The sequence below is a fragment of the Coptis chinensis genome, chromosome 9, assembly GCF_015680905.1.
Source record: "Coptis chinensis isolate HL-2020 chromosome 9, ASM1568090v1, whole genome shotgun sequence".
Taxonomy (NCBI): domain Eukaryota; kingdom Viridiplantae; phylum Streptophyta; class Magnoliopsida; order Ranunculales; family Ranunculaceae; genus Coptis; species Coptis chinensis.
This window is the reverse complement of record NC_141464.1, coordinates 64,126,015-64,198,103: the sequence shown is the minus strand read 5'-3', so window position 1 is coordinate 64,198,103 and position 72,089 is coordinate 64,126,015. Positions and strand designations below refer to the sequence as shown.

Below are 72,089 nucleotides of genomic sequence, written 5' to 3'. Positions count from 1 at the left end.
TTAAATCTTCTATATTCTATCTCACCGCAGGCTATAACAATAACCCACTCATGCGTGTAGTCGTTAACATTCGCTTCGCCTTCGCGACCGAGAAAAGCCGCTTAACCGACATTTTTGCCAAATTTTCGCCTATGGTCGCTTACCTAACGTGACTTAGGAGTCGGAGTTAAGTTTCATCCAGTTACGTACGTTTGAAAAATAAACCCGACGACCAATTTACATAATGACCCTAGATTTAATATGAAATTTACAAAAATACCCTTAATAAGAATTCAGGACTTTACACAAATGCCGGCCTCTATACCGCTTGCTGAGAAAAACTCCTGATTTCCATTGGACCGCGGAATGCGAAGGAACCTTTCAAGAGTTGAAAAGCTACCTAGGGCAGGCACCCTTGCTATCATGGTCGGAACAGGGAGAAAAGTTGCATTTGTATCTTGGTGTTAGTGAGTATGCTATAAGTTCAATTCTGGTGAGGGTGATCGACAAGATAGAAAAGCCAGTTTACTTTCAAAGCAAAACCCTACTGGATGCAGAGACCCAGTACAGTAGGATTGAAAAATATGCTTTGGCTTTGATATTTTCAGCTCTTAAATTGAAGCCTTACTTCGAAGCTCATTCTGTGGTGGTAGTAACAAACTTGCCTCTCAAACAAGCGTTGAAGGCTGAGAAGTCAGGTAGGATGCTTAAGTGGGTGGTATTGCTCAGTTCTTATGAGATTACATACCAAGTCAGAACAGCGGAAAAGGCACAAGCCGTGGCGGAGTTTCTGGCAGAGGATCCCACTTGGGGAGAGGAAATGGTAATGGAATCTGAAAGGGAGGTCAGTCGTGATCCTTGGGATATGTGCAATGGGTGGAGAGTTGTCGCAGATGGTTCTGCTACGGATACAGGAAATGGAATAGGGGTCGTGTTAGTGACTCCTGAGAACAATTGCCTTGAGCTATCTATGAAATTGGGGTTCGCGGCTTCAAATAATAAGTATGAATATGAAGATGTGATAGATGGATTAGACTTGGCCAAAGATCTGGGGGTGAATGAGTTGTCTGTTTTCTTAGATTCCAATTTGGTAGTTTGTCAAGTGAATGGAGGGTTTGTGGCTCGCTGCCCCGGATGGCGAGATACCTTGAGGTCCTACAGCGAAAGGCAAGCAAGTTCGACAAAATACAGTTTGCCCATCTGGGCCGCGGAGAGAATAGACACGCCAATGCTTTGGCTTATGTGGCGGCAGTTTTTCTTGGATTAGAGGGTCGGTCTATTGAAGTTAGAGTGTTGAGCAAGCCAAGTACATCAGATGAGGATGGGGTTTGGCTCACTACCGAGGGGGATCAGGGTTGGATAGAACCGATAAAGACTTTCTTGAAGGGAGTAGAGGTAGAGAATAAACAGGACAGGCGAAGGATGGAACAGCTGAGTCAGAGGTACACATTGCTGGAAGGTGAACTATACAGGAGAAATTTCAACGGACCATTGCTAAAATGTATAGGTCCACGGCTGGTGCAAGAAGTTCTGGCAGAGGTTCACGAAAGAGATTGAGGGAGTCATTCTGCAGGGCAAACTACAACTCATAGGTTGATATCACAGGGGTATTTTTGGCCACATATGAAAAGAGACGCCACAGAGTACGCCAAGAAATGCGAGAAATGCCAACGATTTGCTTCATTCATACACTCACCAGCTGAGCCATTGCAAAATGTGTTCAGCCCATGGCCGTTCGCCATGTGGGGACTGGATATTGTAGGACCTCTACCCATGGCGAGCGGTAAAAGGAGATTTATGTTAGCCGCTACTGACTATTTTACCAAATGGGTGGAAGGCGTGGCTTTGCAACAAGTTAAAGAAGAAAATGTGAAGAAGTTTTTGTGGGAGAATATCATATGCAGGTTCGGGTCACCACATACAGTCATCGCGGACAATGGAACTCAGTTTACCGGGGGAAAGGTGCGAGAGTTTCTTCAGGCATTTAAGGTAAAGCAAGGGTTCTCAGCCCCCTACAACCCTGAGGGAAATGGACAGGTAGAAGCATCAAACAAAATAATAATGGACAATTTAAAGCGAAAGTTGGAGGAGAGGAAGGGTGCATGGGCAGACAAGTTAAGTCATGTGCTATGGGCATATCGGACCACACCGAGAACATCCACTAATGAATCACCATTCGCAATGGCGTACGGAGTAGAGGCCATCATACCAGTGGAAATGATAGAATCCACAAACCAGAACTCAGGCTGTTGAAAGAGGACTGAATGAGAGAATATTAGTTGTGGATTTGAATCTTATCGAAGAAAGAAGAGAGATAGCCCGCCTTCGGTTGGAGGAATACCATCGGACTCTACAGAGACAATATGATAAACGAGTTAAGCCACGGAGTTTCGTGGTGGGTGACTATGTGCTGCGACGAGTTACTCGCCACCAAGAAAGAAAACGAAGGAAAGTTGGGGCCAAACTGGGAAGGACCCTATCTCATCAGTAAGAAGGGTACCTCTGGAACTTATGGATTATAGACTATGACAGGGGAAAAGATAGAGAGGCCGTGGAATATCAGAATGTTGAAAAAGTTTCATGTCTTGGGTCTGTGCTTAGTCTTTTCGTATGACATATTTAAGAACGAGCTTATGATAGCGCACTATTTGTATTGTTTATTATTATGTCTATGAAATAAACATGCACTTCTTTCAATCGAATCAGCAATAGATAATAAATAATCAATTTTGGAGTGAGTATAATTGCCCCAACAAGCATCACAGCTGTTCAAAAAGAGCGGGTGGGAAAATCCCTTCGCGGACTATCTGCCTGAATCAAACTGGGGGCAACACTGACTAGCTTCACAGCTGTATAAAGAGAGCGGGGGGGAAGAGCCCTTCATGGACTGTATGTCCGAATCAAACTGGGGGCAACCCTGCCTAGTTTCACAAGTGTATAAATAGGAGCGGGCGGTAGGAGCCCTTCGCGGACTGTATGTCCAAATCAAACTGGGGGCAACCCTGCTAAGCTTCATAGCTGTATAAAGAGAGCGGGGGAGGAGCCCTTGCATGGATTCTATGTCCGAATCAAACTGGGGGCCACCCTGACTAGCTTCACAATGTGTAAAAAGAGAGCGGGAGGAGCCCCCCTTCGCGGATATATGTCGAATCAAACTAGGGGCAACCCTGACTAGCTTCACAGCTGTATAAAGAGAGCGGGGGGGAGGAGCCCTTCGCGGAATGTATGTCCGAATCAAATTGGGGGCAACCCTGATGATAAGCACCCAAAAGTGTATTATGAAACCCCATTGAGACATATAAATTTGGTTAATTATGTGTTTAATAATCATGAAATAAATATGTTTTCATACTTTTGCAGGTATTTGCAGTAAACATGGAAATATTGGTTAAACTCGAATAATAAAGCACGAGGGGCGTATATATGAATTCTCCCAATCCGCACGTAAGCATCAAACTTCCAAAGCTCCTACCTCTTGAACCGGGACTCGAATCGACAAAGAGAGCTGCTTTCGGATAATCGGGCGATAAACTTTACGATAGGGGAAGTTGTAAAACCGCCAAAATAACGGACCGCCATCGATCGCACATGGGCCCACTATGCGGGGCCACAAGATTGGATGAGTCATCAATCATGGAGCATGTCAAGACAAAAATAACAAATTATTGGTGCAAAGTTGACACCTTGCATGTAATAAATTAGATTAGGTGTTAATAGTGAAAAAAAGGCAAGGTGTCACTTTGTTTTAATGTGGTGGATAAAAATGAATTAATGTGGTTTGATGATTCACGTGGGAGGAAATGAGATTTCTCTCAAATGGAGAAGAAATTAGACAAGGGTGGGGGACACTCCATTTACTCCCTTGACTTATTTTCCTCACATGGCATTATTTTAGTTCCTTAGTGAAAAAAATCATAAGTTAGTTTTTAGTTTTTGTAAGAAACTTGTAATAGTTTTAATGGAGGAAACACTTGTTTTCTTCTAGAAAATAAATATATCAGTGAGTTTGATTGTTTATCTTCTTCCTTTCTCTATCTCTCTTTTGTTTTTTTAGTTTATAAATCCTTGTCCCAAGGATCATGAACTAACTTCCCTTTTGGGGAGTTAATCCAACTCATGTGAGGGTAAATCAATTTTTGTTGGTTTGGTAGGTTGTTAGGAAGAACAACTAGCTCTACACCTTATCCCAAAATGATAGTTGGTGTAGTGTCTAGTTAGGAATCAAAGCAATGAGCTTAGAGATAAGTCATTGCTTAGTTCCACTTGCTAGTATGTGTGAGCTCTTAAGTGAGCCATACATGCTAGGGATCAAATCTTTACTTCCATTAGGGGCTTGTCTATGAGTCTAGGAAGGATCAAATAACCTTTTTCAAATCAACAACTAATGATAGTTTTACATGAGGAGGATTAACTCTCCACCTTTTCTTTCAAATCTCTATTTTGGTATTAAGTGCATGTTTTCAAACTTTAATGTCTTTCTTAATGTTTGTGTAGGAAGGAAAACCTAGCATTAATATTATAACCTTACTCTTTAGTTCCCTTTATTGTAACATCCAATTTGTAGTTGTTCTAAACTTTAGGTTAGTTCGAATCCTTATTCCAACTCTACGAAACGAAGATCGTGAGTAAGGAACTTTGAGTGCTTTTGCATCAATTTAGAGAGTTCAAACCTCTAAGTAGTAGTAAACAAGCATATATCAAATGGCGCCGCTGCCGGGCTAAAGCCATAGAACTTGTGCTACAGATCGGAAGTTGCATCAAGGGGGAACTCCCATTCTCTTCCTTTCTTTCCTTTTCGTTCGTTTACGTTTTTTTTTTTTTGTTCAAATTCGTATTTTTACCTCGCAATAGACCTGTTCACTCACAAATTTTTTGTTCCACTTCTAGGTACCAAAAGTTAGGACTGGGAAACATCATTGCAGGCGATTATAAGAGTGCTGTAAAAAGTTGAAATCATTCTGAATTAACTGACACGCGTGCACCTGTGGTCGAAGTGTGCAAGCAGCCTAAATATCGGCCCTGTACCTGAAAAATTCGATAATCCTTTGGGATTAATCGCGTCGGCAATTGAAACGCGTTTGTTTCAGTTCTCAAGGGCTTAAAAAGCGGGAAGCTTCTGAGGTTCCAAATTTTGATATTATTGTAATTTTTTTTTTTTTTTTTTTTTTTTTTTATGTTTTTTCTGCATGTATGCCATGTATATAGTATTAGGAAAAATTTATGGATTATTATTTACGTATTAGCCTAGAATTATGCATGAATCATGTGAATATATATATGCGGTTAACTGGTCATGAATTACATATTAATGTATATATACATACAAATGGAACTGTTTTGCATGGTTATCTATATATCTATATCTAAGTCACATGTTTAGCATATATATTACCGAATGAGTGATTATTTGCATGTTAGCATCTATAACTTAGGAGTTATACATAGTAATTAGGATGTGTTTTGGTATTTTGGCCATAACTTTGGCTACGGTTCTCTGAATCACGCGTGTGAGCTCAATTCGGAAAGATCTCGACAGCGCGCACGCTGTCTCCACCAAGCAGCTTGGTGGAGGTCATTTTGGAGGTCAAAATCAACTGTTTTCCCCTCCAAAATCATCATTTTAGAAAATGGTGTTGTTTAATAAGTCGATTTTGTCAAGAAAGAGGAGAACATTCCAACGAGGGTTAAAATCTGAGTTGGGTAAGTTGTTTCTAAACCCTACGGGGTAAAGCTGCTCTCTATATGACATTCACAATCTCAATGAGTATTGTCGAAATCGAATTATTATGCAATACAAGAGTCGTATTTTAGTTTATGTATAATACCTTGCATGTTTAGTTTTGTCGTATTTATCTGCGTATGTATACTATCTATGCATGCTAATATATTTCGATCATTATGAGTGATTCAAATTTGCTGTTATTCTTGTTGATATCGTTTTACGTAATATCGATTAACAAATTAGTGTACATATACGTATTACTGATGTATATTTGCCTGTACGTATGGAAGTATTTATTGATGACACAAGCTTGCCTATTCGTATAGCTATACGTATGAGTAGAGTATCTTCACATGCTACTGCACCTAGTATTGTCTGAGTAGATCGTATTTGCATGTTTGTAGTTTAACCCTTCCATAAATCTTAAAAAAAAAAAAAAAAAAAAAAAATTAAATTAAAATTAATACCGCCTTTGCATAAAATTTAATTCCATACATCTTAATCATATTCCAATGGTGTCTAGGAAACTTGAAAGATTGAGGTTACTTAATTAGAATCGTGCTTGCACGGAAAGCCTCCCTGTCACACCCCGAATTTCGACAGATTTCGGAAAAACATTATTTGTTCCCGACTCTTCGATCTCCGAGGTGTGACGCACTCTCAACTTCCAAAAACCCATAAACAGTTTTAAATATGCGGATAATTAAAAACCAATAAAAATTTCAATTAAACAAATGTCCTCTTCATTACAAAAATTTACAAATAAGATTAGGTTACAAATCTCTTTTCAATAACTCCTTATTTAAAATTACAAATGAAAGTACAAATACATTGTCTAGACTGAAAAATCTATATCACCTTAAGGGAAAACAAAATACATCACGAAATGCAATGCTAACGCAAAACCACAAGCAGTGAGCCAACTTTCTTCAACACTAAACTGTCAAAACTTATCAACTATATTCATTAAATGAACACACCCGATAAGCAAACATGCAAATGGGTTGACATTATAAACAATCTTTGGTGTGAGTAGTCCTAAAATACAACATATAATATACATATATATACACAATCCATATGGGAGTTAGTTCCTCCACCGAGGCGCCTTAACTTTCAACGACAAATACAACATCCTTAAGCACAATAATTAAGGCAGGTAGTTCTTCCACCGAGGTTTTAACTTCCCCACTAACCACACATAAACTATACGCATAATAAATAAGGCATGTAGTTCCTCCCCGAGGCGCCTTAGGTGCTAACTAAACTATAACCAGTCAAGCATATTACCATAATTATATTATTTAAGGCTTTCCTTGCGTGTCCCTAAAATCACGTCGTATCTATGTCTTACCTAGTTTCCCTGGCTACCACAATCGCTACCCAACGCCGAACATGTACATCCACATGCCTCCCCTTACATAATGAACCACTCCGTGCGTAACCACCCTGAGCGGGATGCCGCACACCAGGTAAATCCTCACACGGAAGCAATTATGTAAGTAATGCCACTATTCGGCATAAAATATCGCGCGTCTCATTCTATTTTGCAAACGGAATAATCAAGCCACTATTCGGCTACGATTGCCCAACACATGGGTCAATCAACATCTTATATATAAAACATCTTATATATCACATATGCCCACACAGGGCAGATCACATGAGTTGTGGTAGTCAAGTTCTAGGATTTTCGTTACGTAATTTATTCAGGTGTCATACATTTATGACTCATAAATATTCCACTATATCACGTGTAGGTCATTTACCTTATTGCACTAAGCCACAATATTTAGAAATATCTCAATTATATATCATAACCACTTTCATTATTTCACGTGCCAATATATTATTGCACTATGCCACACTCCCGTGGGAAAATATTCACCAATACCATACTACCTCATAGTAGCATCTCATATATAAAATAATGGAATGTTTACACATTTATTTCTCCAAAACTATTGCATTCAATATATATATCCCAACATATTATATAATGTCACAATATCAACGTCAAATCTTAATTAGATAATGACCACCAAATTTATACAAGCATCAACAACATTTTAGCATTGGATTTGTCCATACAATTTATAACATAAAATGTAGCACAATTAAATAGTCCACAGTCCACAATCAAAGCCCAATATATATATATATGTTTTACACACTACTCACGTCAAATCATAATTAGATAATGACAAACAACGTTATATAATGTTCGGCAATATTTTATTATTATAATAGTCCATAAAATCAAATATGAGAAAAACTGGAAAAGTCAACATTCCACAGTCAATGGTCAACGGTCAAAGCCAACGGTCAACGGTCAAAGTCAAAGTCGACACGTCATGGTCAACATCAAAGTTAAAGGTCAAAGTCAAAATCAACACGTCATGGTCGAAGTCAAACTGCCATTGTCAAAGTCAAACTGTCGTTTCCATGTTCGACAAGTTCAGGGTCATAGCCATGGTTCATGGCTAAGGTCAATGTGTATGGCTCAAGGGCTCATGACTAAGGTAATGGTTCGGACCCAACTGGTCAAGCCCAAACCTTAGAACCCGAAAGTCTAAAACCAACTTATTTATTCTACCTGACCCAATTGGATCTATTTTAAGTTATATGGACCGGCCCCAAAACTAACTTGAAACTGGTCCAAAGAAAAGCAATTAAAACTGGCCCCAAGCAATATTAGAAACTGACCTAAAAACTTTAGACTGAACTAGCCCAAAACACAACTGAGTTCGGCCCGAAAATTGAACTGAAACCGGCCCAACAAAACAAATGAAACTGGCCCAACAAAAAAAAGAAACGGGCCATAGACTAATATTAGAACTGGTCCAACAATTTAGAACATAATCGGGCCCAAAACAAAAGGTTAAATTCGGCCCAAAACAAACCAAATAAGGCCCAACTAATCACAACTAAAACCGGGTCCAAAGAACCAAGCCCAAGCCTGAAATGGGTTACTGTTCATCTTCTCCAATTTTCCTCCACCAGCCACCAAAACCGGCCACCACCAAGCTCTAATCGACCACCCATTTTGACCCCACGGTTTTAATCCATGCGAAAAACCCACTAACTTTAATGAAAGTGAAATCCTCAATTCATTCAATCCTAACTTCATCAAATCTAGATCTAAAAACCTTACCGCCGCCATTAATGGCTTCCACCACCATTCAACAGCCCCACTACCACCATTAATCAAACCCCAAACAACAATAACCAAAATAGTTCAAAACAATGAAAATCACACATCAAAAACCCAACCCTCAGTATCACAGTAATGGCGTTCGGCGCCATTAAAGCCTCCTTCAAAGGTTCATTGCCCCCCTCTTTCGCCTCTACACACACAACCAAACAATCCATACAAGTCGACGAAATTTAGAATCACAAGGACAAGGTTTCAAACCGCATCAGTATAGGCGATGCCATTACTGCCGAATACCAAGCTTCGATAGTCCCAACACCACTACACCACTATACCATCACAGCCCAACCTTCATCCTTAACTCCCCGACCTCAACCAACAAATAACTCAAATAACAGTTCCAAAACAACATAGCCACCACCACACAGTATCACAGTTCGACGGTTCAAACACCATTTTCGATATTTAACGAAGTTTAATAATACGACATGCCGACGTAGAATAAAACAAGATAATAAGCAATATCACTAGGCGTAAATCTTAGACAGTATACACTGATACACGAAAACCATAAATTCGGTGAGATAGCAAAAATAGCTACTCACCTTAATGAACAGCTCGACGAATTTCCTCCGAGTCCGAGTCGTCGCGCTCCAACGCTCGAGCAAACGAGTTTCTAACTCTGCCTCCATTTTTAATATTTTTATTATCTTTAAAACCCTATTCTCTAGAAAAATGTGTTTATATACTTGGGTTCGAAACCCAATCCCAACACAGACTCGGGCCCAAAAACCAGGCCCACATATCCAAATCCAATCCAGCCGATTTTTAAATAAATAAATTTAATTAATTAATAAATAGATAAAAACGTATTTTAAAAATACGGGCATTATACTCCCTCATATCTCTCTTGTGACCTGGCTGTTGGTTTATGCACACGTATTCCTAGCTTCATTGCTACGTTAGCAGCAGCTTAGGCATATGTTGTTAAACTATAATGCTTAAGATAATAATAAAATTCGAGTCCTACTAAATTCCTTCTGTGAGTTAGATCTAATTTTATGCTTGCATGAGATTAAGGTCTGGTTCCACTAAAGATATTGAACATACCTATCGTCGAAAAAAATACGATAAGCAATTGCGTAAGTTCTCACCTAAAAATTGTTCTTCTACTGCTAATTACCTTCATCACAATCCTTCGTCGTCATCAACTTCTGTCATTATGGCCGACGATCCTCCACCAACAGAAAAGCCCCTCTCGGACTTCTATACTGCATTACAGGAAGGACCTTCTTCCTGCATCAAACTTGAGGACATTGTCGGTGATTTTTGTATCCCACCAAACGTTTTTAGTTTGTTACCTATATATCATGGTTTGGAGCACGAAAAACCTTACAATCATCTTCGTCGGCTTCAACAAGTGGCAACAACATTTCACCATCCAGTGATCTCTAAGGAACAACTCTTGCCCATTTGTTTCCATTCACTTTAGCGGAAAAAGCGTCAATTTGGCTAGCGGGACAACAACCACGATCCATAGACACATGGAATAAACTAGTTCAAGCTTTTATGCTTCAATTTTACACTCGAAGAAAAAACAACTGAAATGCTTGAAAAATTCAATTCTTTTCGTCAAAATCCTCATGAATCCTTTCTGAAGCATGGAGTCGCTTTTCTTGATCTTCGTTAGAATGTCCTCATCACCAACTGGACAAAGCTGTCCTTGTTCGTTCATTCTTTAATGGTCTTCGATCATCAAAAGAAACTCTTGATATAATGAGCGGGCGGTTGCTTCATGGACAAAGGCTCTGAAGCTTATACTTTTCTTGAAAAACAAAGCGAAAAAGGGTACACCTTTGGGGTAACACCGAGTCATCTCGGTCATCAAAGGACAATGTTACAAAGGCCACATCTATTTTTGAGGTAAAACCCGATCCCGAAATAAAAATTTGATAGAATCCCTAACTAAAAAGTAGATGCCCTTGCGGTTCAAGTAAGCGATCAACTACCAAAACCGGTCATGAGCGTTGACCCGCCCTTGTGTCCTTTGTCTTAGTCGACCATCGATGCATATTGTCCTTTGTTATATGCTTCCCCTATTCAACAATCGGAGGAGGCATGTGCATTCAACATTCCTAATGCACCGTGGAGACAACATCCGAATTTAAGCTGGGCCAAAATAACCAACAAATGGGGGCTCCTCCCGGTTTGAAAATCCGCTGTTCGACCTACCAATAATTTTATTCCATACCGCCAAGGAAATAATCAACAATACCAACAAGGTCAATTTCAAAATAATTCCAATGCTAATTATCAAACCCAACGCAGCCTTGTTCCAAATTTAATCCAAATCCAACTATCATCAACAACTTCTAAGCAATAATCGAGAACTACTACATTTGTAACAACTGCACCAACCATTACGGATAGGACAAATGAGACTTTCTTGGCTTACATGAACCAACGGTCTCAAATTTTAACATCTATCCAACAATCACTTCAGCAATTAGTGCAAGAAAAGAGTCAGAAAGGCGTGTTTCATGCACAAGCGGTTCAAACCCTAAACCAACAAACACGACCTTTGAACTCACCAATGCCCACGGTCCAAGCACCCCCAACCAAGGTGAGGTGCATGCAATCACTACTCTACGATCCGGAAAAACTGTAGACAATCAAATCATTATGCGGATGATCAACCAAAGGGAAAAGAGGGTTCCAAGGAATCTATTTCTAATAATGAACCTACGGAAGATTCCCCAAATTCAACAAAGTCAACACCTCGAATGTAGGAAGCGGGCATGTAGACCCTTTTGCCAAATTCCGCCCTAAAGGCACCGTTTCTGCTGACGCTTGGCAAAGAATAAACCCGATGAGAATTTTTTTGAAATTCGAGAGACTTTTCAAAATTTAACAATCAACTTACCTTTTTCGATGCCTTAAAACTATTACCAAAACATGCAAAATTTCGAAAGATATGTGCACCACAAAAAAAGAGAACTAATGTTCTTCAACAAAGCGTTCCTCATTTGAGCGGTTTCCCTCCATCACCGAACACAATGGTATAGTAAAATACAAGGACCACGGTAGACCAAGCGGTTCCATGCACCTTAGGTGACAAATACCGGCTCTTTGCTACTAGACCTAGGAGCTAGTGTGAACTTACTTCCATATTATTTATTTAAACAACTAGGTCTTCATGAGCTCAAACCTACCACCATGACTCTACGGTTAGCAAATCGTTCCATAAAGTATCCAAAAGGAATTGTGGAAAGCGTCCTTGTAAAAGTCCAAGATTTCTTCTATCCTGTAGACTTTGTTATTTTGGATACTGAAGTTGCATGTGATTCCATTCCTATCATCTTAGGACATCCGTTCCTTGCCCATTGCTAATGCTCTTATTAAGCTGTAGAGATGGTTCCATGACCATGTCGCCGGAAATCTTTCGGTCGAGGTGAATGTGTTCAAGTTGATGAAACAACTTCGAGCGACATTGATGGTGAGGTCAGCGGGGTTGATGACATTTCGCAAAAAGTATTTCACAAACTCTTTTCACGAAGATGAAGTGTACCAATTTCTTTCCTTTAGCGAATTTGAGTTTGAGGGCGATGATTATACACAAGAAGTAAATGAGTTATTAGAGTCGGATTACCATTATTTGACCCCTGGCCGGTGATGTCAAGTAACTTGGATGATCATCAATCTTTTACTACATGGATGATGACCTTCCTCAAGAATCTTTAATACCCACTCCGCCCCCCTGAATTAAAACCTCTTCCTTCGAATTAAAATCATTACAACTTGATGCGATGGTCGTCACCCGATTATTATTTCTTCACAATTAAGCGACGATCGGGAAGCTTCGTTTAATTAATGTCATTCAACAACATCGTTACGCTATTGGATGGTCCCTCGATGACATTAAAGGCATTGAACCTAATGTGTGCACCCATCGCGATACACGGAAGAAAGCTGCTAAGACATCGCGTGAACCACGGTCGCCTAAACCCTACCATGAAAGATGTGGTCGAGAGGAAGTGTTAAAATTACTAGATGCGGGTATTATTTACCCTATCTCGATAGTGTTTGGGTGAGTCCTGTACCGTAGTTCTAAAGAAATCGGCATTACGTTGTTGCGAACCGATAAAGATGAATGCATTTCGCTCGTATCGATAAAATGGCGAATATGCATTGACTATATATAAACTTAATGCCGTCACTCGTAAGGATCACTTTCCACTTCCATTCATCGATCGGATGCTTTCGAGCGTTTAGCGGTCATGCCTATTATTGCTTTCTTGATGGTTATTTAGGTTATTTTCAGATAGTCATAGACCCTGGCGATAAAGAAAAGACAACGTCGTTCACTGTCCATTTGGTACATTTGCATATAGGCGAATGCCTTTTGGCCTTTGCAATGCACGGTACTTTCAATATTTGCATGCTTCATATTTTCGATTGATATGGTTGAGCGGTTTATGGAAGTATTCATGGGCGACTGACTTCTCAATTTATGGAGATTCTTTTCGATATTTGTCTATCAAATCTTGAAAAGGTCTTTACGTTGTGAAGAGAAAAACCTTGTTCTTAATTGGGAAAAATGCCATTTCATAGTTACTAAAGGAATAGTTTTAGGACACATCGTTTCAAAGGACGGAATCAAAGTCGACAAAGCTAAGATAGAAAAAATTGCTTCACTTCCTATACCAAAAATAGTTCGAGACATTCTCGCATTCTTAGGACACGCAGGTTTCTATAGGAGATTTATTCAAGATTTCTCGAAAGTTGCTAGACCTTTAACCAATCTCCTGCTTAAAGATGCCGTTTTTGATTTCAGTTTCAGTTGCAAACAAGCCTTTGAGATATTAAAAACCGCATTAACTACGCTCCCATAATTCAACCACCGATTGGTCTAAACCTTTTGAATTAATGTGACGCTTTGTTTACTATGCTATAGGAGCTGTACTAGGGCAACGCGAGAAGATAAAGCCGGTTGTCATTTACTATGCGAGTAAAACCCTTAATGAAGCTCAAGCGTAACTATACCACCACCGAGAAAGAATTTCGCCGTTGTATATCGTTAGATAAGTTTCGTCCTTACCTAGTGGGTTCTCCAACTATTGTCTATCTCGACCATGCGGCGCCGTTATCTATTAGCGAAAAAAGATGCAAAACAAAGGTTGATCCGATGGATTCTCCTTTTGCAAGAGTTTACTCTCGAAATTAGAGATAAAAAAGGTAGCGAAAATGTGGTTGCAGACCATTTATCAAGACTTGTCGGTGATGTTGATATCGATCTTGAACTATATCGTGATTCCTTTCCGGATGAACACTTGTACTCTATTTTTTCGTCCCCTTGGTACACCGACATAGTAAATTACTTAGTTACCGAGGAAGTCCCTTTATCTTGGTCTCGTAATGACCAGAAAAAGTTCTTATCCACTGTGAAATTTTATTTCTGGGATGATCCCTACCTCTTCAAATATTGTTCCAACCAACTAATCCGCCGTTGCATTCCTGATTGGGAACACAATTATGTGTTATCCTTTTGTCATGAACAATCTTGTGGTGGTCATTTTAGTGGTAAGAAAACTGCGGCCAAGGTCTTACAATGTGGATTCTATTGGCCAACCTTTGTTTAAAGATGCACATGAACATTGAAAAGCATGCAATCGCCGCCGGTGACTAGGACGTATTACTCAACGCAATATGATGCCCTTAAATCCCATTCTAATTGTGGAAATCTTTGATGTATGGGGCATCGACTTCATGGGTTCATTTCCAAATTCTCATGGCTTCCTATACATACTTGTAGCAGTTGACTATGTGTCAAAATGGATTGAGGCATTGGCATGTCGTGCTAACGATCATAAAGCGGTCGTTTTGTTAAGTAAAAGAAAATATTTTTCTCGATTTGGTGTTCCAAAAGCTATAATTAGTGATGGGGAAAACATTTACGCAATAAAATTTTTGAATCATTAGTAAAGAAATATGGAGTCACAAGGTGGCAACTCCGTATCATCCTCAAACCGATTGGTCAAGTAGAAGTCTCTAATCGAGAAATCAAATCCATTTTGGAAAAAGCTGTCAATCCATCTAGGAAAGACTAGTCTCTACGATTATCGATGCCTTGTGGGCATCTGAGCGACTTTTAAGACACCTATAGGGATGTCTCCGTGATCGCCTCGTTTTTGGAAAACCTTGTCATCTGCGGTTGAACTTGAGCACCGTGCTCTATGGGCCATCAAAGCCTCAATTATAACACTAGCGTGGCGGTGAAAAGAGAAAATTGCGGTTAAATGAGCTTGAGGAAATTGAATTGATGCCTATGATCTCTCGAAATCCTATAAAGCCAACATGAAAAGAGTGCATGACAAGCACATATTGAGAAAAGAGTTCAAAGTTGGTCAAAAAGTTTTGATGTACAACTCAAGATTACACATTTTTTCGGGAAAATTAAAAACTTCGATGGTGCGGTCCTTTCATCGTCTCTCTCACCCACCCCTTATGGGGCTATCTCGTGAAAACGTAAATGATGGTAGCGAATTTCAAGTAAATGGCCGTAGCTTTAAACATTATCATGAGTTAAGGCTCTCCGGATGTCGAAGAGACTCTTCTCAATGATCCGGTCTACCACTGGACTAAAAAGATTTGGTGTACTTCTTTCCATGTATTTAAACGGGGAAAAGTATGCCATTAGGGTAGCCGGGCCCTCTTCTATTTTCTTTTCTAAAATCCCTAGAGTGTGTGGTTGCAAGCGCCCGGAACCATAGTCCACATAAACTCTACTTCTTAACCGAGTATAAATGTCTTATGATAATCGAGCAAAGCGTGCCTCTGGAAAACAATGGGTACCAAAAAATTTCAACTCCTTCTTTCTCCTCCCTTTTCTATTCTCTTCCTCGCGAACTCCAACTCATCATTTGGTCCAAATCTCACCTATCTCGAATAGGTAATGGTCGTAGTACTTTTGCTTTCGAAAAGCGATGGCTTTAAAAGGATGGGGTGGTGTATGGTATCAAACTCCTTTACGTCAGTCTTGATCTTTTATCGAGATGAGCGGTATAAGGTATATTATTGTCGACACCAGCTCAAGCCGGGGATAAACTTCGTCATCGTCGTCCGTTGCTCCCCATAGGTTGGGATTCGTCTTGAGGATTTGGCGTTAAAAGACTCACATTCGTCTTGAGGATCGGCGTTAAAAGACTCAACATGTATATACTTCGTTTTTTATTAGCACCCAAAGATGGTGCCCAAAGAGAGTCGTGATATGCACCATCGAATTTCCTAGTTAGATGCGGGCAATGGATTCCACCGGGCCAACCCGATCAGTTTTCTATGGTATTTGTTTTAGGCGGTTTGAGGCTATACCATATGTACTAAGGGTAATATTATTATTAGACCATTGCACATTAGTCAAGGATGGTACCGATCACGAACCCTAGGCCCCAAAACATAAAGGATAAGCCACACCGGCTGGATTGGGTTAAGCCCGAGTCGACATGAAAGTTGCCTGAGTTAAGCTGTTGTGATGTGTTGTTTTATTTGGATTTCCGGTGTTGTTGACACATTCTTCTCGACTTGTACATTTGTATATAAAAGTGTAAATAAATAAAACCCAAAAAAAAAAAAATGTTTGAATGTGATTTTTTTTCATATTCTAGTGGATGACATTTTTAATGCTGATCGTTTCGATATCTCATCCGTTCAATTTGGAGTTGAAACGAATCGAATTTCCACGTTTGAAATTTCAGAACATTTCGGGACATAAGGGGAATTTCTGTAATTCATTTGTGCTCGGGCCAAAATTTTGACCCGACCCAAAAAATCAAAAATCCGGGTACAAAGCCCAACGGCCTGATCCAAACGGTCAGATGCCAACGGTCAAATGCCCAATGGTTAGAAATCTACTTATAAATACAACTCTCCTTTCCACTTTCACTCATTCCCTTCTCTCACTCTTCACAAATTCTTCTTCACAAATTTTCAATTCCTTGAACATAATGAATCAAATAGACCGATGGGAAAAGGAGCAACGCGAATGGGCTATCACATTAATCGTGATAACAGTGTTTATCATTATTCTCTTGTCACTCATGCATAACATGATCCAGAACATCTAGATATATGTAACTGTTTTTTCTTTTTTCTGATTTTCATTTTGTATATTAGTATGGTGTGTTAAATAATTCTCACACATTTTATGCGGGTTACGATTAAATGGAGAAGTTCAGTATTAAATATTTGTGTATATTAGTTGTCTTTTCCTCTCTAAAAAAAATAAAAATAAAAATAAAATAATAATACATAATAATAATAATAATAAATAAAATAATAAAAAATAATAATAATAAGTAAATAAATAAACAAACCATAACAAAGATAGGCCATCCAAAACTCACCAAAATAATTAATGAATACACATGGTGTTCAGAGAAAATCACAAGACGCTACAAGGTACACATAACACTTGTCACACATGTTTCGATTATTCTATCCATATTCTATTCCGAAGTTATGATCATCATTTCTGAAATTACGCGTGTAAGTCTAACTACCCCTGTGAAACTTTCCTCCGTATTTTCTAACATTAAACCATCTCATTAATTGTATTTGGATATCGACATGACAAAGACTTATTGTGGATCCCCTATGATGCCTGTTCATAATCACATGGGTCATTAACTACACTTGGACTCCAGTTGATTGGTCTAGCCTCATAGATTGGCTATAAATCTCTTCTTTTTTCAGCCATTCTTATTCATACAATTTTCACTATCCTTCCCTCAGTAATGGCTCAACCAAGAAAAATAACGGCAGAGAAAGACTACCTGAAAACTTTCGAAGAGGGCCGGTTTTCTCCTTATTTTGACACCGAAATCATACGTCGCGGATGGACGCCCCTTCTATATCATTCAGCAGCTGGTTATTCCCGAGAATTGGTTTTGATGTTCTACCAATTTAGCGGATATGAAGATGGAAAATTCTACTTCAATGCCTATGGACAACGATTGGAATTGAATAAGGAAATGATCTCCGACATACTTCAAATCCCAATAAAAACCCAGGAGTCCCTTGTTCAAGAGTCATCATTCGATTCCGCAAAAACTTTACTGCGAGCTACCGTATCTCATGGCGACATCGAAAATACACATCACATGGTTCTTCAACGCTCTTTGAAACAGAATCAACGTGTTGTGCTCCACTGGTTGGGACATAATGTGGTAGGTACATCACACCAATCAGAAGTCACAAAGCCTCAACTTCACCTACTTTGGATTTTGCAAACTCAAAGAGATGACTTTTGTCTGATCCAACACCTCTGGAACGTAATCACCAAGAAAACAAGAAGGTCAGCACCTCTACCCACTTTGGTAACGCAGATTATGATGCGTTGGGGTTATCCAATAATTTCTCCAGAGACACCCCTTCAAAGAGCATATATAAAGGTACTTCAAACAGACTACTCCATTGGTTTTGGACCCCCTAATACTCGATAGATGAAGCGAGAACACCCCAAGCTCAAATTTGACCATTTATTTGATGATAATGCCATCTTTGAATATTATTAATCCCATGGAAGGCATTAAACTTCTTCATCGAGGGGTTTGAGGGAACTACACGCTCTTTCGTCGAGAATATCATCATCACAACTCTTCAGATTTCCAAGATCGTCCAAGCAACGCATGATGTTGAGCAGGGAGGAGATCTTGGAAAATCATTCTCAATCCTTGCAAAATCACTCGGCCTCCTAATGGAAAATCAAAGCGGTACTCTCTGCTAGCCAAGGGGACATTCAGGATGCATTTCGCCAACAAATAGTAGACCTAAAACGGTTTGGTGCAAAAAATATGCATCTCCAAGATCAATATAAGAATCCATGATATTACTAAGTCAATAAGTATATAATCATCTATGTTATTACGTTTTTCCGTCTTACTATGTATTTTGTCTTATCTTTTTGTCTTCTTTTGTATGCAATGCTTAATAAGTTTGTCATCATTTCCATTGTGACTAATATAATTTTAACATGTGCTACAGGAGGGTCTATTTTCTTACATATTCATTTTTCCATCCAGTTGCCGGTATCGTTACCCATTTCTTTACTTCACCCACCATGGCATCTTCATCAAACATTGCATCTTCATCATCCATGGTACCTCCCAAACTTATTCCTGAGCAATCCTTTCAGTCTATGATGGATTCCAATGCATATGGCCATCTCTTCCATAATTACATCACAAACATTGGGTGGTCTTCCCTAATTCTTCAACCTGACCAAACTTATTCTCCGAGTTTGGCTGCATACTTTTATGCTAATATGGAAGACACACTAGCATTCAACCATGCGCATGGTTTCTACTTAGACGGGTTCACAATCCGAGTTGGTGACACACCTCATATCTTTTGAACAACAACTTGCCCTATCTTTGGACCTTCCATACCACTTAACCCGCCTGCATCTTGGCAATACATCTATCATAATTCTTACCATTCCTTTCGGTGGCAAAGCGTTTAGCGACTCTTATGGTGATGGTCTTGAGATCAAACGAGAAGGAGATGGCCATGTGCCATGGGCAACATCACCATTCCATTAGCAAGCATGACCATGAACATGGGGACTGCAATGTTATTTGTACTCCTAAACATTATGGGAGATTGGCATTTTTCTACCGCCAATGAGGTCGCTGCGTTGTATTGAGTGCACTAGCTTCGTGGTCATGCATTATTTAACATTTTAGGTTGTGTTATCTCGGCTGAAACGAGCTCACACTTTTCGGGATCAAGATATACTTTTACCAACCACCGCTTTTAATCATGAAGACACATTTCCCACGGTTTGCAGCCACTTTTCATGATCGGGTCAAGGTAGATTCCATGTGCCCAAAAAACAGAATCATTAAGCTCATTGAGGTTTCATCAATGGAAGCGTCATTTCGATACGAGGCATGTTCGATGTTACCCAAAGGACTAAAAAGATGAAGACCAATTTGAGGGAATCCGGAGACAAAGTATGGGCAGAAATTTGGCAGACTATTATCTATTGGCGCGATGCTAAGGAAATGCATTTCCTTAAAGAGGACGTCAGACCTTCACGTCCTGCTGGATGGTAAACTTGAGTTTGCCATTGTACATATATCTAGCTAAACCTTATGTTTGGTGTGCTATTGTTTTTCATGTTTCGTATGCTATGGTTCATTATTTCGTGTGCTATGTATCGTGTGCTATGTTTAGTGTGCTATTGAACATTTTCTTGTTATTTCTGAATAATATATTATGATCTCCAACCTCTCTGTTCCAGCAATCTAGCCCTAATTTTGCTCACGGTTCTCAGGTACTTTCTCTCTTTAATTATTGATCCTTCGAGGACTAAGCATCATTCTGTTTGGGGGTGCTTTAAACTCAGAGCAAAAAATTAGGCATCTTGTAGCCTATATATAGTTTTTATTTTCATATTAATAATTGTACTTAGTGACAAAGTTTTGTTTCCTTTTCAATGATGAAAATTGTCTAGAAATCTCACATTAGTATCCGAATTAGGATTTGTTTTTAAGAAACTTTAGATAATCGTATGCAATAGTTTATATATCTTTTCATGAATATTCATGTAATGAATATCATCGATTGTACATAGCAAGATAAGTTTCGGAACCAACGGTTAGTTACTTAAACTATAAATCCTGTGAGAATCTAACCAAAACCTTGACATAAGTGATTTGTGTGTGATGACACCGGAGGAGTAGTTTTTCGATTAGAGAAATCACGCGTCTACTTACTTGATCACCACCGAACCTAAAGAGAATTTAGGCCTTCTTTGGATCGACATAACTAAAAATTCTTACATTTACAAATTTTACCGCTAGTCACTCTAATTGAACCGTTCATCAAACCTTTCACTTTCACCAAAAATTCCTTACCCATTTATTAAACCAAATAAAAGAACCTACCTAAGTGATGAGTATGAGAAATAGGATGAAATGTGGAAAGAATAAAGAGAAAGACTTGTCCCAAATAAAAGTCAGTTACTTGCTTCAGGAAAGAAAAATAGAATCATGTTTTTAAGCCATCTAAAAAAAAAAAAAAGATATATAATAATAAATCCATTAGAGGCTTAAGAACAAGGTTATAAAGCTCAGTTAGAAGAAGGAAAGAAAACAAGGATTTCTCTAGTGTAAATATATGAAGTCCCTATTCTCTCATACTCGTAGATTTTGATTATCCATTTCCATTTTCTTGTACACTATCCACCTAAGCCCCACAATACCTAATAAAGACCTCTAGCTCAATTAGGAGTAGGGTGGTGTGATAATAAGTAGTAGACGTGATTGATCGACATCGGCTCCTCTGACTGTCATTGAGATGTGAGAAAACGTGTGCCCACTGCACACTGGAGTTAACAAAACCTGAGTGGTAAACTTTTGAGTGAATTGTGTTTCGACACATACCTGTGAGAACCCATTTAGGTACGCTCTCCAAGGGATCCAGAAACAACCTTGCTAGTATATTTCAATGAAAAGTTCACTGCATGAATAATCATATGTAGATGTTTTAATTATTGAATACATATTAACTTGAGTTTCAAAGAAATCAATCCTCATTCCCTGCTAAGGAGATGTATGGATATCTGAGATTAATTTAGGAAACGAAGTTTACATCGAAGTCGTTGTAGTATAAATGAAGTTTGTGAGTATCTTTTTCGGAAAACTCTCATGAGGTTATAACTCATCCACTAGGGAATTCCTAGTGGTTTAAGGCCTTGTTGCATATGGTCAATGCAACCGCGACTCGCTAAACGAGAATTAGTTTAGGACTACACATTCTTGGCCACTTATCTATTTTAATGTTTTTTCTTTGCTCGAGGACAAGCAAAGTCTTTGTTTGGGGGGTAGTGTGATAAGCACCCAAAAGTGTATTATGAAACCCCATTGAGACATATAAATTTGGTTAATTATGTGTTTAATAATCATGAAATAAATATGTTTTCATACTTTTGCGTGTATTTGCGGTAAACATGGAAATATTGGTTAAACCCCGCAATTAAGCCACGAGGAACGGCGTATATATGAATTCTCCCAAACCGCATTGAAGCATCAAACTTCCAAAGCTCCTACCTCTCGAACCGGGACTCAAATGCAACAAGAGAGCTGCTCGCATAATCGTAGGCGATGAACTCTACGATAAAGGGAAGTTGTAAAACTGCGCCAAAATACCGGGACCGCCCATGGATTGCACATGGGCCCACTATCTTGGGGGCCACAAGATTGGATGAGTCATCAATCATGGAGCATGTCAAGACAAAAATAACAAATTATTGGTGCAAAGTTGACACCTTGCATGTAATAAATTAGATTAGGTGTTAATAGTGAAAAAGGGCAAGATGTCACTTTGTTTTAATGTGGTGGATAAAAATGAATTAATATGGTTTGATGATTCACGTGGGAGGAAATGAGATTTCTCTCAAATGGAGAAGAAATTAGACAAGGGTGGGGACACTCCATTTACTCCCTTGACTTATTTTCCTCACATGGCATTATTTTAGTTCCTTAGTGAAAAAAAAAATCATAAGTTAGTTTTTTTAGTTTTTGTAAGAAGCTTGTAATAGTTTTAATGGAGGAAACACTTGTTTTCTTCTAGAAAATAAATATATCAGTGAGTTTGATTGTTTATCTTCTTCCTTTCTCTATCTCTCTTTTGTTTTTAGTTTATAAATCCTTGTCCCAAGGATCATGAGCTAACTTCCCTTTTGGGGAGTTAATCCAACTCATGTGAGGGTAAATCATTTTTGTTGGTTTGGTAGGTTGTTAGGAAGAACAACTAGCTCTACACCCTATCCCAAAATGATAGTTGGTGTAGTGTCTAGTTAGGAATCAAAGCAATGAGCTTAGAGATAAGTCATTGCTTAGTTCCACTTGCTAGGATGTGTGAGCTCTTAAGTGAGCCATACATGCTAGGGATCAAATCTTTACTTCCATTAGGGGCTTGTCTATGAGTCTAGGAAAGATCAAATAACCTTTTTCAAATCAACAACTAATGATAGTTTCACATGAGGAGGATTAACTCTCCACCTTTTCTTTCAAATCTCTATTTTGGTATTAAGTGCATGTTTTCAAACTTTAATGTCTTTCTTAATGTTTATGTAGGAAGGAAAACCTAGCATTAATATTATAACCTTACTCCTTAGTTCCCTTTATTGTAACATCCAATTTGTAGTTGTTCTCAACTTTAGGTTAGTTCGAATCCTTATTCCAACTCTACGAAACGAAGATCGTGAGTAAGGAACTTTGAGTACTTTTGCATCAATTTAAAGAGTTCAAACCTCTAAGTAGTAGTAAACAAGCATATATCACCTGACTAGCTTCATAACTGTATAAAGAGAGCTGGGGCTTGGGGTAGCCCTTCGCGAGCTGTAGTGACAACCCGAATCAACTTGGGGGCAAATCAAAATAGCCCCATCGAATATTAAGAAAGGAATATCAAGATTAGAGTTTCTAATTAAATGGCTTCACGGCATAGTGAATTGATAAAGGGTAAGTCTAAAATTATAACAACCAATAATGAAAGTGCGAAGGGAAAATTAATCAACTTTGATTGACACCTGCAACGCAAATGTATTGGTTCGGAGAAATACTCGTTCAAGCACAAGCAAAAGTATTTGTTCACAAAATATTACAAATCTGATGGATCAGCTACAAAAAAAGAAATCCGGCATATGTTATTGCTGAGGTTCAGTATTCACTTCTTCCTGTGAGGGATTTGCCTCCTCACAAACAGCGGTGCTGTTATCTTCGTCCACTTCCACTGGGGAGGTGTCAGCACTAGCAGTATTAATAGGCATATCAGGGGTAGCTGTCTCAGCAATCTCACGATTCATAGTCGAGGGAACCAACGATGGAGTATCTGAAACTGGAGGTGGCGGGAGAAGAAGACGTCCAGCCGCGGTAAGTTGATCAAGTTGCTGCTACAATTCACAAGCAATCTTCTTTCCAGCTAAACCTCGGATCGCGAATCGGGTCTCCAACCTGGATCACCAAAAATAAAGGCAAATTACAAACTAGTTGGACAGAAACATTGCGACTCTAAATGGTTTACTTACCACTTGTAAGGAAATGGAGATGCCTCAGAGAAACTTCCGAAGGGAGGTCTGCGGATAAAAAACTCCTAGACACATACAACGGATAATGGTGCCACACTTTGTCAGAAGTGGTGATGTGAATAATAAAAGACTTCTTTTGCGGACGAGTGCAGAAAGATTGGTATCCCACACTCCCAAGTTTAGTGCTTTTCTTTATATAAAAATGGGCTAGTATATTGCGGAGCTGGATTTTGGGGGATTGGGTCTCGTTGTAATGGTTGGTGGCGTACATAACACGCCAAAAGTTACATATGCCTTGACATGGCGGAATGTTGAAATGGTTACATATTTCGACATCAAGAAGAGTTAAGGGAAAGTGCAAACCTGCCGCTATCTGTCTTACAGTAGCGACTAGATAACCAGGTCGCTGAGTTACCAAGTGAGGAAAGTGGGTGACGCCAGACACGTGTTCTAGAATCACGTCACTGGGTATGCCATAAGCGGCTTTAACGACATCTAAGTTGGGTATGCGGTAGTACGATGGTGGGGGAGGAAGAGAAGATTTCCTCCCAGAAATAGATGGAATAGCGGCTGGACTGGTGGAGTCAGAAGCGGGGGATTCCGATCGGTCCTCGGAAGGATGGCTAGATTTGAGGGTAGACAATCCTGATCGGTCGGATTTAGTGGCGGAGGTAGCCGCCGATTCCGATCCAAACATAATGGAATCAGCGCAAAGAAGGGGGTTTCACACAAAGGGAAATATTGCAATTCAAGAAAAGAAGAAAGCAATGAAGCAGCACCCAAAAGATACTAAAACAAATAACGAGAGGAAAAGAAAATGAACAGAAGGGGAAAAACAAACCTGCGATAGGAGGAAGCCAAAGCGACTGAGGAAGGTGGAGAGCACAATCGGAGCTGGAGATATCTATCGGAGGGAAAAACAGGGGAGACAAAGTGGAAGGGGTTGAAGGGAAAGTGAGGGTTTGGGGTTTTGAGAGAAGTAATAAGTTTGAGTGGGATTTGAAGGAGCAGGGGCAAAAAGGGATTTACTGAAAAAGAAAGAACCAGATAAGTTGGAACATGTGGAATCTCGAAAATTGAAGAGGCAGGTTCTGATGCGCATGCGCCGTATTTCCACGTGGCAATAAAGAGGAAGCACGTGGAGCACGTGCTGAGAAAGAGAAAATGTGGGGATAGAGTAAAATAATAGGGTTTGGCAGTGAAAAGAAGAGAGATATACCGCGAAGGGTGTATGGAATGAGAAAAGGTTAGTCTTCGGCCCCATCGCTGTCTGCGGCCCATCAATATGACTGAGAGAGGGCATCTGTAGGGGTCGTATTCATGACCTAAAAGGCTAGTGGTGACAAATAGACCGGATGCTGTATAGTACGGGGAAACAGACTGCATGGGATCATATCCGCGATGTCCTAACCGCTTTGGAACCGCTGCGAGACGGGAGAGAGAGAGCGGAATCCTAACTGCAAGATAACTGCCGCGATACGTGGAGAGAGAAGAGACATTAGATGGAGGGAAGATCGACGAACGAGAGAGAGGTTAGAAAAAGAGAAAAAGAGATAAAAAGAGGAGAGAGAGAGAAAATAAAAGGGAGGAAAAAAGAGAAGGAGAGAAGAGTAAGGAGAATAGACAAGTGATCTCATATGTTGTAATAACAGTATATACAGTTATGCTAATGCAGATTTAATTTGCACAAAACTTGAATATCGCTGGACTAAGAATTAGAAATTTATGAACGATTTAGTTAATGGAAATCATAACCTAATATAGTTAAAAAAAAAAAAAAAAAAAAATCATAACCTAATATCCTGTCTAGGTACTCACTCAAATGATGGTTTGTCCCACAATGCAATGTTGGAAACTGAAGCTTTCCGTCCTATCCACTATTTTGATCCATCCAAATAACTTGGCCATGTGAAATGCAGGTGCTCACCCATAGTTTAGCTGAATGAGAAATATGCCTTATTATCGAAAAAAAGAGAGAGAAATATGCCTACCGTGAATATGAACGTGTGTTATAGGTCATGGGTGGGTCATGGGGCAACAATAGTGACAATTCAACTATAATTACAAGGATTGAACTATTAAATACGCCGAACACTTATATAGAAATTTTGTAAAATATAACAATAAGTCGTTGTTCATAACCACAAACCAAGCAAGGCTGCCAATTAAGGGTGTCAATGGGGTACCAAACAAGGCTGCTATTAAGGGTGTCAATGGGTACCGTTTAACCTAAACCGCATAAAAAATTATAGTTACGGTTTCTAATTTTAGGAACCATTCAAAAATACAAGAAATGAGGCTTAGCTCTTTGGTTCTAACTCGGTTGAGTATAAACTCCCTCCCATCGGCCCATACCACACAACCTCCATATTATTTAGGCCTTATTAAATAACTTCTCTGTTTTCCAAAACAGAGATAAAATCTTGTCTCTTTTTATTTCCCATTTTATTTTATTTCCTTTTTTACCCTTTTGGGATTGAAAATTTCTCGTCACCTGACAGACTATATGTAAATATATTTTTACATAGGTCATATAATGATTGTGGCCTCTTAAATTCATCCGGGACTTTTTCTGACGCATAATACCCTTGATGAATAATAAAATTAGATACCTACCTATTTATTAATGAGGACTACTTTGTTTTTTGATGTGTTTATAAATTTTCAGTACCAATATTGTCCTTAAATAAAATATTTGCTTAACACCTTTAAATAGGGCCAATCAGTATTTCATGTGGGAATATATTATAAAACCAAATCCACATAATGCTCAATTGTACGCATTACTATAAATGCCATTTATTAATTATTAGTAATAATTGGGTTATTTAATAAGAGTTTCATTTAATCAGCTAATACGAACCGTCTCTTCTCCCTTCTCTCCCATCTCTTCTGTTTCTCATAATTTTTTTACTAACAAAATTCGGTCTGCATTTTGTGCAAAACCCCACTTCTTCTACATCTATCTCTCCCAATTGATATAGCCAATTCACTTTGTTCTAATATCAATACCACAGGACCTGAACGCAAATAGAAAGACATATTTTCTGTAAAGAGACAACATTTAGTTCGTTTGGCTGCTAAGACTGCATCTCTTGACATTAACCACATCCGCACAAAGGGTCGTCGCAATTCACCGTTGAATTTGATCTTTGTGATATGAAATGCATATCTTTTTCTCGATTCTCACAACTTTACATTTCAGTTCTAGGGATATTGACTTTATCCGTCCGGTTCTCGTTATCGTTCGGTTCTTCCGCCTCTCTCGCAAGAACCGATAAAGTTTGGGACTAAAATTGCTCAAACAATCAGCAAAGGGGCCTTTAATGACCTTGACAAGTTATCCATGGCAAATGTGGAGGTAAGATTTGTTTTCTCCCTTAATCTGTCTTTCATCTTTCTTCGCTCTCAGCAGAGACTAACTAAATAAGATAATTGTTGGATTGAAAATTTTCAGGTCTATCCCTAAAACAATCTCTACGGTTTGGTCCGTAAGAAAGAAGTCATTGAGGGCATCGAAACTCATCTCAGAAGTCTTAATATTTTCGTCATCATCATTTAAACATTTGATATTTTGAATTTCAAAGATATTTCATATATTTTCCAAATCCCTTTATTCGGTCATCATCATTTAAACATTTGATATTTTCAAATTTCAAAGCATATTTCATATATCTAATTGCAATTTTACTCCAAATCCCTTATTCGTCATCATCATTTAAACATTTGATATTTTCGAATTTCAGCATATTTCATATATCTAATTGCAATTTTACTCCAAATCCCTTTATTACTGAACTTGAAATCTATTAATCTTCAATGATTGGAAAACAAGATAACTCTATAAAGGTGTTCATCATATTAGTTCTTTTATTCGAGGATTAATCCATCCACTTTACGTTAATCGAACAAGCGGTGCTGCTCTGACTAATTGAACTAAAATACCCAGAAACACATACAAATTGGTCAATGCACTATCTAAGATAATGAAGGAAACAGCAACATAAGATTGAGATATGGTATAAAAAGCCAAGCTATCTCAACCTGTCACTTCTATATGCAAGATGACAATCTTCAAGTGAATGCTAAAATGCTAAAATGCTAACAGTAATGTGGAAGGAATTCTCAAAAGAACAAGAGATGATAAGGTATGTTATAGGATAATTGTTTGTCCAGATAAACACGAGACTGTTTAATTAATTGGAAGGAATTAAGAATTCCACATTGCTTCATTCTGTAGTGTAATGTGGATGAAGGCCAATGCCCAATAGGGCAATAGGTCATCCTTCACTACTTCAGAGGTAGACTGGATTATATTCCTATACTAATTCAGTAGTAGATCTCTTCAATTTAAAGTAGGAGAGTAATCATGAATCAACTATAGCCTAACGGATGAAGTGGGCTACTCCAAAGAGAGGAGTTTGGATGGCCTCTAATGATCTAATTAAGAGGCCGATCTTAAGAGAGTTAGAGCTGATGGTACTGCTGAGCTTCATTCTTAACTAATCTTTAGTTTGAAGTTTGTCATGCAGTTTTCGTGTTTAGTTGTAGAATTTAGGTAACTCTAACTGTCTAAAATAGTTCAATAGGATTGATAGCTTAATAATCAGCATCAAGAATGTAGGTTTTGCACGATGTACAAATCAAGTAAAATAATTGCGTGCATGAGAAGTAGAGTAGCTCACTATGGGCCAAAAGCTCTTGAACATTTAGCTAAAACGACCTAAATCATATAGGTAAAATAAGCAATTTCAGAAGCAAAACAGAAAATTAAGTTCATGCAGAAACAAAATAATTCATCATTACCTCAATGTTTTCTCCTAGAATTCCAAGGATAAGCCCCATCAAACTATGCGGGTTGGATAGTGGTTTTAATTGCATGCATTTCTGAGCTAAGTTGTACATTCATGCTAAGCCCTGATCCAGGATTAAAGCTTATAAGCCAGTGATAAAGACACAAAACACCAAAAAGAATAAATTCATACCAGAAGTAATATAAACACGACAACACTCACCATTGTAAATGGTCTGACATAAAGAAAGTTTGATATATACGGCTCCATCCAGTGACATGTCACACTACTAAGAATGTTAGTGTTTCCCAAAGATGACTGTAACAAGTTCTTCAAGTCCTCCCCGGTCTAGCGATGATGATGACTGAACCCAGATAGCATCGCAGTCTAGCTTAGCTACCGTGTCCTCGACATCTTTCCCATGCCTGGGCATAAACTCAAAATGGTAAGGCAGTGCAGACGTCACTAATAAGAAAGACTTTTATCATGGAAAATCCAATTAGTACCTTCATAAGCTTAGACTTGGTTTTGAAGCATTCACCTAATTTTATGTCATCTAACTCAAAACACATACGTGGCATTTTCGACACAAGAACAGCTGCTGCTTCCACGAGTCCATTCTCAGTCTGCTCAATCAAATGCACAACCAAAATTTGCATAAAAAGACCATATCAATTACATGGACATCCACATCGAAAGGTATATAACAGCTCGGATTTTAGTTTGCCAAATGGATTTATTCGATCATTAGTTTCATTGGTTTCATATAATAAGTAACGATACAAAAAAGTGATATAGCCAGGTTAAATGTGGTCTTTACTTTGCAAGGGTTGGTTTAGATAGTATCATGAGTTTATTTATTATTTTGAAATGACTTAATCTGATCAAGTGCTTTTCAAGTTGCTGCAAACTAAATGTAATAAACATCTTCACTATTTCACTTCATTATATGAAGTCTTATTGGATTCTGAACTACTTACTGACCCAACTTCATATATAACCAAGCTATTTTTCATCTGCAAGTCTTGGAAATGGTTGGGGCCGGAAGCCCTCCAAATTTCCTCTCTGTTAGTGATAATAGTGTGTGCCAACAACAACAACAGGCTCAGAGAATTAGGGAAAGTGATAGGCAAAGCAATATGACCCCAGTACAGATAGCCCACCGAAGGGAACGTATCCAAAGGAATTATTACCGATGAGTCCAAAACCAAAGAAATGAACAACTTGCTTCTCATAGAGAACATATGCGTGTGGCATGGCGCTCGCCTCGATTGATTCCTGCTAAAGAATTGTTGAACTCCAACAATCTAACCCCTCATAGGCTGACTCACGTATGACGCCAAGCTAGGAATATTTCCAACCAAGTGTTTCATGCAGGTCGACATTCACAGGGAAGACGGCTGACTCATATAAGGCAACGTGGGCTTAGCCAATCAAGAATTTGGTTGTATTGATGCAACATCACTTCTATCAGAAAGTGGAAGCAATGGTGGTAAATCTGAAACCCTAGGAATTATTCTGTACCTAATACCACCCTAGCTTATTCCTCAACACGACGAATTATTCCATGCATATTCCATTATCGATTTAATAAATTTGTCTGTGCGTATCACATCTCCTATTTTGTCTTATTTTTGCCAGTTTTGGGCATACCTCCTAAAGAAATATCTGACGAATGTGATCTCAGTTACATAACCTTCAATGATGGTGATACCCAAAGCAGCACTGACTGCGAGGATGAAGCTTTTGAAGGTTATACTTATAAACTCCTTTTACACCATTGATCCTTAGACACTTATCATTCGCTAATCTTGCCAAAGACGAATCTACGGTTAACTGCAGACTTACATGCTGATCACGAAGATGTAGGTGTAGATGCTACTCATCCATTCGGTGTGATTGATACTGGTATGCACTCTGGGGATGTTGAAGGCAACCATGGAGATTTAACGGCTGAAGTTGTTGCTTTGCAAGGTTCCACTTTGTCCTTGAATTAAATATATCTATCTTGCATGTTTCAATCTATTCATGCCTACGCTTCTATAATATATTAACCTTCAAAGTATTAAACCTTAGGTAATCATCGTAGTGACCACCAAATAAGAGTGCCGACAAGAAGAAGGCGGAATCACAATTGTGCACGAGGTTATGTTGACTCTTCGAGTCTTCAAACCCATCGTTTACCGCAACCTAGGAATTGTACACACTGTCGAGCTAGGCTTTTCCACCGCGAGCCACCTGGCTTATGCTGCTCAAATGGGACCACAAGTTTACCTTTAATGGAAGCACCCCCTGAGTTGACTAATCTATATACATCTCAAACAATTGAAGGTATTGATTTTAGGAAACACGTGCGCGCATACAACCATGTCTTCTCTTTCACTTCTATGGGTGTACACATAGACGAAGAGCTCGCAGACGGCCGGGAAGGAATTTACATATAAAGCTCGGGGATCTATTTATCATCGTATAGGTAGCCTTTTTCCCAACCCTGGGGATAGACCTAGGTATCTTCAGATGTATATATACGACACGGATCATGAGCTTGACCACCGTATGGCTGAAAGCGGATTGTTGGACCGGAGGGTGCTTGCAATCATTCATAAGGTTTTAAAGGAAAACCCGTACGTTAAGATATTTTGCCAGGTATTGCAGCTATCCTCATTGCCCAATCTTCGCCTGCTAATTAAGGATAATCCAATAGGTGCTCACCAATATAGCTTGCCTACGTCTGCTCAAGTAGCAGCCATTTTGGTGGGTGGTGAAGATCCAAGTAACCTTAATGAAAGAGACATCGTAGCTTAAAGGATATCTGGCCAGTTTGAGAATGTCCCTGATACAGCTGGCTATTACGATCCGCTTCAGTACCCTCTGCTACTCCCTCGTGGCCCCAGGATGGAATTTGCATATGTTCCGCTCTAATGGAGCACGGCTTAGTTGCCAAGCATTTTATTGTTACTTGCTGCAGGTGAGTGCCAACTTCTACTTTCATATGTTTTGTGTTTTGAATTGGTTTTTCCCCGGTGAAAGCAGAACTAACATGTCATCTCATAATTAGATTCGACCGGATGATCCACTTCTTCTTCTCCGTAGTGGTCGTCTTTTACAACAATATATAGTTGACAACTACGTTAAAATATCCACTCTAAGATTGAGGTGGGTGCGTGATCATCAACAAGAAATAAGGGTTGAGCTTTATCAAGGGTTGCAAGATTCTTTAAACTCGGGAGAATTGCATTCAGGTATGCAGATACTTTTAGTTCTTAAGCACGTTTTATTAATTGCAGATCCTAAAGTCCATTCTTATTCCAAATTAAGGTAATGTGGGGTGCAAAACAATCTTGCCTCCGTCTTTTACGGGGTGCCCCCGAGACATGCATCGTCGATATCACGATACCATGGCATTAGTTCAAAAGTATGGAAGGCCAGATTTGTTTATCACAATGACTTGCAATCCATCTTGGGAGGAGATAACCGCTGAGTTGTTGGAAGGGCAAGTTCCCAATGACAGACTGGATTTGATTGTTAGGATCTTTTCGCCAAGCTTGAAGAGTTAAAGAATGATCTATTTACTAAAGGGGTGCTTGGGAAAGTTGTTGCGCATGTCCATGTTATTGAATTTCAAAAGCGAGGATTACCGCATGCACACATCCTACTGATCCTTGACGAAGATGACAAGATAACTACTGCGAAAGATTATGACAAAATTGTCAGAGCGGAAATTCCGGACCCAGCTCTTGAACCAGAACTATATGAAATTGTTGTTAAACATATGATTCATGGTCCGTGCGGTAGTTTGAACCCACAATGCGTTTGCATGAAGGATCATAAATGTTCCAAAAATTTCCCAAAGCAATTCGCTCCAGTTACTAATCAAGGAAGCGATTCCTACGCAGTATTTATGAGGCGAAACAACAGTGCATTTGCAGTTGTACAAAATCATCGTCAGAGTTATCGCGCGTGTCGATAATCGTTGGGTTGTTCCTTATAACCCGTGGTTACTAAAGAAATACAACTGCCATATCAATGTTGAGATATGCTCGAGCATTAAAAGTGTCAAATATTTATACAAGTATATCTACAAAGGTTCAGATCGAGTGGCATTGGAAGTTTGCTCGGACAACAACAAAGAACAAGATGAAATAAAGCAGTATGTTGATGGACGTTGGATTTGCCCACAAGAAACCCTTTGGAGGATTTTTGAATTCCCACTTAGCCAAATATACCCATCCGTGTACTCTTTGCAAGTCCACCTTAAGAATATGCATGAGGTGACCTACCGGGGCAATCGCCTCATTGAGGATGTTTTGCCTGATGATAGGAACTCCCGCACAATGTTAACAAATTTTTTACTCAATAACACTGGCGAAGCTGCTCGACATTATCTCTATCGTGAAATCCCTGGACGTTATGTATGGAATAAGTCGGGTAAGCATTGGCAAGACAGAATTGGACAAAATCGTGTCATTGGAAGGCTTTTTACTGTTTCACCTCTAGAGGGTGAGAGATACTACTTGAGGGTGCTACTTAATCATATTAGAGGGCCAACGTCATTTGAGCACCTGCAAACTATTGGATCTACTGTACACCACACATTTAAAGAAGCTGCTGAGGAATTGGGCTTGCTTGAAAGGGATAACGATGTTCGCAGGTGTTTGCTTGAGGCATCGATGATACAAATGCCATCTTCTTTGCGGAAACTGTTTGTTACTATCCTGGTCTATTGTAATCCCGCCGGTGTGCGTGCTTTGTGGGATAAATTTCATGGGTATATGTCAGAATACTATGCCTTTTCCAATTCAAACATGATCTATGTAAGGGATCATTTGTTGTCCGAACTTAGAGTGTTATTAGACCAACATGGTAAACAAATTTCAGCCTACGTTTTGCCTGCAATCACTGATGAACACGTTCACCTTCATGAAACTTCCAATTTAATTAGAGAAGAACTGAATATTCCCGTTACTTCATAAGACCTTTCAGCTATAGGCAACCTTAATGATGATCAAAGAAATGCTTTTGATCAGATTATGGGATCAATTCAGCGAAAAGAAGGTGGTGTATATTTTGTAGACGACCCAGGAGGTACAGGTAAAACATACATATATAAAGCCATTCTAGCAAAAATCCGTTGTGAAGGAAAAATTGCGATTGCAACAGCGACATCGGGAATTGCTGCTATAATGATGCCTAGAGGCCGTACAGCCCATTCAAGATTCAAGGTACCGATCCCAATTACATCCGTGTCCACATGCAAAATAAGCAAGGCTGACAGGGGAAACGGCTTGGCATCTTTGTTACAACAAGCGAGCATACTGATATGGGACGAGGCTACGATGACACATCGTCATGCTTTTAAGGCACTGGACAGAACTTTAAGAGACATCACAAACAATGATCAGCCTTTTGGGGGAAAAGTTTTCGTTATGGGTGGAGATTTCCGCCAAGTGCTTCCTGTGATTCCCCGTGGTACGAGGGCACAGACTATTGATGCATGTATTACAAACTCCCCACTTTGGGAGGTTGTATATGTTATACATTTAAAGGAAAACATGCGGGCGAGAAAAGATCCGACTTTTGCAAAGTTACTGATGCGCATAGGCGATGGCATTGAACCATTTATTGACGAGGACATGATTGTGCTTCCTCAAGATATTGTTGTACCGTGGGACAATGAGACCTCACATGGGAATCTTATAAATGATATCTTCCCAAGCTTACATGAAAATGCTAGTGACCTTGACTACATGATTGATAGGGCAATAATAACTCCCAGAAATGAAACTGTCGACTTATTGAATGATGAAATAATTGATCAGTTTCTAGGTGAAGAAGTCACATACTACTCTTTCAATTCGGTTGAAAATGATTCACGTGGTTTGTACCCGAATGAGTACTTAAATTCTCTATGTCCCAGTGGTCTACCTCCTCACAAATTGAAACTTAAATTGGGAGCTCCTGTTATACTAACCAGAAATTTAGATCCTAAAAATGGCCTCTGCAATGGAACAAGGTTGATATGTAGAGGATTCGACGCACATGTCATTGATACAGAGATTGTTACTGGGAATTCCATTGGTGCTAGAGTTTTCCTTCCCCACATCCCACTTCAGCCTTCTCTGGATGCAAGGTTACCTTTCACGCTCATTAGGAAACAATTTCCTATCAAGCTGAGCTTTGCTCTCACAATTAACAAATCGCAAGGTCAAACCATTCCAAATGTTGGAGTGTATTTGCCGGATCATGTTTTCTCCCATGGCCAGCTCTATGTTGCTTTATCAAGAGGAATATCGCAATCTTCTACCAAAGTTTTAGTCAAGAAAGGAACAATATGGGGTCGCTCTGAAACTTACACTAGAAATGTTGTCTACAATGATGTCCTCCATTATTGCAATGTACAATAGCCATTGGGTATGTATTGTTCTTCTCCGAATTTGTTAATTATTTGTATCATGCTTATTCTGCCATATGATTCTAACTACATTTTGATCAAGACGTGAATTTGCAAAGAAAAGCCAACACGATGTTCTCCGCTCAACAAAAAATAGCAAAGGATCGGAGTTGAATGTTGCGATCTGCATGACTAAACAAGGTCAAACTATCGATTATGAAACTTGGATGTCTATTGGAATTATGTGCTTATAATTTAAATTATGTCCAGAACTCAATCACGCCACGTTAGAAATTACATTTTGAATGGTAATAGTCATTGCTGACCAATGTAGTGGTCTGTTCATATCTTATCCAAACAAACTAGAAAAGGGCGCGCCCTAGCTCATGCTGCCCATAGTTATAGATAAAGGTTGATGTTGGAGAGGGAGTGTTCAAGGAGCGTACTTAGTGTATTAGCTTGTGACGGGGATAGTGGTGGTGAGGAGTCAAACTGACATAAGGGACAGAGGAGCCCAATGGTCTGAGAAGCTAAAGATGTCCTTTACACCATTCCTGTATAGTGATGATGTTGTTGACGATGTAAAAGCACTCTTGAAGAGGTATAGATCGGGATGGTCGCTACAGCCACTCAAGGGGTAAATCTTTGGGTTATACTTGGCATGGAAAGAAGAACCCGTTGTCCGGGTTTCAAAGACGGAAGCCTGTGGTCATCTTGTTTAGAGAAACTGTTCGTTACTCAGACCAGAGTAAATTTAGGTCCTTCGTCGAAAATCTGTCCCTTAGAATAGATCCTCCAATTACCATGGACGTAGTTTCCTAGAAGTGTACTATTTAATCTCTAAAAGGAAGGTCTTTATGGCATTTTACTTCCTTTACTGAATAACTATAATAGTAAGACTACGAAAGGAAACTGTAGAATACAGAAATTATCCGTTTTCTTATGTTTCGTCACTTGCAAATTCACTGGGATTATGAATTTATGATATATCCTTGCAGCATGAGTCATCAAAAGTTTTTAAATACGTGGGATAGAATGAAAGAATTAATCCTACGATGAGTGTTTTACATGAAAGTCCCCATGAGAGCACGTTCACTAATATAAATATACTTTACTACAGTGTGCAGGAAAGGAGAATTTCTATCTAACAACACAGTACACCTGACATCTTGCAACACTTAAGACCCTGTTTAGCTTATCCATTGATCTCTTCAATCCCTGGCTGAAGAATTCGTGTCATATTTACTCTCTCTTTGACTCGGAGCAGGAAGAGAACCTTTGAGTTTGAAGTCCCCACTTTGTTGCTATTGTAGTTGGTTCTTTTCTGGCCGCATTCTTCTTCATTGCTTCTTCTTTGTTGTTATTCTTTATTCTTTGTTGGATGGCGTGACTGTTGAGAGTTAATCAAGAGCTGTTGAAATTGGTGTGCGGCTAAGAGGGTGTGCATTGCCTGATTGTTGGGATAGAATTGCTGGTTAGGTCCCTCAGAACCAAAATTCATCATGGACCCAGCACCAACAATATTTTGCCCCGTCACCAACTTCAGACGTTGTACTTCGTCTCTGACTTCGCCATTTAGGGCTATCAAGAAAGCAGAATTCAATAACATTTTGTGACAAATGTTATTTCAATAAGTAGTCACGAAGTTGAGATTAGACGGAACTATCAAACGTGTTATAGTAATATATTATATAGCATGGCCTCTAACATAAAGAGCAAGATAAGCTCCGCAAGTGAACTGCTTTACACCAAGGCTACACTAAATCTTTTTAGTGTAAGGTTTGAACATTGAACACAGAACCTCATACGAATTCCTTCTTCTTTTTTTTTTTTTTTTTCCTTTTAGGGCGATGGAGACTATTGATTATTTTTCTGAGAGGAATCCAACAATGTCAGGTAGTGAAGAACCTCTATATTTCATTAGACGACAAACAAGTGAACTTTCTTCAGAAATAGAGCTAGCTGAGGTTGGAAGTACGCTAATAACAGTACCTTCTTAATGAAATTAATGTATACAAATCTAGAATCTTTCCATCATAAGGTTGGCCTAGATCCTTGTAAGATCATGCATTCCTATCTAGAGGATAAAGTTAATCATTTACGAGTTTGGGGCCTTGACAACTGCAAGCTTCCATAAGATCCTATACTCGATGCCCATATCATAGATGTGCCAGTACACTGTTTCTTTGGGTCGATTGTGTATTATGATACTACCTAATAGCTACACCTGGAGGAAACACTCCGTCCATCACCTAACGAATGATCACATTCACATTTGCAGACCGTCAAAACCAGTATTACAGAGAACTACCATTCGAAATCAATAACTATTGGAATTATACTTGACTAGATTCTCCACATCTTGAAGTACGTTTACTTAACACAAAGCTGGGCAATTAAAGAAGTTAGAATAAGGGTCTGTTTGTTAAATTTTAACTAATGGAAAGGAAAGGAATAATGAGAGTGGTCCACTATGGAAAGGAAAGGAATGGAATGGAATGGAAACAGTTTTAAAATTGTGTCTGTTTGGTAAACTGTGGAAAGGAAAGTAAAACTGGGGAAATGAATAATCCTGTTTGTTATAAAAAAAAACTGTGGAAAGGAAAAGAAAGTTGGAAACAGACATCATATTACCTAACGATTTTCTTTAAACTCATAGTTCATGAAAAAAAATTGGCATGACCTATCCTATTTTAGGCACATATATCATACATGACACCTGTAAAAAGAAATTCAGCATATAGAATAAAAAAAAGAGACATAAACTACCCTATTTTATCAACACTCGGAGAGTATAAACAAGCTTTCCTACACCTGCAAACAACACACGTGCATAATATTATCCATAAAACTACCACAACCATGTACCTCATAGTGCATTTAGAAAATAACAACAAAGAACTAGGTTTAAATCCTCAAAACATCCACAACACTTAAAATAAACATCAAAAAGTGCATCTAAAACCCCAAGAGAAGACTTAAGAACCCATCAAGTCAATTTTCAGCAAGCTTCTTCAATAACCAAGTAGCACGCATGTCGGTATCCATCTTGAGAAAAAACATCTTCAGGTTTTCAGCACCATCCTTTGAAAACAACTCCATAGCCGCAATCTTTTGGGGAACATCTAACCCTTCAATTTCATAAATGGCAGAACAAATCTGGTCCCAAATGAGGGCTAAAGCATTGTTCTTGCTAGCCTCAACTGCAGTCCTCTCACACAAAGAATCTGCCACATTCCCATAACAAGCTTCATGCCTTCAATAACATCATCCTCCCCACCTTCTGTGCTTTTCCGCTTCTTCTTCTGAGGTAATTTGGTTGGACGGGCAGGCTGATTTGATGTTTGGGAAGTAGCAGTGTGAGAGCCTCCTCCCTTATCATTAGTTGTCAGAAAGCTATCCACATCAATATGCATGCCTTCATTGAGCAAAGTATCAGTATAATATTGTGATGACATATCCATCTCATTTGTTGCTGTAGCGTCCTTATCCACTGTAAGACCAGTTTTTTGTACGTTACCACAAGCAATATTGTCTCCAAGCACTTCGACCCACTCCAACAACCTACATATTGACTTACCTTTATAGGTCTTCCTTTTTGGGTTTGCCTGCCGACATAAAAAATATTTACATAGCATATTAATCATATTCACAAAAGCAAAAGATACTTTGTAACATATTTTGATAACTACAATAACTAACAAAACTTGTTCGTATAAATATACTTACCTTGATTGCATCTGCCCAGACTGAAGCATCACTTTCTATCATCATTGTATCCGGATTCCAACCGAAACCACTAGCAGAGAATGATCGCAAATCTTTGAATGATTTAACTGTAGTCCTCTTTGTCTTGATTCTATTTTCAACGTTATCAATATCGATAACAAAACCCAGTTTATCTTTCATTGCCTTCGTAACAGCGAAGAATGTGATTTCTTTCTTCCAACCACCAGTTCCTCTTAAACCTTTAGCAAGATGTTCCAAGAAAACATCTAACATGACATCATCCATAGCTTGAGTCCAAACTAATCTCCCTTTTTGATCGCGTACCGGTGTTTGAGGTGTTTCTTGTGTTGCCATCCCTGTTATTATATGATCATAACACATTCATTTCTACAATACATGTTATTAAAAAACTAAATACTACATAGAAATTGAATTTAAAAGATTCATAAATCAACCCATAGCAATTAACTGTTGCATAAATATCAAATACATAAATAACTAAAATAATATAATAGACAAATACATGTCAATCACTCTCTTTGCCTACGAAACATATGACGTTCGACCCACATCCTCTCTGTAAGGTTGGTCCTGAACAACTTCCACTCATCAATTGGCCTTAGTGCACTATAATCATGACCTTGGTTGTTCATATCTCTAGGTTCATCCACATTATTCGGTTCATCCCATCCACCAAGATCGCTAGGATCAAATCAACTTGTATATCCACATTGTAAAAAGGGGTTATCCTCAAATAAGCAAACCGTTGCTTCAAAAGTCCAAAAGTGCACTCTACTACATTACGCAGTGAAGAATGTCTAAAGTTAAATAACTCTTTCTCGTTCTGTGCCGCCATTTCTCTAATTTCAGATAAATGATACCTTGTTGCTCGGTACGGAAATAAGAAACCTGGGGCAAGTGGGAAACCTGCATCACCTAAGTAATATTTACCAGGTGGAACAAACAACCTCTCCCTTGGATGGTTTAGAGCAGCTCTCAATATCCGACTATCATGGACAGTACCCTCCCATCCGGCCAATACATATGATATTTTCATATCAAATGTACAAGCCATTAGAACGTTATGCGCTAAATTTCCCTTCCGGTTATGATAGCGTGGTTGGTCTTCTATAGGTACCATTGCCAGGATAAAAGTTCCATCGATTGCACCAACGCAATCCTACATAAAACAAGGGAGGGAAAACTAATTAAAAACTAATAACGTTGTACTTTAAGAGAAATGCTAGTTGGGTTTAAAGGCAAGTATTAACAACTCGATGTACCTTAAAATATCTCATGGCCCAAGGTTTCGGATCACCTCCTGTTGCTGGGGAGTTTGTTTGACCTGCCTGTCTTATGAATTCCCTCCCAAGCCTCAATACGGCTCGCAAAACTTTATAAAAATGTCTGTGGATTGTTTCTTGTGACCTTATCAAAGTCCAAGCAGCAGGCGCCACACGTGTATCGTGGCCTAAAATATAAAGAAACATTGCCACTTGTTCTTTCACAGGAACCCACCTACTAGCAGTCAAACCTCTTTCTTGAAGTCGTTCACATAGATTATTAAAGCATACTCTATTCAATCGGAGCATTTATGACAATTATTATCATTCTCTGAATACAGCCTCTCAAGGGCTAGGTGTCTCTCGTAGTCCTGATTTCTACGTGGCACCCTATCAATAGGCCTATTCTCAAGAATGTGTAACACTACAAAATATGCAGCAATTACACACAAGTATGCAGCTATTTTGCAATCATCCATGTTCCTACGACATAATCAAAACATACAATTTCATACAATATATATCAGAAGGTTCTTGAATTAGTATCAGAAGTTTCATACAACATACAATTTTGCAGTAGTACTATAGAATGGAATAAAATGTTCTCAATATATGTTTATCAGTATTTGCTTTGATTGAATTTCCACCGCATCAAATTACCAATGATTCAAAGGCATGAACTAAGCTAAAATTACATAATTTTGGATCACATAGCACATATGAGTCCATTTTTATTGACTAAATCATGGCTTTGACAGAGTACAACGGTATAAAACAATTTCAAACTCGTGAAATTGGAGAATTGGGCTATTCCTCCACCTACAAGTATCAGAAACTCTAGGCGAGAAACAGAACAACAAACACGACTTCCAAACTACCCATATTATGAACAACAACCCACGCAATATCAACAAGATTCAAGAACCACCATTACCTACAAACACAAAATCAATTACCACCAATTTTCCCCCTAAGCTTAACACCAAGAACTTTTTCCATTTTATAGCACTTCTAGCGAAAGAAGAAGAGGAATATCATACATACCCCTATACATAAATAAGGGTGTGCAGTTAAGTCCCACTTAATCACAATGTGTCCTTTGTACGATCTTATGATGAACAACCTAATTTGGGTAAGTCTGGGTATGATGCTTTGCATATTGCTACTTTGCAAGGGCACCATGGTGAGTGATTTTTTTTTTTTTTTTTTTGTGAGTTAACTGTTTTTTTGTATCGAAGTTCTGGGCCTAATTCAGCAAACCAAATTTTAAACTACTAATATTTTTTTGTTCAAAGATATTTGGTATGTTTGGGTTGGAAAACTTTGATCAAGTTGGCGTTGGTCCAAATGTAGCAAAGAAGACATGGTTTTGATATACTAAAGTATGCAATTTTGAATGTTTATAATATTTTTTGTTTGGTTTATAATGTTTATAATGTAGCAGCAGCACATGGGATTCACCGTATAGTTTGGTTTTCATTGTTTGGTTTATTGTGAAGCACGATATTTCAGCTTGACCACCTGACCTAAAAACTTAATAGTGAGAGTGAAAGCGAGCAGTTTGTAAAGTATTTGCAGGTTGTATTAAGTACTAAACTCACAACTACCCCTCTTTTAAATCGTCTCCACATATTTCGTATTCAACACGATAGAAGAATTTCGCTATCAAAAAAAAAAAAAAAAACCCGGAAAATAGAGGTAGTTACCTGAAATTGGAGATGAGGAGAAGTGATAAAGTGATGAAGACAAATGAAGAAGATGAAGAAGGGGGCGGCTCCTTTTTCTCTGGTTCTCTTTGGGTTCTTTTTTTTTGGGGTTTTTTTTTTGTTTCCTTTCCATAAAATTTTTAGGTCTATAGCGCGGACACAAAACCATTTCCGTTTCCCCAGTTTTGTTTCTGCACGGACAACAAGTTTTCCTTTCCATGGGCAAACAAACAGCTACAAAACTATGGAAAAGGTGGACCACACCTCTTTTCCTTTCCTTTCCCTGGTCTTTCCTTCAGAACAAACAGGCCCTAAATCTACCATCTTGCAAGTGGACCTGATGCTCCATGGTGTATAAACGCAATTTCAATTCGCTGTTTTCTACAGTCAGTCCATTTGTATCTCTCTGTCCATGAGAAGCACATATTAAAAGAATGAGTCAAAGGCATCTTCCCATTAGTCAACTAAGCTACTTACAATCTCAAAATAGATAAAAGATAATTTAAAGAAACAATTGACCAACTGCCTATAAATAACCGTTTATAAACTTTCACCCAATAAATGCAATGATTTTTTATCCCTTTTAGCATTCAATATATATATATATATATATATATATATATATATATATATCGTAATAGCAAGCAAAAACCTCAATTCAACGATTGGGTTTTCCCTTTGGCCATTGCTCTGACTTAAACGTCCACTACACCACTTTACAACTTCCGGTCCCCCATTAATGTATACGTTGAATATCACAACCATCTGCAACCACATAAAAGCATTTAGCCCTCTTTTCATTTGTTCAAGATCCTTCTTCACCAAGCCTTTCTTTACTTTTTTATATATATGTTGTGCTGGAGAGGTTGTGAGTATATTGATCAATTAAAATCAAATATTTGCTGAGCCTAGGTGATTAGTTAGTTGGAATTCCATATTATTGTTTTCCCTGTCAGGCAGAAATTTATGTAAAGTCCCTATTAGACGATGCTATGATATTTGCTTATAATATTTCATTGCTCTTCTTTGAAGTTGTTCACTTAACATTTCGTCCTAATCTTTTACATACATTCGGTATTGTTGTTTTATAGGAAAACCTCAAATGGCAACAGAAGAATTCCAACCCCTTTCTAAGCTTCGTTCAGGCACAAGCAAATTGAAAATAATGGTTCGTGTGACAAGGATGTGGGAGTCGATCCACTGGAACAACAACAATGAGGTCCTAAGTAGAGACTTACTACTATTGGATGCAAAGGTAATCAACATTGTCTATTGTGCAATCATTCATAATTTATCACTCATTTTTTTCCTTATTACTAGGGAACCCACATGCATGCTAAATTGGAATCAAAGTATTTTAAAGAATTTGACAAATTGGCCAAAGGAGATGTGTTGAAAGAGGGTAATATCTACATCATAGAAAGCTTTGATGTGGTGTTAGCAAAGGCCTATCTCCCCGTGGTGCATCCCTTTGTAATCCAATTCAAACCACAAACATTGATACAGTCCGTAGATGAAGAAGGTATTGAAATCGAAAGGTACAAGTTCAATTTCATTGAGTATAACACCGTTCCAGATAAAGCGAAATAGAGAACTCTTCTATTAGGTTATAACTCACGACCTTGTGCTTAAGTATTCCCTCTCTGTTTTACTTCCCAGTGCCGTCTTTTAAAATGATTAAAAGATTTAACCTTCTATTTGTTTATACATTTAGATGTGATTGGTGTGCTTAAGAAAGTCGGAAGCACAAAACAGAAGTCTGGATCAGCTCTGCAGGAGATAGTACTCATGGATACGAAGTGCGTGTGACCTTTTTGATATCAAATTAAACAAACTAACATGTTGTTGTAGCCTAATCCAAATTTATACAACCTTCAGACGTGCCAAAGTGACCATTACTTTATGGGGTGACCTGGTCAAATCAATTCTGGAGGACATCATAACACAACATAACGTGATCATTATAGCAACTTCGCTGGCTGCAAGGGATTACCAAGGTACTAATACATTTAAAGTTTTACAATTTAAATTGCCATTGAAATTTAATTAATCTGAATTTTATGCCTCATCTGAAATTTTATTCTCAAAGGATGGACTTTAAATATAGTTTTTTTTGTAGACAAAATAACACTTTCATCTGTTAGTGGAACAAAGATCTATGCCAACCTAGATATCGATGATGTCGTCAGTTTTAGCTATTTATAAATCATATTTGCATTCATTCTTCCCGATCGCAACTATAAAAAAATGTATAAAAAAAATGTTAAAATATCGGCCAAAAGTGTGCAACCACATAAGTGTTAAATTGTGCATTAAAATGTAAAATTATGCAACCATGTAGGTGTTACAAATTAACGTAAACTACATTCATTTATACTATCAAGTAGTACTTTGATTTCCTCCCCTTTAGTTGGTTTGTGCTTTTGGTGTGCAACCATTCATTGACTAATTTGATCTATACACATAGTCAGCCCTACATTTGCTTTTTATTGTTGCCTACTAGCATTGAAGTTGCAAACATATGAGTCGAGCCGGAGGGCCCTGCTGAAAATCTTTCTGAAGAAGCCATGCTTAGAGACGAGAGTAACCATTAATGAATTGAAGGAAATGGGAAAAGATCAGTTATATAAGGTGCATGGTGATTTTTTCTCGCCTACGTTAATATATATACCTTTTACTTAAAATATACTTGAATCTTTCTTATGTAAGGATCAAGTTATACCTGCAGTGCCATCATAGACAAGGTGTACAGTACTAATTGGTTCTACAATTGTTGCAAACGTTGTTTTAAAACAATTGCTCAAATTGAACCCAATACGCGTTGTCCAAAATGTAAGGTTGATACCGAAAAAAGGTTAGTAAAATAAATCATTTTTGTTGTTCTTTTTAATTTTTTTAAAATGAATAAAAAAAATTGGAAATGTCTATGTACCTACTTCTTGCCTATACACATTCTAATATGCAAACAGGTATAAGCTTCGCTTTGCTGTTAATGATTTCTCGGATATTACCATTTTTGTTGCTTTCAACAAGCATGCTGAAAACTTGGTTAAGAAGCCAGTAGAAGAATTAGATATAATCCACAAGGCAAGCTAATTCAAATATTCAAAACTTACGTTTCTTACAATAATTAACATCATTTGCTTATATTATCCTTTCTTGATATCCAAAAAAAAGGACGCAGGCCCCAAAGCGCTTCAAAATGAACTTGGGAAACTTGAAGGCAGATCTTACACTTTTCAAGTTCAGATCACCGAGTTCAGTTCAAAGGATGGTTTTGAATCGTTCACCATTGAGAAAGTTTACCCTGAGCAAGCAAACATCAGCAGTCAATTGGTTGATAAGGTAGTCTTATGCGTGTTTTATTGTTCAGAATACAAGCAGCGCTATTTTACTACAACCATGTATAACATTTTAATCAAACGTAGGAATGCCAAAGTGCATGTCTTGAGTCGGTGATGATATTGTTGGAGAAGGGGATTCAACCAGCGCAATCGAACCCGGTATACAACCATTGAAAAGAATTAGAAAAACATAGTTCAAGGTAAATCTCAACACTCTTGAATGTTATAATTTAAATATTAATCCATTTTGTATGTGCATAAATAGTATACGTACAAATTAAATCAAGGGTGCTATGTGACAACGTTTTTATCCTTTCTTCCTTGCAGGAGACATCCATGAATGCAACGTGAATACACTGTCTTATCAAATCTACTTCTTTTAATGTTTTTCTTAACAAGAAACCCTAGACTATTGTTTGACCAGTGTTATTCTTTGTGTTTTTTCACTGGCACCTATGTGTTTAACTTTTTCGTTCGACATTGTCTATTTCGTTTCATGGTTTGTCCCTTCCTACTCTTACTTATATTTAATTTTCATAATGGTTAAATGTTAATTGTATGGTTACCTTCTTTTCACTTTTCCCCCCTTTTTTACAAGTCATGTTGCATGTGCGGCAATTTCCCCCTTGGTTTTTCCCTTTTGTCAAAACCAAACATATATACACTAATTCTGATGATTGGGCCAATCATACCATTCCAGTGAAGATGAAGTTATGTGTGGCACAAATGGAATCTTTCATGCATTTTCCTAATGAAGGTACATTTAATTTAGCTTTTCGGCTCGGCATGTGATCATCATTTTTTTAATTTGGTTATGATGTTAGTTTTCCCCAATGAAATTTGCATGTGTTCGTTTAAATCCTAGTCATTCTTCAAGGTCAGGATAAGCCACTGGAAATCAAACCTGGGGCTCTCTCTAGCTGCCGTTGGTGAGCTAAACTCAATGGTGTTTGACTTTCGTTCTGTTTTGCCCACTCTGCCGGCTTATTTAATTAACCTACTACTTCACCCAGACGTTGTATGTAACTACATCTTTGTTCTCAATGGCTTGTAGATTCTGGGACCAGATGATGCAGAACGGATTTACGCTTGATAGAGCAGTTTCTGAGACACTGGTTAATGCCTTCAAAGCGAAGTATGTTGCCAATGTTATAAGAGGTAAGACAACAGAATTTGAATAATAAGTTACTTCATTTTAGTTGCCTGGTGTGCTGTGCTTGCATATTGGTTTTATTCAAAGGCATTTTAGTGAGAAAAAAAAACTTTATGACCTCCCTTTATACTAAAGCCACTATTATGAATTATTTTTTTCCTACTTAAGGAATAGGTCGAAAGGGTTGATTCCTTTTACTATCTTTTGAACTCCTATTGACTGTAGAGAGATTGGGCAAGGCCGGACAGAGTGATATTGCTTTGAGATAATATAATCTTTTTTTGTGCCTTGCGGCCATTCTTGGCAGAGGACATTCCAGGTTTTAGTTTTGGACTTATCAATTGTGCAACCAAATATTTTTTCAAATTGCGCTGCCATCCTTAGACAAAGCTCGATGTGGGTGTGCCAGGGCTGCCTCCGTTGAGTCGGTTGTGGTCTAGGCACCCCACTTACGGTGGAAACATAGCTTATTGCGGGGTAAATGTTTGTGTCTTATCAATACGAGTTTTGGGCAGCGTTCCATTTAATGAAACTCCCATAACTTAGAAAACTCAGATATATATGTGAGATTATGATGTGGAATTTGGACAGTGTTCTGTTACATCAGTTGCTTTCATTATTTCTTTCTCCATGTTGGTAAGGTCCCCTTCTAAGGGTGTGACCGCGTAGCTTACTAAAAGATGTTGCTGAAAAATTGAGGTTGAATTCTGAGAATCCTGTTGCCGATGGTGAGAGAATCGTGGCTAAGGTGATTCGAGACGGCACAATTGATGCTACAATAGATCATGCAAATGGGTGGATGGTATCAAAGGAAACTGGAGATGTATACTATACAAATGAGCCTCAGTTTGCATTCAGCTCGAGGATTGCCTTCTGCCTCAACATGCACATGAGGTCGTGCATGCCCTGAGGTTCCCGCCCAAACAACCAAAAGAAGGAAAAGGAAAGTGCTGAGAAGAGGCGAGAGATACAACAACAGGAACAGAAAATTGCCAAGCACATTGCCGAGGAGGATGATGACGATTTTTAGTTGGGCTTCGCCTTTGCCATCACCTTAATGTTTCCTTTAGCCATTTAATTTGTACCACCTTAATTTGTGGTTAGGATGCACTATTTCCTGGAATTAATTACTATGGTGGAATTACCCTTTTGCTGTTTTTATGTTAGTCTAATATTGTAAATGTATTATTTAGGACTACGCACTAAACATTTTGTGAGGTTTCAACTTGATCTGCTAAAATTTGTCAAATTGGTTGTGTTTCATTCCTCTCCTTCCTCTGCTTCTTTTGGTTGGGAATGTTTTTATGGATACACTTTTGAGGTTCTGCATTATTGGTGGTCATACATCAGGGATGGCACATGGCTAACACAACGTCATATTCTCCACAACATTTATGTAAACCATTTTTCGTTAACAATTACAACGGTATTGCCCAACACTTGGCTAGGAATAGGGTTGTAGGAATTTAAACGGGAAACCTTTTGAAAATTGACAATTTCTGGTGGTACTGAGTCCCAAAACTTTGAGATTTTGACGTCCAGTAGGACCATGACACTGTAAGCACTAGAATAGGTATTGTACAAGCAAGGAGCAAAGATTTCTCAATATGAGGTGCAACAATTATTGGATACTGTCAGTCCAATAACATAGTGAGAAATATCGACAGTTGAGCCTTTTTGTACTCAAGCTTTTAGATTATTCTTTTATCATTTCTCTTTAATTTTAAACCCAGTCAATCAATCTTCAAAACAGGTGGACGCATATGGCAATGGCACCATAGGCTATGATGAGTTCATCACAGCGGCAATGCATATAAACAAAACGGAAGGACAAGAACGTCTCTATACTGCATTCCAATTCCAATGCTTTGATCAAGATCATTGTGGGCACGCCGTATTAGAACAATTATTTTAGTCTCGTAACATAATTATAACAAAAAATCCCGAACACTCCTTCGCTACAAAAAAAATGTTGAAACTCCAAAATCATGTTAGGTCGTTTAGGAGGCCATGATTTTCTTATTGGTTGTGGAACATTATGCAAAGTGCCAAACAATATTGACACCAAATAATAACTTAACATAAGAGTTTCACTTATGGCTTTAGCACTCATTTGTTTAGCATGTACTCTCTGGAGGAATTTGAAAGTAATTGTGTTGCCAATGGTTGCAAAATGTTACTTATGTAGCTAACATGATTGTATCAGATGTGGGCGAGATGGTCTTCAGTTGACACTAGTGATACATGTTTTGCATTGATATACAAGAGTCAGTGTCATTAAATTACTTAATTTGATGGTTACTTGAGACGTACAATGCCTATACATGAGTTTCTCACAAAATCTTAAATGACTTTAGTTAACAGACGTGCAGCGGACAAATGATGCAGCGCATCCTTTGAGTCCAGCCATGCATTGCCCCTTTTGAAGTTATCAACTGATAGTTAAAGGAACCATACACCATTTACACCAAACCAATGTGTCCAAAGTTTCAGGATCGTTTCCTTTTAAATGTCTAACACAAGATTGATCAAAACTTAGGACTTCACTCCGATCAAGTTACCACCATTCGTACTCCTGTTAATTAAATCACCTAATTTTGTCCTGTTTGATTGTAATCAACTTTGCAACTGTGCTTAATATTTTACCCAAACAATCAAATTTACTTATTAAATATGATTTACTAATGCCATCGTTTTGGGCAATGCCAATTATGTTTTTATCTGGTCCAAAACATATGATTCTAAATAAACCATTTGACTTAAAAACAAATATTATTAAATCCCCACTCCTTAAAACATGGTTCCAATTTTGGGCCTTTAATTAGGCCTTAACATTAGGGACCAACCTATCTAACGCCTTCCTTTCAATTCCTTTCAAATGCTTCGTCTCCCATGATATTTACTTCAATTCAGGCAAACCATTTTAAAAATGGAAACCCTCTTAAGCAATTGTTATTACTCCCTCTACATAATTCCTCACTCATCATAATTCCCCACCCAACATTAATAGCCGATCAATGCATATGGTTGTTCATTTTTTTTCTCTTTTGCGTTGGTTTTACTCCTATAAATACCATCTATTTTATTCCATTTCCTACACATTTACTCTCCTTGCTTCTTCATCCTCTCAATCTCCAAGTAGGCAAACAAAGTACGTGTGTTATGTTTTTGTATTATGCTCTCCATTGGAATTTTTCTATTTACTTTGTAATAAGTTAACTTCGACTAACTAATTCTCTTGCCTTCTTTGGAGATTCCGTTACAGGTTATGGCGTACAACAATTTTCCTATTTCATTCAAGAACTTACTTGATGAGGCGTCTTGGATCCTAGGAATGCATTTACCTACGTATGGATCCAATTTCGTCGCCGGCCGGTATGAGTCGTGGGTTGAACTACAACCTACGAAAAGAAGATTTTTTGGATTGCCCACACTATTTAGGGATGATTCGGAACAAGTGGCGGCAAGGTTAGCCGTTAACTATCTTAAACAAACCTTCAAAGTTGAAATAATTGATTTCAATTTTCGTGAACTTCGTGAAACACGTACGCAAGTCCAAACTCTTGGAAACAAATTAACTAACCTTCGGAAAGAAATAGCCCAAGTTCGCAATAGAAACCTAATACTACAACATCAAGTTCAAAATTTGCAGCACCCACTTGCCAATCCTGAGGTCATAGTTATCAGCGATGATGAGGAGCACGATAATGTAGGCTCGAATTATGAACCCTCTATGGACTTCAACTACGAGACAACGACCGACGATTGAAGCTTTTACTGTTTTAGATGTTTTTTTCCCCGTTTCTTATTGTTTTTTTTTTAAAGTTTCCCTAAAACATCAATTAATTACTTCATCCAAATCTTGCTTTGTATCAAAGTGATTTATGGATATGCGTAGTATTGAATTGAGCAGTTCATCAATGTAAAGAGTGTTTCGGTCCTTCAAGGCCTATCTATGAAGTATCAATTTTATGCATGTGTTTGTCAACAAATTTTACTGTTTGCTATTATATTTCCTTTGGCATTGCAACTTATAACAATGTTTTACATGCTTTCACCCTTATTCTGTGTTCATGGTTATTAGTGTTGGTTATAAATTCAAGACATAATATGTGTTATGTTTTATTTTTTTCCCGGTGGAAATCTGACTTTCCAAGAAATCTACCAAATGAAGTACGAGAAATATAAAGGATAGGGTGGTAAACATGATAGGGAGAGTGTAAAATGTGAGAGGGATATATTACATATATTTCCTGATAAATTGGGGCAAAGGGAGATGACAATACATATGCCAAGTGAATGTCTCTGCTGTGATCGTCTATCTTGGAATTTTTTAGGCAGTCTATGACTCTATGTTGTTGTATTGATTGCTGATAAATGATAATACTGTCCCTTAGTGACATAACAATGATATGATGATTAGGATATCAAAAGCAAAAGCAACATTCACCCAGGTTAGGCCTTATCTACTCAATAGTCATTTTATGCTCTTAATCCATGTGATGCCCTCGCTGTAGGTGTAGCTGCATAAAGTTTGTCGAACATTGCTTTCAAGCTTTCAGGTCACTGGTGCTACCTTAGCCAGGTAGTCCATTAATCCTTTCTTCGTCATTAAAGTGTTTTCTTTAACCAAAATAGAAAAGATGGGGGTGTTTGGATCCTATTTATTTATTGCTAAAAAGTGTTTATTAGTGAAAAAACATTTTTTGAAAAAATAAATGTGTTTGGTTTCTATTTAAAAAAAAAATAGTTTTTCATCCAAAAAACACTTTTTGGTCCCAAAAACTTGTTTTATGATAATTAGGTAAAACTTGTTTTTTAAGTTAAAAAACTATTTTTCTTTGAAGGAAACACTTTTGGAGCTAAAGGCAAATGAACTCCCGGATGTTTTAGACTTTAGTGATTTATGCCACGATATGCCGAAATATATCGAGAAACATAGTGTGAAATCTGATTTGATAAAATAGCTTTTAAGAAAAGTCACAACCAAACATGTTTATTGAAAAACTGTTTTTAGAATAAATACTTTTTCATAAAAGTGTTCTTTAAGAAAAAATACTTTTTTGAAAAAATGAGAACCAAACACCCAATCCTTTTTGTTGAAATTTTAGCCGTGTGGTCATTCCAGAGTCTATTTTTATTTCAATTCTATTAGATATTGGCGTGTCTAATTCAATTTTAACGCCAAATATAATTGTTTCTAATTATTGTTATTTGTGGTCTACTCGATCTTTTCTTTGATAAATAGTTTTTGCAAACTTATCGATATTTAATATGCATGGTGGGTTTGTTGTAATATAATGTCTTGGAGCTTTCTGTATCCGTCGTCCATCCTTTGAGTATATGGAGCTTTAGAGATTCACTCGACTGCCTACTTGATATGCCACTCTTCTAGAAAGGCCTGTACACATATATAAAGTGCCACGACACCATTCGAGAATGTATGAGAAATTTCAAACATTAGATAAGAATGTTAAGCTTAGAAATTTTTGTTGTTTTGGGGAATATGCAATTGTCGAGTTGGACGAGACGCATAAATCTTTTTGGTGTAAAGTGTCGATTGGAGTGTTGAGTTTAAAACTGCCATTGTGCACCATTCATCTTTGTCTTCCCTGCTCTGTTGAAATTGAGATTAATTCTCATGCATATATCGCCAGCCTTATTTTCTGTACTATAGTGGCATGAATTATGTGCTTGTATTATATCATCGTGCCAACTATTTATCAATGTGTGTAGGCTCTTAGATAATCTTTGTCCAGTGTGATTTTCTAATTTTTTAAAATTCTAGCTTTCGTTTGAAAGATCAGTTCTCTTTGTGATTGTAATCGAAGAAAATATTAATTGTTTAGGTAGTTTACATTATACTTATTATGGGTAGAAGTTATGAATTTTTTTCGAATAGAGTTCTATACATTACCTCAAATTTGTATTGCTAAATTGTGGCGTACTTCATCCAACGTTGCAGATCCATTTTTTGTTGCAAAAAAGGTCCAAAGGAACAGAAAAAGTCAGTATACAAGCATGCTTGGCTGAGTCCCTGAAAGTAAATAATGAAGAGTTAAACCAACAGTCTGTGGAAAGCAATGTAATTGTTCGCCAGCCAGTGCATATGACCTAAGAACTTAAAAACCTTACAGGGCATAGAAGTAATGCGCATCAACAGAGACAAGTTGAAGCGGCATAAAAGGAGATAAGTTCGAAGCAGGCAAATGGAATTTCCGTCAAGAGAACGTAAAGTGTAGTTCACAATGTGCAGTGCATGCACCATTTAATAATCGACAACAACACAATCACCATCAGCATTAGGTGCCCGAGGGCACCGAAGATCGTCATTCTATTGCACACCAACGACGACTGTTGAGGACTTGTGAATGAAGAAAACAACGTTATGCTGCAAAGTTCCAGTGGATGTCTAATGTACAAATGAGGTAGATGTATGAGGCTCATCAGTGGTGGCTGTGGCATGTCATGAATGCCCAAAATATCACCGAGCAGCAATGGTCATTGTATATGTCTTATCTAGAGAAGGAGCAAAGTCGGGTGATTCACAACAAAGAAGAGCACAAAAAATTGAGGAAAAGGCTTCAAAGAAAGTGCATCCCCAGTTCACCAGTATCGAGCCGTTGGAACAAAGCATATTTGAGGAAAAGCCTCATGGTCCAGATGTGAGCCCAGGCGCAGCAGAAGACCCGGACAGATTGAAATCATTCAAATTTCCCGGCATTCAACCATGGATGAAGTTTGTGAAGGTGAGCTCTGCAAACATTGGCATATGGTCAAGTAACATGCAAAATGAAGAAGCAGCATAGCTTTGTTTTTGCCAATATTTTGTCTCAACTCCTTCGGTGGTTTCGTTTCTTCTTCCCAACTTTTCCATTGTTTGTTAGTATTTGTGTCGCTCTTTGCCTGCTTCTCCATATGATGTCTGCTTATTATTAGTTTTAGACCAAAATGTGGAGCTACCACATGATAGACAAGTGGCCAATCAATGTGGAAGGAGAGAAAAATACAATTGTAGAAGGACGCATGCGGTTAACTCAGTTAAAACGTGAAGCTAGATTGAAAAAAAAATCATAGACTAGAGAGGGACAACGAGAAGAAGTTACGTAGCCCAAGGAATAAAGGTAAATGATGGTGGGGCGTTACTGTGAATGCTTGAGCCCTGTAAAAATGCAACTTATACTCTGTTTTTCCTTAACCGTACACTTCAGAGTTTGATGTGGAGTAACTTTTAAAAATATATTTTTTTATTTATTTAGAGTGCCTAGACTCTGAAATATTCTTCACTGTTTGATTTCTGAATTTCATACTGCAAATCTGTTGCTTGAGATCAATAAATATTGACGTAGTCAATTGTTGTGTGGCGCAGGAGATAAATCCATGAGAAGTTGAGGGAATTCTGCCCCAGGTTTATGATTTTTGTACCTATTTCTTGCAGTTCCATGAATTGTGACAGTGTAAACAAAACAATCTCTGCGACATCTATCAATTAAGAGAACAAGAAGAGAAGGGATAGTTGGTGATTCATCTTATATGAAACTCTTCTTACTAATCACTCTGGCCTCTGGTATCTGTTGCTGTTTTGAATGTTTTCATGGTGTCTAATCTGAAACTGTTGGAAACAAATTTCAAATATTAGGCTCTTCCATGTTAGTTTCAAAGCAAGATTAAAAAATGAAATTCTCTTGGTTGTTTTAACCCATGCATCTTCTACTGCAGATTTTGCAAACTCTTTCGGTCCAGGGCATGACTTCGTCAGGGGGTGGTAGTGGAATGGGAGGTGACAGAGGAAGTAGCCGTGGGGATTCACAAGTGGCAAGTACAGCGAGGTGGCTATCAAACTCTAGCTCTTCAGAGATAACTGGGCGGCTGGGCACTACGGAGCTTGAAATTGTGTCTGAAGGGATTGGTATTCTATTGTTTGATTTTTCGATGTTCGTGCAAATTATCTTGGTATGTGTTGTATATAGTTTTGTTTGTTTTCTGTTCCATATTTCATCTTTTAGTGAAAACTGACAAGTGTTAAGTTTAGACTATATTGCTGTTTTCCACATTGCCATATGTCATATGTAGGATAATGCCATCTCTGATCTTACATTGTTTTAGTAAAGCATGATATAGAAAGAGCTTATTATGCTGATAATATGGATTAAAAGACTTGATAGATGGTATAATTGTTTTTGAGAAGATACCTTAATAGAAATATCAAGGTGTTTTATTGGAAGGTTGCAAACTCAATTTCCTTAGTGAGAATTCAGGGCCGAGTTTGATCCCTTTTTGCATGCAAGCATATAAAATTATAAACATGTTAACGAAGGCTGCATGTGCTTATAAGTGTTAGAAATACATTTGGGTTCTACTTGTTGAATAACTTTTTTTTTTGTATGTGTTTTGTTTAGCTAAGAAATGGATTCCAGGAGTAGGCTGAAAGAATTATAGGAACGGATCACAAATAAGAACCCTTCGTCTATATTTCATAGCCAATGCCAAGCACTCATGTCAATGATGGATAAATGTCATACTTTGCCTATAAGATCTCAACCAGTTTATTCCAACTTTTAGCGTTAGTCGATTACCTCAAAGGTAATTGGAAGAAAACTTGCCAAAATCTATCAGGGTTTAGTCAGTATAATTGTAATTATTCTTCTTTTAGTACTCATATTTTGGGGTCATGCATGAATCTCAGTTTTTGATGCGTTAATCTTCTGTTAGCTTATTCTCATTTTGCTTGGGTTGCTACGTCCAAAGGACGTGCAATCTTTGAGCTTGAGAATGCTATTGCATATGTCAACCACGCCTCAACCATGTACTGGAGTTCAACGCATACAAAATTCAGAATTGGAGGATTTATGGTCTGCGAGATCTTTGGTGAGCAAAGTACTACAGGACAGTCTGGAGCAATTGCAAAAAGAAGCTACAAATCCAAGATTGTCCATCAAATGGGAGCTAGGAGCATGTTAGGTACAACATTTGGAAAATCATGCTCCAGAGAAGACTGATGCGAAAAAAACTAAAGAAGAAAAAGTTCGAGCTAGCCGTCAAGGGTCTTGGGAAGCATGGCGGCCTCTTAAAAGAAATCAAGAAGAAGCCGGATGAAAAGAGCCTTAATCTTTGGCGGGGAAGGGACAATGTGAGCACTAATGGTCCTAACCGCGTGGAAAATTAGAAAGCATTGATGATAAGGAATTAGAAAAGAAAGAATTTAGAGAAGGAAATGATGTTGAAGAAGCTGCTTCTGAAGCAGCACTTTTGCGCCTCAAAGACTCAGGAACTGGTTTTCACCTTAAGGTGTGTACTGTTGCTACCTTGAATTCACGTTTATCTGATTTATCTGCTGAAATTGTTGGTGGTGGCTAAGTAAATTATGTAGCTAAGTAATTACGTAAGGTGTTCATTCACATCGTTCAACTTATTAGTTAATTTTTACGTGTATACAAGAACTTTCACTGTCTCGATTAGTTAGAGCATATTCATATAGCATTATTTTTATTTTTTGTGATTTCACAGATGTTTACAGTCACCTGTTGAGTTGATTTAGATGGCTCACAACTACTATAGTGGTACCGCATTTTCGAAACTGGTAAATTTTACCCTTCCCTTTGGTGTGATCCCTTGGCTTCAGAGTTTCTGGAACACACTGACTTCATTATCCTCATCAAGTTTCTCTCAAATTCACTAGGTTGCAGATTTTGGTTCCCTTAAACTTTCTCCTGTTGATGGAAGGACGATGACAGATTTCAAGCATACATACTAGGGGCTTACAAATGTGCTCCTTGGGATTAGATATGGACATAAACATATATACATTTACCATCGGGACAATAGGTAAGGCGGTATGATAGCAGTGTGCATGGGCCAGTTGATGACATGATAATCGTTTGACGCTCCTAATCACATTCTATCGTGCTTAGTAGTTCTGACTGTTGTCTACATACCGCGGAAGATTGTCGTCTACATAGGCTCCATCACTATATACCTTTTTCTTCAATCTTAATCACATTAAAACAATGATTTTGATGATGATGACAATATATAAATTGGATCAAGAGATTTATTAGTCCATGCTGAGTGTTATAGAGGATCAAGTTTGTTTCAAAATTTTGAAATGCTGACTGCTGGATCTGGTTGCTACCCAGGTTAGATAAGGCCTAACCTGGGTGAATGTTGCTTTCTCTGTTTCATTTTTGGGGTTTTATAGGTTGTGCAATCCAGGGTGCTACCAGACATGTTTAAGGGTACGTATGAAGCAATCACCAAAGGCAATTCAATAGGGAATCAACTGTCTGTTCCATCAGGCAAACTCTATTCCTAGGATCTAACGTCAACTTATATACACGAGCCTCCTTATTTCAAGGACATGTCCATGTCTCCTCTTGGCCCACATGAAGTAAAGGATGCCTACTGCTTGCTTAACTTTGGGGATAGTATTACAACTGATCCCATTTCTCCTGAGCTGGTAGCATCCACAAAGATAGTCCAGCAGAGAAGTACCTCATGGAACGTGGGGTTGATAGGAGAGACTTCAATTCCTATGGAAGTCGTCGTGGTAATGATGAGGTGATGGTAAGGGGTACTTTTGCCAACATTTGCCTTGTGAATAAGTTCTTGAAGGGAAAAGTTGGCCCCAAAACAATTCATATTTCCACTGGGGAGAAACTGTATGTATTTGATGCAGCCATGGTAAGAATATCCTCTGCTCCTCCTTTAGGCTATGCATCTTCTCCATACGGAAGAGCCTAGATTACTTTTTTTTCAATTGTATTAACTGTCGTATTTCAGTCCTAGGAATTTCAATCATTGGTTGGATTATGGAATGTACTTTGGTTAGTCCATCTCTTTCCAGGTTGGATCGAGGTAAATCAAAGCTAATCAGATAGTTGTAGATTACAATTTGCATTGCAGCACCTTAAACATGATTTCACTAGCCTTTTTTTTAGTAAGTTCTAGCTCCTTCTCATAATCAATTGTTTATCATTGTTAGAAAAAATAATCATATCAGAGATGGACTTTAGACGTGCTCAAGTCACTAAAGTTTATGGTCTCCCTTTATACTAAAGTCACTATTATGAATGATTTTTTTTTCGGGTTTGAGAAATACGTAGAAAGGGATGATTCCTTCTTTTACCTTTTGAACTCCTACTGAGGGCAGAGCGATTGGACAAGGCCGGACAGAGCGATATTGCTTTGAGATAATATAATCTCTTTTTGTACCTTGCGGCCATTCTTGGCAGAGGACATCCCAGGTTTGAGTTTTGGACTTACCTATTGTGCTACCAAATATTTTTTAAAATTACACTGCCATCCTTAGACAAAGATCGATGTGGGTGTGGCAGGGTTGCCTCCGTGGAAAATGTTTATTGCATCCTTAGACATCACACTTATGGGGAAACATAGCTTATTGCGTCGCCATGATTTGCAGGGAAAATGTTTGTGTCTTATCAATACGAGTTTTGGGCAGTGTTCCATTTAATGATACTCCCATAAGTTAGAAAACTCTAATATATATGTGAGATTATGAGGTGAAATTTGGGCAGTGTTCTGTTACATCAATTGCTTTCATTGTTTCTTTCTCCAGGTTGGTAAGCTCCCCTTCTAAGGGTGTGATATGTTGTAGGCCTAGAACAAAAATACTTAGGCGTTGCCAACAGATCAGATCCTTGATTCATTTGTGTTATTAGAAGTGAACACTCTTGCTGGAGGGTTTACAATGGCCCGAGAACTTTTTTTTTTGGAAAGCAAAAGCCTGAATCTACACTAACAAAGTTCATATACAAAATTCTGACTAACAATGACTTTTTTGAATCTCACTGAACTAAGTAGCACTTTCAGTTGAAATGCAAATGAGGTAGATGAACAAAAAGGATTAGCTGATCCAACAGTATATAGGATTAAATTCGAGCACATGTCCACAAATGTTAAATAAGCGTGCCTCAATCTTATGAAGCGAGTGCCTTCTCAACCTCAGCAGAGACATCTTTTGGGACCTTTTCTGCATGAAGATTTGAAACAACACTCTTCTTCGCATAGTAATCAATTACCGGCTCAGTTTGCTTGTGGAGTGCCTCCAGTCTAACCTAAGAACCGCTGCATTATCATCCTTCCGCTGGATCAAGGCTCGCCTGTGACATCATCAACGCCGAGAACTTTAGGTGGTGCAAATTTTGTATGGTAACTGCGGCCACTGAAAGGGTGGACACGACGACCAGTGATTCTCTCCTCCAAAATTGCATCATCAATTGCAAAGTTGAGTACTTTGTCAATTTTAGTTCCCTGCCTTGCAAGCATACATGAGGGCTTTTTCATGGCATCATCAATTATACCAACAACCAAATCATCGGAAATAAGTTGTTCCTTATCCATAGCCTCTTTAGCCTTGAGGCCAAGAGGGGTTTTAGCAGCGACAGCAGCTCTTAGCATATCACCAGTGGCCAAATGACACAAGCAGTATTCGTTCTTAATCAATGGTGATTGTGTGCCTTTCCCAGATCCAAGTGGACCAATGAGAATGTGGCGTTTATCAGGTTTTGTAGAGCACTTGATGTGTCGAAGAAGCTCCGTCATCAGATCTATAGTTTCTACATTCTCTAAAGACGAGGACGAGCTCGCCATTCGTAAACTTTGACATGAGAGCAAGCTTTCTTTTCCTTTTTCCATCTCTCTCTCTTTCTACATTCATTTTGAACTTTATCAGGTTACAAACTATTGCATTTTGAAAAACAATAATTCTTGATGCATAGTGATTCACAATCTAATGTTTTCAAGTATATTAATGTGTTTGTCATTTGATATTTAGTTTAAAATTGCAGGGATTTCTATTTAGATGCCAACTTAGTGAATGTGAAATGGACTGGAGGTCGAGGCAAGTATGTTGTTTACCAAAGCTATTATGAAAAATGAGATTGTTTAGGAGGTCCTGGTGACAATAGTCCAGTCTTTATTAGCACTGGACATGTGTGGAGTGCCAAATAGATTGGTTCTGCATTACTCTTTCACACTTGAACTCTAAGCCAGAATCTGACACCACCGACGATTAGAGAGTTCATGATGTTGGCCCATGACTAATCAATACAAAATTTGTTGCAATGGTGGGACCATCAATTTTTATTTGTTTTTATCTCAAGCTGTAAATTTCTTTTCGTCTTCACTGTTCTAATATAATATTATAACAATGTATATTGTTTGATCTTCATATCATCCCTGTATCAAAGACGATGGAGAGGCACCTGATACACCTCTTAGTAATGCTGTCTTAAGTAGGCTCAAACAGTTTAGAGCTATGAACAAGTCTTGGAAAATTGCTCTTCGGGTAAACACTCGCCCTGACTTCTTCCTTCTCAAGTGTTATCATGTGAAATTGTGAATGGATATCATCAATTGTCAATAGTTTACTGAATCTCAATTGCATGATAATATTTGTAAGTATGAAAAGTCTGACTCATGATGAAGTAGACATGATGCACCAATTAAAATACATAACTTAAACAGTTGCCTAAAGTAATTACAGTTCAGAGATTTATCAAGCAAACACTATTACAACAAGAGAAACATATCTAAGATCATAAGTATTCTTTTATCCCCATTGTATCTAAGCTAAATAATGAATAGTAATCTTATTCTGATTAGACCTTTCTTCATTGTAAGCTCTTCTCATTTATTAGTAATTCAGTATGAACTATGAAGTGACTTGGCACCATGGCATTAAATAGTACAAAGGCATTTTAGACATGCATGATGGCTATATATGAGTCTCCCTCCCTGTCCAAGGTTTAGTTTAAACCATAGACTGTTGTTAGACATTTGGTTGGCTCTAATATAATATGTTAAGGTACCAGCCAATACTCCTCAAAAACCCATTGTGTTAAGTATAGGAATACTATAAGTACTCATGAAGGTTCCTAACAGACGAATATCTTTGGCCGAAACTAGATATTGTATAATAATAAGTTCATAATATATAAAAGTTTCATCTTCTCGCGATCGGTTTTTTAGAATTAAGCTAGGGATTTGTAGGCCCTCATATGTGCATTCATTAATGAACCTTACATAGTTTCGACCAATTTAAGGGATCAGGTATTAAGGAAGCATGAAATAGAGTATTTTTTCATATTTAAGGCAATGAACTATCATTTCTCGGCACCAATATGTATGGGAGTGTGCCAACTTTAATCCTATATTGACTCTCTGAGCTGCTTCTTATTCCGAAGCATATCCTGTTCTTAGATTCGCTTGGCTCACTTCTGGTTGTTTACCGAGAAAAGAAAGAAGAACCAGTCCAGTAGAGTTTACGGCTTTAGAGATGCCTTAAAGGGAGGGATATGACTTCAAGCCTTTGCTTTTGCCCTGACTTTGACAGAAGCTACACACAGAGTTTGACACAAGAACTGCTTTCAGTAGACAAGAACACAGTTTATACATGAAATGCACAATCTCAAGTCAGAGTCCTAAAACTACAGATTTCTCTAAGTGGAAACTGGGACAGTTCGGTTGGCAGAGGTATTTTTTTTTGTGTGTTTCATCCTCGAGCCATTCGTTTCCCGTAGAGATCTTCTTTTTGTTTTGTGTAGTCATGTGATATTTATTTTGATGCCTGGTGTTGCACTGATTTTCAAACTTGTGTTTTAATCATACGTCATACATTTCCTTTATATAGACTTATTAATTCTTGGTTCCCTTAACATTTTCAGGCACAACTGGAGCAACTAGAAGAGAGTTATTATCAGAAAGAACCCCTTTCCAGACAGGTTCTTTTTACATTCTTTCTTTGTACAGTTTTTGTATAGTAGAGAGTCAATTTAGTCTGTCACCAGTGTAAGTAGTAAGCACTTGCTTCGGATTTGCAGTTGAGGTTGTTAGTAGTAAGTTATATTGATAATTAAGGACCATCTTGTAGCGGAGGTGGTTATTAAAAGCAGCGTATTTAAGTTTTAAAAGCACTGGATTTGCAGTATTGATAAAATTATAAAACCATTTTACTTGGTAAATAGTTTCTCTTGGTCATCAGCTGATTCTAATTGCCAAATAAGGTACAAGATATTAAATAGAATACCTTTTATTGGCAAACAAATGTTGTCTAAGATAGCCATTGCCATGCTTAACAGTAGCACTATGCAATTAGTATGCCGATTATAAACACCTTGACTTTTGACAATCAGAACTTAGCTTCCTGCAATACTACGTGAGGGGTTATTTCTGGATGTACAAGTCTAGATTATCTCCACAACCTAACATAGCCCTTTTCTCAGCACAACTCTGATTTTGAAAAGAGGGATATACCACAAACTCATAGGAGTGCAAATGTTTTGGACTCTTGGAACCTTTAGTTGTTTGGCTCCCTTTGATACTCCAAATCAGTGTGCAATTTCTATCAGGGAAATGGTGGAATCCCATCAATCATTGACCATATGTATTAATTTTTTGTTTTTTTTGTTTTTTGGTTATATGCAACTACTAATCCCCATTGGAACTTAGCAGAAAAGCCTCGACAAGAAGGCTGTACCTGAGGCATTGAGAGAAACATGCAAACAAAGGTTATTAAACGCTCTAAAACAAACCCAGCAGCGGCTCAGCGACTAAAAGTAAGCACATGTTTTCTTTTTAATTACTAATATATCTTGATTTTATTATTCTAAAGACTTTCTTCTAAGCTTGCACGTAAGGACCACCTTTTTTTTTTTATTGATTGTCAAGGAAACCATTATCTCAAAATGTCATCCTAAATATTAAATATTGTAATCCTAAATATTTTGTAGTAGTGCTTTTAGAGAGGGAAGGAAAGTGTAATTGGAAGGAGAAACACATGAATATATAACATGCGTAGATCTTTGATCAGCCCAATTGCTGACTTAGAGATCACTTTCTGGTGGTGGGAAGAGTGTATATTTGTTGTATGGTGTGAAAGGGATAGTTTGTAGTTCGGGGAATGGAGGGGAAACTAAGAAAATAAGTTTGATCATTTCACCATTAAGTGTGTTCTTACAGAGTATAACACCTAATATGTCTTTTGTTACTTCTATAGAATCAATTTTGAGGTATATGTCACCTTACTTGAAAAGGAGTGCTACACGAAGTATGGAAATATTGGGAAGACATTTTATAATTCACAAGTGGCAAGTACAGTGAGGTGGCTATCAAACTCGAGCTCTTCAGAGATAAATGGGCGGGTGGGCACTACGGAGCTTGAAATTGCGTCTGAAGGGATTGGTATGCTCTTGTTGGATTTTTTGATGTTCATGCAAATTATCTTGGTATGTGTCGTATATAATTTTGTTTGTTTTCTTTTCCATATATACATCATCTTTTAGTGAAAATTGACAAGTGTTAAGTTTAGACCATATTGCTGTTTTCCGCATTGCCATATGTCATATGTAGGATAATGCCATATGTAGGCTTTCGAGATTCGGTCTTTTCTCTAATTTTTAACTGCAGCAAAAGTTCGAAAGTTGTTGATTAATAATTCATTGCGGTCTTTGACTCATTTTTGTGGGTGAAACGGAAACTAATTAGCAATCTAAGATGGTTGATCAAGTGAACAACTATTGTTCGTATTAAATTAACTATTCCGTTTGGTTTGAGTTCGTATTAAACTAACTATTGTTCGTTTTCTAGAAAATTGTCAGTTTCATAGAGTTATAGGTATTTCTTTGGCCAAATATAGATGTGCTCATCTTCAGTGGCTTCTTCATGGATTTAGCCTGAAGTACCACGTTATGTCATTGTACGTCAAAGCCCTGGTGTACTTTTCTTTCTTTAGATGTTTTTTTTCCCCTGAAGTTAGAGTTTTTGTGGGTTTTTTTTGAATTGGGGTGGATCTGGGGTGTGGATCTGAGATCCTCTCTCCTCCTTTCTGTCTTATATCAAATACATCATAATAAATAGTGCTCACTCCAAATTATGTTTACACTTTTTGGCAAGTTTTGTTTAACATCGCGTGCATAGCACGTGCATCTTGCTAGTTTACATAGTCATTGGAGCTATAAAAACTTAAATTTGCATAGTAACTTTTAGAATTGAAAATTTCCCGACACCTAACAGACTATATGTAAATGTATTTTTACATAGTTATATATATATGTAAAACTATATTTACATAGTCATTGGAGCTATGAAAACTTAAATTTATATAGTAACTTTTGGGATTGAAAATTTCCCGACTCCTGACATAATATATGTAAATGTATTTTTACATAGTAACTTGATCTATGAAAATTTAAATTTAGAAGAGTGTGTTTACAAGTATGCAAATAAATAAAAATTATGCATGACAAATTGTTTTCACATAACATTTCTTTGAAATTGACCAATCTAACATCTGACATAACGAACTTATGTAATTTTATACGGTCTGTTAAAATGTATTTTTACACAGCAGAATACTACAACTGATATCCGACATAATTGATCTATGTAAATTTAAATTTACATAGTAACTTGACCTATGAAAAATTAAATTTTCAAAGAGAAAATAGATTGATCATAACTTATGCAAAATTATTTGAAATGAACAATAACGCAAAGAGATTTCATCTTTGAATTAAAAAAAAAAACTTGACTTTCATATTTAAAGAGATTTCATCTTTGAATTGAAAAAGTAGACAAATCTCAGATCTGGTTTTGAGTGGAAGAAACAAAATTTTCAAATCTTGATATTGTTTCTCAAATCTGATTTGTTTTGTTGGAGAACAACAAATTTCATGAAAAATTGATCGAGAGAAAGAAAAAAATAATTTCGTATTTGAAAAGAATAAAAGAATGAGAGAAAATGATAAATGAAGAAGAAAGAGGGTAGTGGTGTAATTTTCAATTAATTTGTTGTTGTAATTTTCAAATTTGTTAAGAAAAATGAAGTTTTCGATCAGAACTGTAAAGAGAGAGAGAGAGAGAGAGAGAGAGAGAGAGAGAGAGAGAGAGGTCTGCCATTAAAGTAGTTTCAGGGGTATTTTCATCCGTATTGTGGGGGTTTTAAAAAACAAGGAGTTTTAGTGGGTTAGTCCGCTAGAGGGAGGTTTTATGGACCGAAAATTGAACCATATAAAACTGGAACCGAATGATATTTTAAACAAAAGAACCAGACTATAACCAAAATCGAATGTTATCATACTTTTAACATAAAAATATCTAAATAAAGTATATAAAAACATAAAATGTTCATTTACATATTACTAAATTATATTTATTAGTGTAATATGTAGTTTCCATAGTATTTAATGTTATAAATAATATAAAAATATAGTTTACAGTCTTAAATATATAGTTTTACTTAATTTTATTATTGAATGACATAATTACTTATATCAATATTTAAAAACTAACTCGTTTGTGTGGTATTTTTGTGTTTTTGTATACATTTTTTAATAAAACTAATAAAAAAATGTGTGTAAATAGTAAATTTCTTAAGAACCAAAATAAAAAATCGGAACCGGAAATATCCGCTAGGAACCAATAGTTATGGATAAGGTTCCACAATTTTAAGAACTGCAAAGAGCCCAAACTAGAACTCAAACAGTAAAATTAAATGATTTTTTATTCTTATAATACTAAGAACCAGACCAAAACCGAACCATTGACACCCCTAGCTGCAATGACAATAATTTGCTTTCTGTCATTATTAATTTGATCCTTCTTTCTCAGGCCAGCAAACTGCCATCTTAACTCTTAAATAAATCCAACAAAATATCTTTTTTATCTATTTCTATATTTTAAAAACAATTAATAAGAATCCCCGTCAGCTTCGAGGGAGTTTCGATATTGTAAAATATTATAGAAATAAACATGGGTAATTTCCCAATTAGTAACCCATAATGTCAATCTGTTCCCAAGTAGTAACCACTCTTCAATTTTGACTTTTCAACCTCACTTTTGACACTTTTGCCCTTCTCCTTATTTTCAAACAATGCCCACGTGGACATGCAACACTCTCTCTCCCCTCTTTACCTACTGCGCATAACTCTGTCATATTGTACCTGATGAGTTTGACTTTACAGTGAATGGACAACCGTTGGATCTTGATAAAGAAAACACGTTAATCAAAACATGTTGTAGTATCTGTGTTTGCTATAATGAAGAAGCAACTGACTAATAAACTATCAGCAACTCTCAGTGATTTTGGTTGTCAGTACCTTTACAACTTTTACCTCGTATTTTGAGCCAACCTAAAAAATAAGAACAAAAGCTCAAAGTTTCTTTTTTTTTTTTCTTGGTTGTTTCTTCTTCTTCCTCGTCATTGTCCCTCCGCTTTTTGTATTTTTAAGGTTTGACATGGAAAACATGACACATTCACATGATAAAGGTATAGTTTGTTGTTTTTTAAGCTATCTAGGGCCTTGGGTCTACGGTTTTGTTCCACGTAGTTTAGTGTTTTGTTTGTTTGATGCTTCATCTTTCAAGGAAGAGGGTTTTGAAGACAGCAATGACGTCTCCATGCATAAATGCTTGTTGATTATATAGTTGTGGTAGAATGTTGGTGGTTTCCATGTTGATTCTATCTTTAATGTTGGGTTTAATATTAAGGCATTTAAGATAGATTCTGTCATAAATGTCCTAAAAGTGTTAGTTTAACTAGTTTGTGCTTAAATGTTTGAATTTACTTTTCAGTTTTTATGGTTTATGGTTAGGTACTTCTTTGTAACCATCGCTTTTTGGTTGTTTTTTTTTATACTTACTGGTTAGGTACTTCTTTGGATGTTCTTATTCACTACAATGGGGAGATGAAAGCGGACAAGTATGGCCGGATGAAGTATGTTGGTGGCGGGGAAATTGAGAGTTTGTGATGGGGGTATTTCATTTGAAGGATTCATGAGTACCGTGGAAGGTGTGTTGTCGAGAAAGAGATCTACTTTTTCTATAAGATACTTGACGAAGAAGTCCCCGTGTCGAATTGATGAAGAAACAGATTATTTGAACATGATTATGAAACAAAGAAAGTCTCCAAGAAAAACAATGATGGTTTGGGTTATCAACGAAGTAGAAGTGGTAAGCAATGGATGCCTAATGTTAAGAAGAAAGAAGTTACTATTGAGTTGTTTAAGAAAAGACGCGACTCCAAGCATTGTTTCTCTGTGAAACACTCTTTTTTTCGAAACGAAGGAGCTAGCTCGTCAGAAGCGTCCTATTAACCAATTTAAACTTGTCGATGAAGCAATTGGTAAGTAATGCAGTTCCATTTGGTTAGGTCATTATTAGTGAGGGTGGGTACATGCTTTATTTCCTGATAGTTATGAATCTTTGGTTTTCTAGAAAGTCCCCTTGACCAACCCTGGAGTGGGAGAGTGGGGACTCATCAATGGGAAGATGTGGAGATTCACGACGTCGAAGAACACATTCAACCTCACAGCTTGTCAATGTTCGAAACGGTGATGGCAGGTAAGTCTTCGATATCAATGGGATATGTTGATAGATGATAGCTTACCTATCGCTGATAGTGGTGTGGAACTTACTGAGTGTTCATTGAAATATAGATATTTGTCCAGAGGGTGTTTCCTCTGAAGTTACACCTGAACCTTCAGTACAGAAAAGAGAAACGGTCACACCGCCTTCTCTGTTTGTGGAAGGTACACTCTATAGCCTTGCAAGGTAACATATAGTTCCAGTTGCTGATAGTGGGGAGCTAATTACTGATATAATACAGGGACGGTCAATGATGGTGATGAGCAAGATGGTGTACCAGATCTTGATCAACCTGATTATGATGACTTTGATTCCCAAAATCCATATGGTGATACAGAGGACGTCCCTGAGGAATATAGAATTTCCATGAATCAAAATATTGACAATAATGAGGGTGATGATGATGAAGTTGAAATACTACATGAAGTTAATTTTGAAGAAGAAGAAGTAGTACAAGTAAAGGATGGAGCTGATGATGATGAAGTTAGAGTAGTAAATGGTGGTAATCAAGATGATGATGATGAAGTTCAATTATTGGATGATGATTGTGATGTATGGTCTACTCCTAACCGTAGTCAAGAGTTTTTGGGGAGGCACGCCTATGACATTAATGATGAGGAAGGCCAAAGTGAACTGATATGACCGTTAATGATGAGGAAGGCCAAAGTGAAACCCGATATTGAAACAAATGGAATGGTTGATGCTACATTTATTCGGTGCGTAAGATCTCAATTCGAGAAGACTTACATCAAGGATATGATCCTCTTCGCTCTCCCCATAGTCCGAAACACCGGCTAAAGTGGATGTAACTCCTCCTCATGTGAACCTGAAGTTTGTTCCTCCTAAAGTAGGACAACACTATCCTACTCGGGATGATCTTATAAAAGACATGAAGTCATACGCAATAGCAAACATGTTTGATTTCGTCGTCGGCGAAAGCACTTCTCCGAGAGGATTTATATGAAGTGTAAGTCTCCGGTTTGCACATTTCATTTGTTTGCAAAACCGACCAATCGGTTTCGATATATGGGTTATTATAACCTTCGAGGAGAAGCACATACATGTTCACAAGATAAAGCAATTGCAACTAATAAACAAGCCGATGCAAAATGGGTTTGAAGTTGTGAAATCGAAACTTAGGGACAATATTGATATGGCTCAAACAAATTTGCAGTTGGAGGTTAAGGACGACACGGACAAATGTGTCGTATAAAGTTGCTTGGAAAGCAAAAGAAATTGCAATGCAAAAGGTAAGCGCCTTGGTTATATCAAAGAACTAATGAAACGCAATAATAGTAGCAACAACTAACTTATGTTTGTTTCAGGTTTTTGCTTGCAGATAAGGGGAAGCTTTAGTCGGTCGTACCAAATGTTGCCAAATTATTGTAAAGAACTTAAAAGAGTGGATTCAGATTGTTTCACCGAGCTGCAAACGCCATCGCCCCCGAAAGCACAAGTTTGAACGCGTTTGTTTGTGAGCTACTGGCGTCACCGTCCGAAGCTTACAAAAGATGTCTTCGATCCATTGATTATGATTGATGGCACTTTCATGACAGTGTAGGTACAACTCAATCATACTAATCGCTATCGCGCTGATGGCGATAGCCACGTGTTTCCAATTGCATTTGCCATAGTCCCAAAGGAAAATAATGACCACCGGGATTGGTTTTCGGAAAAGTTAAGAGACCTTGTTGTTGGGGCCGGAGCAAAACTTTGTTCTTCTCTCGATAGGCATCTAAGCATTCTTCAAGCCGTGCCTAAAATACTTCCTAACGCGGTCCATTGCTTTTTTGTGCACAACACATTTCAAATTATATGACTAAGCAAGAGACAAAAGGGAAGGTGAAGAGAGTCTTTGAAACTTATGAACGGGCAGAATTTGTAAGACTTATGAGCCAAATTTATTGTGCCGACAAAGACAAAGGTTATGCAAAGATTGTAAAGATTCGAAAAGAGTCGTGGTGTTGTGCTTTTGCTCAATGAGAAGGTATGGCATTTGCTACACAAATCACATAGAGAGCTGGAACAAGATGATACTTCAGAGAGAGCTATGCCATTGACATCTCTTGTCAATGGTATTAGGTTGAACATAATGAAACATTTTATGACTACCGGGTGATGGCGCCAAAGCTGAAGACAAAACCCGACCAAATCAGGTGAGGAAGTGCTCATCTCGTCGAGATATTCGAGTAGACGCGTTTCACACAACAAAGGCAAGTGAGCACGCGTTTATTACATCGGCAATCACTAGACCCATCTAACACCGTAGACCTTTTGGAGAGGACTTGCACATACGCGGTTTCTTTCAAGGTTGGTCTTCCTTGTAGCCATGCTATGAAGGCAATCGATCAACGTAAGTTATGTGCATATGACTTTTGCTTGCATTGGTACACAAAAGAAACGATGATGGATACATATAGAGAGAACTAGACACCATTAAGAGGAAAAGAAACGTGGGTTTGGGTTTATGATGGCATCATCGTCCCCCATCCACCCGTTGATGAGGTGATGCCCGGAAGACCACGTAAAAAGAAAGTTTCTAAAGGAGAGGGAGTCCCGGTGCAAAGAAGAAGGTGTAATGCAGCGTTGTGGTGGTCTTGGACACAATAAGGCAACTTGCCGCGGTTGCCGATTGATGATGCTTGAGTGGATTGATTTTTTCATTTGGGGATTCCACCAGATTTTGCATATGAAGAGTACATATGATCTTTCAGTGGTAGCTTTGGTTTGTTTGAAATTGGCACTTGCAGTTGCATATATGTTAGTGGTAAATTGTTACCCTGTGGCTTTATTTTGGGGATAGTTTTGGTTGGCAATTTTGGTTTCATAATTAATTTGGTTTGAACAGACATCTTCTTGTACTATTAATATTAGTAACTATAACAATGACATGGTCAGTCTCTAATGGATAGTTTCTTTACAAGTAGGCTAACATCATCAACACTGCCCTCTATTTTCATTTTAATAGGACCATCAATGGTGATTTGCAACTGGTTTTCCTTTGTCACCTTTGCTTCACTAGCAGGTGCTTTAGCCTTATGTGTCCCTTCACCTTCTAGATCTATCCATTTAAAACCCTTGCATGGATCGGCCCTGCATGAGAGAAACCTTCTTCCCAGACTATGTGGCTTTGTACTTACACCATACCTCATATTCGTACTTGAGCATAGCGGACAGTGCGTAGTTGCCCATGGACAGTTGATCTTCCAGTGCCCAGTTTCCCCACACTCAAAACATTTGCTATAGTTGGTTGATGATGAACCAACATTTGTATTATTCTTGGTAGAATCCTCACCCCCACCCATTTTGAACGAGAAAAAAAAGAGAAAGAGAAATGGGATGGACCAAGAAAGGCAACCCAGTTTGTACTTATAAAGGAAACACACTATTTTCCCCGCCCAAAGTGGTGTTGGCGTAAACTATTCCCCCCTTTAACATTTCCGCCTAAACTATACACAAATGTTTGATGAAACAAAATATTCCAATAACCATATTGCATTGCAGGACCTATCAGCAACTAATTCCATAAAAAATGCTTCACTAAAAACATATTGCATTGCAGGACCTATCAGCAACTAATTCCATAAAAAATGCTTCACTAAAAACTTAACTCATCACTCCATGAAAGCATGAAGCAATGAATGACAAATTCCATCATCACAAATTCGTAGCTGATGATATTAACGGCACCACAAAATGATATTACCATACTAAAATTAGACAACTAAACACAAAATAGAAGAAGTTATTTGTTTCACTAAACACAAAATAGAAGAAGTAGCATCCACCAATTTCGTTTCATAGTGATTCCCCGCGCCACGCATCTGGAGCTTCTTTAGCATCCTCCAAACTCTTCTCCAATTGCTCTTTTGCGCTTTTTGAAACAAAGATCTGGATTCAACCCACAATTAATTATATCCATTCCAATCCTCTTCCTCATTCGATGAGGTTGCATATCTATTTTGTTTACTTCTCGTACACCCCCGGAAGGCGATCTAGATAGGCTAGGCAAAATAGGCCACAACTATTTGTATCCGGTTGTTGAGTAACAGGCACAAACTCACGAGCCAAGGGGTTTCCCAAATCATGAGGTGACGATGGATCAAGACACACCTCATGACATAAGTAAGACAAGTCTCTATAGCAAGTTGCTCATCGAAACTTTCTTGAGACCAAGAGAATCATAGTTGTAGATTTTTTCTCTTTCCAAAATTGTAGACTTCAAGAACCCAGTGGCTACCTTCAACTTGAAGAGGAATGATAAGACCCATTGCCCTGGATGGGTGTGCTTGATCTCTAATTCTTCCTTCATAAGGGTCTAAGTACTCTTTAACAACTTCATGTGGATGATACGCACCACTATCTACTCTATCATCAGGAGTTGCACCACTGAAGGTTTGGTCTTCCATCTTCTTCTTAAAGTTTGTATACTCTCTGTTCATGAATTTCTACATCAACAAAATCATAAAGTACTTCATCAGTACGGTGAACTATACAAAACAAATTCCATCAACCAATGAGATACAACTTACAGAAAAGTATACATCCTCAATGATAGTATATGTTTCTTCTTCTGGAATGCCATTTTCCTTACAATGTTGGATGTACCACCTGATCAACAACTTCACATATATGGTGATCACCGAGTCATAGAATTTTAAACATTATTATGCAGAAGTTCTTTGATGGTTAATATGTTAGTTCTTTGATGGTTAATATGTTAGTTCTTTGCTAGTTAATATGTAAGATAATATGTTAGTTTGTACTTGACCTCCCATCTACCCACTCTCTTCCATGCAATGAATGGAAACTTTTTAATGAAATAGATCGGGTTGTATCCAAACACTCTAGCATCTAAACAGTTTTTGTGGACTGCACAACCTTGTGAACATCTTCCAATAAGATCAGAAGATGCGAGGAGGTCACCTTTGGTGGTGGTTTTTCTTGATAAATGTTTTGGCCAGAGCAGACTTGATCAGTTCATCACATTCCTGTCCAATGTTTTCTTCCCATGAGTGACCTTGCATCCCTTCCCTTCTCTTCTTTCTTCTTTGGTGTGTTTCTTCAGTTTTCTTTTCCATTTCACTTGCCATTTGACTCTGTATGCGCACCACATCAGGGACCACCATTTCCCCCTACACAGCATCATCATCATCTACATCATTATCACGTTCTCCCAACATCACATTGTCATTTTTAGATTTCATAACAACAATAGATTTTAGCTGACTATCTACCTCAAAGGTTTGAGCGGTTGTGGGTGACAATACAGGCAAGTCGGTTTATGTCGATCATCGCAAGAAAGTAAAGCGTAAAATGTGACCTTCTCCATTTCGAAGTTCGGACTTCTTCCCCATCAATA

The 72,089-nt window shown here is 37.9% G+C and overlaps 3 protein-coding genes, 3 long non-coding RNA genes and 1 pseudogene across 6 annotated transcripts; 5 read left to right on the top strand and 2 right to left on the bottom strand.

Annotated features, from left to right (window-relative positions):
* The first annotated feature begins 345 nt into the window (after positions 1–345).
* LOC147477318 (uncharacterized) lies at positions 346–1,536 on the top strand. The gene is made up of 3 exons (XM_086585971.1): positions 346–442; positions 588–1,154; positions 1,247–1,536. Exons 1-3 carry the CDS (start codon positions 346–348, stop codon positions 1,534–1,536), a joined length of 954 nt encoding a protein of 317 aa, XP_086442097.1.
* Positions 1,537–33,769: 32,233 nt separating this feature from the next.
* LOC147477317 (uncharacterized) lies at positions 33,770–35,143 on the top strand. The gene has a single exon (XM_086585970.1). The coding sequence runs from the start codon at positions 33,770–33,772 to the stop codon at positions 35,141–35,143; it is 1,374 nt and encodes a 457-aa protein (XP_086442096.1).
* A 3,502-nt stretch (positions 35,144–38,645) lies between these two features.
* On the bottom strand, positions 38,646–42,155 carry LOC147477316 (uncharacterized). Its single transcript, XR_015209511.1, has 3 exons — positions 41,849–42,155; positions 38,860–39,215; positions 38,646–38,738 (listed from the first exon to the last, which is right to left on the bottom strand). It is a non-coding gene; the product is annotated as an uncharacterized LOC147477316 (long non-coding RNA).
* Positions 42,156–44,562: 2,407 nt separating this feature from the next.
* LOC147477315 (uncharacterized) lies at positions 44,563–45,163 on the top strand. Its single transcript, XR_015207493.1, has 3 exons — positions 44,563–44,702; positions 44,818–44,935; positions 45,026–45,163. It is a non-coding gene; the product is annotated as an uncharacterized LOC147477315 (long non-coding RNA).
* A 12,554-nt stretch (positions 45,164–57,717) lies between these two features.
* LOC147477314 (adenylate kinase 4 pseudogene) lies at positions 57,718–59,235 on the bottom strand (annotated as a pseudogene).
* Positions 59,236–60,544: 1,309 nt separating this feature from the next.
* Positions 60,545–61,920, top strand: LOC147477313 (uncharacterized). Its single transcript, XR_015207306.1, has 3 exons — positions 60,545–60,838; positions 61,030–61,086; positions 61,817–61,920. It is a non-coding gene; the product is annotated as an uncharacterized LOC147477313 (long non-coding RNA).
* Positions 61,921–66,280: 4,360 nt separating this feature from the next.
* On the top strand, positions 66,281–67,369 carry LOC147477312 (uncharacterized). Its single transcript, XM_086585968.1, has 5 exons — positions 66,281–66,313; positions 66,428–66,485; positions 66,578–66,703; positions 66,799–66,891; positions 66,969–67,369. The coding sequence occupies exons 1-5, from the start codon at positions 66,281–66,283 to the stop codon at positions 67,367–67,369; spliced, it is 711 nt and encodes a 236-aa protein (XP_086442094.1).
* The last annotated feature ends 4,720 nt before the right edge of the window (positions 67,370–72,089 follow it).

Bases quoted from the DNA above. Each gene is read 5' to 3' on its own strand.
- LOC147477318 (XM_086585971.1), top strand. From the start codon at position 346: ATGCGAAGGAACCTTTCAAGAGTTGAAAAGCTACCTAGGGCAGGCACC. The intron at 443-587 runs GTTAGTGAGTAT...TGATATTTTCAG, and splicing joins AGTTGCATTTGTATCTTGGT to CTCTTAAATTGAAGCCTTAC. The intron at 1,155-1,246 runs GTTCGACAAAAT...TTCTTGGATTAG, and splicing joins CTACAGCGAAAGGCAAGCAA to AGGGTCGGTCTATTGAAGTT.
- LOC147477317 (XM_086585970.1), top strand. From the start codon at position 33,770: ATGGGATCAATTCAGCGAAAAGAAGGTGGTGTATATTTTGTAGACGAC.
- LOC147477312 (XM_086585968.1), top strand. From the start codon at position 66,281: ATGATGGTTTGGGTTATCAACGAAGTAGAAGTG. The intron at 66,314-66,427 runs GTAAGCAATGGA...TTCGAAACGAAG, and splicing joins TTATCAACGAAGTAGAAGTG to GAGCTAGCTCGTCAGAAGCG. The intron at 66,486-66,577 runs GTAAGTAATGCA...TTGGTTTTCTAG, and splicing joins ACTTGTCGATGAAGCAATTG to AAAGTCCCCTTGACCAACCC.